Here is a 72,089-nt window from a genome sequence, read left to right on the forward strand (position 1 = left end):
AGAACTGGAAGGAAACTCTACACTTAAATGTATCAGCAAGACAAATAAAGTATGATTATGGGTGATGTAAAAGAGTGTAAGAGTGGCATTTAGACAGATGTGTGAAGCATAAAGGTAGGAAGACTATATTGATTCTCAACTGGCAATGAATGAATGACACAGTAGAACAAATAATATGGTAATAAAATAAATATCCTGTTCATGGGCGTTCAGATGTACAGCTGAATTATCCCAGCTGTTTGGGATATTATATCTCAGTTGAGCCATGGTAACTGACTATCAACAAAGTTTTCACTTTTGGGAAGCATGAATCAAAATGTGCTGGCTTCAACCTCTGCTAGAGATTTCCGGCAGACTCAGGAGATGCATCTGGTATGGGTATTTGGCGGTGGTTTAAGTCATCAGAACTCAGTTGTTCATCCAAGTTCTTAGGTATGCAGGTATGGGCACACCAAATTTTGCTATTTGCTATCTTCAGAATATGAGAGCTTGCAGATTCATTGCTCTTCTGCATAAATGCTTAAAAAGACACATTTTTGATCAGTGATTTATTAAAAAACATAGTCCAGACATCCCCAGACAAATATGTGGAGCCGAAGCAAATGGAGTGAGTCCTAAACAGAGAGCTCCCTGATGTGTCAGGTCTGTAAGTGCCCTGGAGAGGCAAAAAGCCTCAGAGCTCTTCTGTTCACTTGTCTGGGATGGTTTCACACCATCAAACAAATCCAGGGAGGAGCAAGCCCCAACATTTTCATTGGCACCAGTTCATTCCACATGCTTATTTACTCTGACTGTCATCAAACTAAAGACAAATCCGGCATCAATATTACTTTCTTGAAAGGCCAACCAGACGAGGTAAATTAAATACAAGCTGCAGCATTCTTTTGGAGTTCACATAATGGGGGAATTTCATAAACTGTAACACTGCCTCTCTTACCAAGGATTTGTAACCCATAATTACATTGATACATGTGCCATGTCAGCAATGGCAGTGAAATTCATAGTATTTTTTATGTGAAATGTACTGGTTTATTGCATTAATTCACATTTAATGTGTACACAGTAATAACCATAAAATATGATAACCAAAGTTATGTATTTTCTTCAGAACCTTCATTTAGAGAGCTTTCAAAAGAGTCCAAGGAAATTAAAATATCAGTCAGTTTACCTGCAGGATATAGAGCCAAAGCACCGTGCACTATAATTTCTTTTACAAGCAGCCCCTGCCTCACATGATATCCTACCTCTGATAAAAGACAGTAGTCATAATACTTGTACATATTGTTAAAACTGCTGGGCACAAACCTAAGATTTTAGAACTAGAGGAAACCGCATCACTGGAGACAAACTGTGTCACTCATAGTGGGTCAAGGAAAGGAGGGCTGTAATGAAGGTATGAAATTCAACAGTTTCTTGTCAATAGTACTTATAAAGCAAAAATGTCACTCTTAGTTAGGAAACAGCTCTTCTTGATAAGGAGCATAAACAAATAAATAAGGGCTAAATGGAGCCAAAGTCTTCAACTCCCCTCTCTTGAAAAAAAACAACCAGCAACAATAGGGTCTATGGAAGATTAAAAAGAACCAATATGATATTTTTGTCTTTCTTTTGTCTTATTTTGCTAGGTAAAGGACTAAATTACACAATGTGATGTCATGTGATGATCTAAATTGAACACAATCCCCCTCTTCATTATAAAAATAAGGAAAAAAAGGACACAATACAGTCCAAGAAATACACCCTCATTCAAGAAAGAAGCAAAAATAGTTATAGCTTTTTCTGACATTGGACAAAACTTTTGGTAGAGACAACAAAGTAATTAACTCTTCTTTACAGAAGTGAAAATTAAATTTCAGGAACATTTTTATTTGTTAGTCATTTAAATTGAATTACACATGTGAAAACCAAACAAGCAGTTGAATAGTTAAGTAATAATTGCACATAAGATTTATACTAGGCGTGAGAGCAGGAATCAGAAGTACAGAATAGATATCACTGGAAAGATAAAAGCAACCTCTGATAGATTATGATTCATGAGTTGGATGGATTTACTTGGAATGACAGAAGCACACAACATTCGATGGCAAGAAACAGGCATAATCAGAGCTGGCTTTTATCAGCTTTGGCTTGCCAGAACTTTGTGCCAGTACCTGTCACAGATCAGAAAGAATTTCTCTCTATTGCAACAAAATATTCAGTAAGAAAAGCATCTTCTTGCCTTCCAACTCCTGAACACTTAAGACTGGTGTAAAGAGAGAAGCTGACTTGGCACAGGAACATAGGAGTTGCCTCCGTGACTCTGAACAATATCAATTCTAGCATGGGAAGGCGGTTTCACAGCAACCTCTTCTTAGGTTTTTAGATATCAGCTAACTAGATATTCTTAGCTCTATAAAAAAATCACTTTCACATCACACAAGAAAACTAAATGACAGGAAGAGTACCAGAATTAAACATGCATTTCATTTGGAGAAAAGTTCCATTTGTTACTATCGTTCTCAACTTTTCACTCCACAGAACTTTTAAAATTATTTTTATTATCAGTTATTATTATAACCACTCCTTAAAACGGTTTTATTTTGAATTTTTCTGGTAACTCCACAAGGTTCAAAACTTTTCTTTTTCAAAAATCCATGGTAATGTGATATGGGATTCCTGGTAAAACATGCAGGTGGAGATTCATGTCCACTGGTGCAAAATACCAGAAGAAAGCACTTAGTACAAGACTGCAGGGCAGTGACACAGATAAACTCCAAAGCAGAGCACTGAGATCTCTTCTGCTTCCAGAGAAGACTTCGGATTCTCTTTGGAATTTGCTAGTCACCCTTGTGTTCAGCTGATTAAATTTGCTTGTAGATGTCCTGAAGATTATATTGACAGCTATTCCTGCTTACATCTTAAGTGGCAAGAGGTTGAAGAGTATGAGTTGACATGATATGACAAATGGAAAAACTAAATGCACTGTTGTGTAGCACTTACACTCATCTCCTGATCACCCCGTGGCATTTTGGCTGTGTTGGGACCGGAAGTCAAATGAATGGATGACATTTGGTTTTGCTAAAATAGCTGTGTTACTGCTGATTTATAGCTAAATTCCTTCATAAGTACACAGATTAGCAGGGAAGGTGAAAGTTAGCTAGTCAGAAGATTTGTTGAGTTCTTGAGTCTCACTGGTAATTTTGTTGGAAAATAAATCATGTAAGCCATAAATTTAAAACAATTATGAAGAAAGAAAGCAGATGGAATAAAAGACTGATTGAAAATGACCACACAGTGCACATGTCTGCAACACTTATAGTATCTCTTTTAGGTGTATCTGCAGATTTAAGACCTGATCTTACTTCTACTTCAGTATAAATCAGAAAAGTAGATCCACTGAAATCATCAAAGTTACACTGGGTTAAGGAAAAAATAAAATTTGCAGAGTGAATCAAGCTAAGAATTGAAATGCTGATACTTACATAGCAGATAGTACGACCCACATCATATAAATTACAATTTTAGGTAGAAAAGGTTTAAATCTACGTAGCTTTTTCTCCCAGTAACTGTTTTTCTATTGCAAATGAAAGTAGACTTTCTGAAAATATATTAATTTATCTAAAAAATGTTATTTCTAGGCACATTTGTTTCTGAGAGAACAATTTCAAGTATCAGAGATGACTGGTTTATGGAGCAGCTACCCAGGGAACAGATACCTACTCATACAGAGTCCCCTAAGAGTGACCACATTCATTATCCTCATTATAGGAAGGGGAAAGGTCCCAAATGTGCCACAATACCAAAATCTTTAAAAATAGAAACAATATAAAACCGTGAAATAGCAAAATAAAAATGAAAAGCGGCCATCAGTGGAGTAAAACACTTTCAGGAAGACAATTTAGAGACTTTCTATATTAGAGGTACAGAGAAAGTTTATGCTATCATTAAAAATATAAATAAGAAACAGAAAATCACCTGGCCTATGTTAAATACTAAAGCAGAGAAAGCTATCAGAAGTGAAGATTGGGAGCTGCATCCCAGCAAACAGAACAGAATGGGGTATAGATGGCAGAAAGCTGAATACGGAGATGCCATATGACAGGCCAGAAGGGATTTGAAAGAGTAACAGTAAGGACAGGTAACATATTAATAAAACTTTCTTCAAACATACCATTACCAGAAAGCCTGACAGAGAGTCAGATGGGACCAATAGGCAATCAAGGTATGAAAGGAACGTTGAAGGAAGATGAGGCTATTGCTGGAAAGCTATATTAATTTATTGCATCAGTGTTCATTACAGAAGAGAATGAGGTCCTGATATCAGTCATTCCTTATGGGAGATAAGGCTGAGGAACTGGCTCAAATTCAAGTGTCAATAGAAAAGGCTTTAGAGTAAATTGACACACAGAGCAGTAAGAAATCTCCAGGAACAGATGGTATTCACTGAAGATTTATAACAGAGCCCAAATATAAAATTGCTAAACTACTAACAGTGGTGTCTAACCTATTGCCAGAGGAACAGAAGGTGGGGAATGTGACACCAATCTTTATGAAGGACTCCAGAGAGATCTTGGATCTATAGACTGCTTTCTGTACAGGCAAAATGGTAAAACTGCAATATAGGATGAGATTAATAGACATCTGGACAAACACAGTATACTGCATAATACACAATTCTATTGAGGGCAGATGCTTCTTACAAATGTTTTCGAAGTTTTTAAAACTCTCAACAAGCATGTGGATTACAGTGATCCTAATGCTAAGGAGTACTTGGATTTTTAAAAGGCTTTTGATATATTCCCTCATTAAAGGCTTCTACAAAATAAATTACCATGGGACTAATGGGAAGCTGTTGCCATGGATTAGTATGACTTAAAGGCAGATAACAAAGAATAGCTGTAAGTGGTCAACTTTCTCAACCAACAAGTTCCCTAAATACCCATAGCTGGATCTGTCTGGTTCATCATTCTCCTGTGCTACCTGGCAGAGAGACCTTCTGAGATGTAAAACAGCAGGGACTTCCAGAGCTCACTGGAAAGGACAGTGAAATAAAATGGCAAATAAAGTTCATTATCAGTAAGTGCAGGGTAATGCATTCGGAGTAAATCAGTCCCGATCACTAAAAGAATGGGCTCTGAATGAACTATTTCTATCCTGGACAGAGAACCCAGGGTTACTGGGGTTCATTCTATAAGATAATCTGCAAGTTGATGGCATAATTTGTGTCAACTACAGTGTTAGGTTTTCTTAGGAAAGGAACTCAGAGCAAAACAGAAAACAACAAAACTCACGTGTGTAACACATTTAATGCTGCATACAATTCAAAAATGTTTCAGTAGAACTAAAGAGAGGTAAAGATCGCAATAATCTTGGCAAAAAAACTACAGCACATCTTAGGTTAAAAACATGACAGAGATTTATAAAGCAAAAAATTATTTCAGGAGTGTGGGTAGTGAATTGTTATTCACTGTTTTCCACCATGTTAAGAAACGGAGCACATTCAGATTGCAGCAGCTTTAAAGCAAACAAAAGAAAAAGCTTTTATACATCATGTAATTGTAGAACTCGTTGCTTCAGGGTGGAGGCCAAAATTAAAATGAATTAAGAAAAGGATTAGATGAGTCCCTGGGGAAGAGGTTCATTAATGAGTTTAAACACAATTCTACAGATGTTGCCTCTGTTTCAGGAAATCCAAACAACGAACAAAAGCTGGAATGGAATACAAGGGAAAAAGATGCCTCTACATGCTTTGTTTCTTAAGTACCTGTTGTTGCCTTCTTTTGGAAATCTTCATGTCACCAGGAAGGCAAGGTCTTCTATAGTTAAGAATTAATCAGTAGTAGTATACACTGTAAAACTTTTTTATCCTATGTTGTTAGCAGGTCTGACATTAATAGTGAGCTGAATTACAACTTTAAGTCATGAGTACTTGCTCTGCTGCTTTCAAAATGTAAATTTAGCCTGTGCCTAACTGAAGAAACTTTTAAATTTTTTTACTTTTACTACTTGCTCTCATTTATGCAAAAGTGTGGACCAGCAAGATCTCATCTGCTCTTGGATTTGGTTTAGTAGATCTGGCCTCTGTTTCTACAGAAGTGTTTAAAAGAAAAGAAACTATTGATGAGCACATTGTTTAAAAAGGCTTAAAAAGGCCTGAAACAGGTTGTAGGGGTAAATACATGGCAGGACCTGTATCTGTTCACAAACAGACATAGACAAAATGTACAGATAAAACCAGAGATGCTAACACAACAGATGAGAGTGCCAATTAATTTATTGGAATTACTCAAGTCTGAAAAAAAGGGCACAGAAAATGTACCTTCTACACTTCCGAATAAGAACTTCTAATCAGCAAAAAATGAAGCTGACAAATTTGTTGTCTTATGTGAGTCATGTTTCAAAATTCAGACTTGAAAAATGGGAAAAACTCCTTAGTTTTCCACCATTTGTCTCAGAAGTATGCAATTTCCACCTCAGCCCAAAGCTCATCTTTTAATTAGATTGCCAGGAGACTTCCTCTGCAGCACCTCCTTTCTTGAGAGCTCCTGCCTATGTTCTGCCTCTATAAGAGAATAAAAGATACGCTCCAGCTTTTCCTCAGTCCATCGTGGAGATAAGAGGATATAAAGAGAATCCATTAACTTCTGTCAAAAACCTGAGATGTTTTGGCATAACACAGACACAAATGCAGAACTGCAGAGATAGCAAATTCCTCTAAGTGTGTATCATGGATACAAACAACTAGTAGAAAGCTTGTTTAAGCAACATCTTCCTCAAACAGCTCCAGATCCTGTAGGGTTATGCTGGAAAGAAAGGTTTTCTACTGCTTCATGTAACTCATATGAAAGCTATTTACCCACTCATGGATGAAGTTCTTAATTTTAGGCAGACACAGCAGACCAGGTAAACTGAGCTCCTTCCCTGAATGAAATCTGACTTGCACAGCTGGGGTAAATTGTGCCACATGTGTACAACCCCCATGTGCTCTGTAGTTAAGGGCAGCTGTGCTGGGGGAATGGCTGCTGCACAGGGACTAAAAGGGGCACAGCTGGCTGCACTCATCTCACTTCACACTACCCTATAAAAAAAAAGGTATTTCTACTCTAAAGAAGCCTTTTAGGCTGCCTCTAGAGTCTGTACACTCTCCATAGGGAGGTTCATTCTCTTTTCTCAGGTAGTATTTAGGATGGGATTAATTGGTCTGGTTTTCTCCGTTGGGTATTGGAGGAAGTCTAGCTGAGGGATTTACATCGGGTATGCTTTGCTTGATTAGGTGAGGAGAATCCTATCCACGATTTTTTAAAAACAAATGTAACTTGTGTCATGGAAATTGCTGTGTGCGTGCAGTAGATACAGTTTGAACCTCAGACTCTGACTTCCTCAGAAGATACTAAATAAAAGATAAATGGTGCTTCTTGAACAATACTTGTAACCTTATAGGGTAAATGTTAAATATAAACTGCACATCCTCAATAAAGCCAGAGGTGAGGCTGCTATAACGAGCAATTCAATTCAGCACAGAGCCCAAAGGTAGCAATCACAGTGCACTTCAATTCTTTAGTCTCACTGCTATGTAACAGCATCAGTACTGAGTTGCCATCAGCATGTGAATGATGTTCTTCTCTCCTTATCTCTTCCTCCCCAAAACTCACTGTGACATATGAACTGTGGTATCTGGCCCTGCAGAAGTCACAGAGAAGCATCTGAAAGAATACCTGAACTCTTCTATTTTATATTCTGCATCACAAGGACTTTTCTGAAAGCTGAAATGTGTATAACAGATAGGAAATAAACTATGACATAATCTAGGGAATTAGTAGAACTCTTAACAGCTGAGATTAATACAGGAGCTGTAGCTTGGTTTAATTTATGGGAGACCAAAGCCAGTGCCTGATACCACATCTTCCCTTAGCTTCGGTTTTCAGTGCCAATAAACTGTGAAAATTAGTGCAATGAAGTCCAATTTAAAAATAAACATTATTTTGCATTATTATGCAAAATATCCATAGTGGTGTTGCATAAATATAGCATCTACTATGAGATTTACACTTTGGAATTGTGCACTTAACAAATGTTTCTCATTCTTGCTTGCAACTGATACCCAAGTATGTTTTCTGAATGTATTTTTGTCTCACAGAAGCATAGTGCCATGTCCTATTATGTTCCACATGCAAGCAGTTAGGAGAATATATGCCAGCCATCAGAATTGTACAAGTCAAAAGTGATTTACCATGGATATATGTGCCTCTTGATGAATATTTCTAAGATTATACAGCTGTTGTTTATCAAGTATCATTTATAAAGCACTACATGACAGTAGGCTGTAAAGAATGCATGTGCAAGCTTGTAAAATGAAACATAATGCTTGGCAATTTAAAAAATACATTCATTGTAGATTTAATTGTTGAATAGTTACGTTGATTTATACCACACAAATGGGGACTTTATGATTCACAATGACTTAGCAGACAATGAACTTCATTGCACCACTAAAGCTGGTTTATGGGATTTAGTTGCAAAAAAGGTTAAGTGTGTTGGTAGGGATCAGTACTGCATTCTCTGCACTGTTGAAATGCTGCATCATTCTTGATTCCACTTGTTTAAACAGAAGCACCACTGCAATCAGTCCACTGGCCTGAGTCTGAAAGTGTATGAGACAACTACTTACAGACTCAGATTAATTTGGGTAGTAACACCAGTCCTTTGCCTAATAGGTCATTAATGAAACTTTCTTCAGAAAATTATTTGGTAGTTAAAAGTAAAATGGATTGATAACTAAACCTTCTTCAGAAACTTATATTTTTAGTTAAAAAAGAAATCATTCATCAGCAAAAAGTTCAATAGTTTGAGGGGATTAATGAAATAAAAGATTGAATTTGTAATTTGGTAATTGTGATATATTTGTGCCTTGACTCTATTTTGCACTATAGCTGGACTCCCCAGAGAGACAGTAACTCCCATAACTCCCATGCTACGTCAAAGCGAGACACCGTTAATATCAAACCTGTGTACCATGAGAGAAGTGCTCCAGTGAGCTGACAGATCAGGGTCATTCAAGCTTAATGTTCATAAAGCCCTTGAGACAATATGGCAGTATTTCCAATTTTTAAAAAAATTGTTTTCAGATGGAATATTTTTAATTGTTATTATTTTTCATAAGCTGTCTAAATTTCTGAGGTAGTTCTGGTGAAATTGCACTCCTTGACCATCTCTGACACCTCTGTGGACAGTCCTCTGTGAGAAGCTGATAATTATATGGGTATGGAGAGTGCCTTTCCTTCCTGTTCTGTGAAAGAAAACTTATTCAGTACCTTGCCTATTTGAAAGGACAGAGAACTTCAAGCTGCCTTCTTCATAAATGCTACAGACAGTAAATGAAAAAAAAAAAGTTTCCTTAAAAAATTAAAGAGTAGGTCTGACAAGTGTAGTGAGCCAAAAATAATCCAATAATGTTGGATCCCAGGTGAATGTATAATTGGATGCAGTTCATCACAGTGCCTATTTTTTTTCTCATAAGAAAGTGGTAAAAGAAAACCCTGTTAGTTTTCTGAATGAGTGAACAGTAGCCTTGTAAAATGTGTGTAACTGCTTGCATACACAGAAAAGTAAATACACACAGCATTCATGCATATGCTTTTGTCATGTGTTTGCACACCTGTGACTGTAGGAAGAAAATAAAGCTGTATTATTTCAGGCTCAATATTAATGCACAGTGTTTACTTACTCAATATGTGTAATACAAACTGAATCTAAAATACCACCACAAGAAGAGTGATATTTTTGCAAAATACATGAGTAGGATTACTAGCTCTTTCCAGCTTTTTCAGATGGTAACCTACCTGCTTTTGACTGTTTCTCTAAGTTATGAGGAATTTTCAGTATAGAAACAATGTATGTGTAGCATGTATTTTGTTCTTTCTTTTGCTTGCTTATTTTGGAAGCTTGAATCTGTACTTGTGCTTAGACATTTGAAAAATGCCAGTGCTCTGCATTAACCCACAAACCAAATACAGAATGCAACAGGAATTTCCTACAAATGTATTGGATGATGAATACTTGGCTTTGATCTCACAGGAACACTTGGAATAGAAAAAATCAGAAGTACTGGAATTCAATTATTATGATAGTTCAATTAACCTCTATTGAACAGAGGTAAAAATTATACCTAATTATACACATAGCTGACTTCAGACATGGACCTCTGCCCAATGAGGACTAATCAAAGATCACCAAATTCATTTCACTTCAGACCTTTGCTCTCAGAAATGAGTACTACAGTAAGTGATTTCGCCATTAAATATCCCTCTAGCACCATAATCTTTCTAAAAGTCTGTTCAGTGCTCAATTTTATACTAAGAAACTTAATGTGATATCCCCAAGTGTTATCACAGAAATTCTAAAGGAATGGTCACTGATAAAAATGGGCATTTAAAGTGAGCTATGCTGAATATAGCTGTAAGCCTACATCACTTTGGCTCCACAGACATACATCAAAATGCACGAATGTGTACCTATACTTTAAATACATCCTTATTGTGGTGACTAGAAAATGTTCTGAATGTATTCTTTTGCATGAAGTCCAGTGGAAGACTTTATTATGAGAACCAAAATGGTATATGTACTGTAAGATGCCCCTGTACAAAATGATATTTTCTGTCTTACAATAAAGTAAATTTCTTTATTATACAGCAAGTTCCTTAACTTAAAACAGCTTTTTTTTTAAGACAGAGGAAAGAAAGGTTTGTAATCAGTTATACAGATATGAACACAAATTCTATACTACAGTATTCTAGGAAAATGTTACTTGAATTGTCTGGGCAATGTAATTTTTATTGTTCTCATATTAAAAACACATAAGAAAAAATGAGCACAAGGTTTAAAGGAAGTGTTTCATTCTCCCAAATAACTTTGGTTTTACTGCTATCTTATATATATTATTTGTGCGCATAACTTTTCTCTTGCTAGCACCACTGTTCAGGGAGCAAAAGCATTTTCCATTCCTCCATGACATTTATTTCTGTTTTTTCTGTTGTTGAGATTGACTGCCCATGTCTTCCTGTTCTCTCCTTAGCTATTTTTATGAATACCTTTATTTTCTTACAGCTGCTGGTTTCTAGAGGGAGTCTGTGGACTGGCATTCAGCAAGAATATCCCTGAATATTCACCACTGTCTTCTGAATAAGAAAAAAATTAACTGCTTTGTTGTAACTTCTTGGATCACTCTTGATGGGGAAAACTGTCATATATCTAGACTCCTTATCAGGTGCTCACCCACTCATTTAACTTTTCTTCATAGCATTCTGGTAAACGACCAGCATTGGCTGGACCATATTTCCTTGGCACTTACGTTGGAGTGGAAGTTCTTCATTTTATTCTGGACCTGTGCATCTTGGATTTCCAGTGGTTGTAAAATTTAGTTACTGTTGACCATAGCTCTCCGACATTTAACGATACTTTCATCTTCTGGGTTCCTTAAGCAAATACCACAGAATCACAGAATATCCCAAGTTAGAAGGGACCCACAAAGATCAACAAAGTCCAGCTCCTGGCCCTAAACAGGACAGCCCCAAGAGTCACCCCATGTGCCCAAGAGTGTTGTCCAAACATTTCTTGAATCCTGTCAGGTTTGCTACTGAGACCCCTTCCCTGGGGAGCCTGTTCCACTGCCTGATCACTCTCTAGATCAAGAACCTTTTTCTAATATCTAACCTAAATATGATGTTGCTGAGAGAAGAAACCAACAAGCAAGATGGGATGGAGGGAATTGAGAATCAGATATTCTTCTATAGCAACACTGTATATATACAGGATCCCTTAGGTCTGAATATAGTGCATTACTCCTTAGAGCTTCCAGCACGTTACTGGTAAAGGGATCTAGTCCCACCGGCAAAATTAGTTTTGAGAAGACAAAGCATTTATCTTGAGCTAGAGAAAGGAAAATCTAGGTACTCTTAACTAAATTTATACCATTGGTGTAGAGCTAAGGGTAAATGAATATTCTGCAACAGTTTATATAAAAGAGAACTATCTTTCAGTGTTTTGTGCTGTGCAGTCATCATTTTAATGAGATAGTGTTGACTAGACTGTATTCTTTTTTAATTGTGTTTACACTGAACACCTCACCCATGTTTACTGCAGGTTAATAATCTTGTGGAAAGCCAAGCAATTTCAGTTTTTGAACACAGGGAAGTATTTAATGTAATTATAGTTCCTTTTAAAACAACTAACAGCTTGGAAACATGGGAAGACTGCAGAGTGGGTAAGTACTTGAATACTGCTGCTATGATTGTTTTTCCCATAATGTATCTCTTTTAAATAATGAAACTTCGTTATTGGCATGATAATCTAGTAAGACATTAAACTTCAAGCCTGTTAACAGGGAGGATATTGTCTCATATTATATATAAATTACAGTTTATGTACTACATTTTGTAATTTACAATTATTGTCTTTTATTGTCTACAAGCAATTACATTTACAATAAGCAGGTTGTAACAACAGTACTAAGACAGCCTTGCTTCCTATAAACTAGTGTCCTACATCTTCTCCAAAATCACCTCTGCTAGCTGGCTTTCCTCATTTATAAATCCCTCTGCTGTTGTACCCGCAGTTGCCTCTCCCTTATCTTACTGCCTTCCACCATAACATCCCCTTATTCTTTTCAGATCATTAACTCACCTCCTGCAAAACCTCCCTGATGTATCCACCAGACCATCAGCTCCCTCCTGTGTCCCCCTTCCATACTTTATTTTTGCTTCCAGGTGAAGAAAAGTCTGCAAGGACTGGCTGGCAGTTGCTAAGTGGTTAGTCAGGTTTTGGGCCCGTGTGCTACCAAATACCAAATCCCACATGAACAGACTTTCCTTCTCTCAGCATCAGCAATAACAATGTCTCTGTCCTCCACCTAGTCATGAAATTCACCAAACTTGTAACAACTTACATCTATGAGACTTTTGACAAACTTAATTGAAGATAGCCACTGCATTAAAATGTTAATGTGGCAGGAGAACTGGCAAAAAGGATAGTGCAGCCGTGCCAACTTTATAAGTGGAGAAAACTGAATTGAATTTGACTTCCATAGATGTAAATTGAAACGTGAAACTTGAAAAGGAGAAGAAGTTCTTTTTAGTTCTTCAGTTTTTTAGATGCAATGAAATCTTAAATATCCAGTGTGGTCAAAAACTATTACCCGAAAGACTCATGACTATTTATTGCCTGCCTGCCTCCCTGCCTGGAAATTTAGGATATAAACTTCTGAAATCTTACAATTGTTTTTTCAGCACATCATTTGTAAGAAATTCCAAAGACATTTTCACTGGTGTAGAATAAAATCAAATGGAGAAGGCAACACTATTAAATGAAAAATGCAGCATTTTTCCTTAATTTGTGGATGTAGAAATACAAGACAGCGGAGTTGACTTGAACTCCTACACTGTCTGAGTGGTCAGAGAATTTTGTAGCTGCTTAGACTTAAAACACACTGTGGCAAGGCAGAGAAATTGCTGGTTGCACAGTCCAGAATTGCCAAATATAAAAGGATAAATATTCAAATAATGTTCTGTCTCCATTATTTCGTTTGAATCTTCCTAAAAATACATACACTCTCTCACTCTCACACACAAATATGCTCTATCATCAGACACCAGCCGGACTTTTTGAGGACAAACATGTATCATAAAACCATTCTTATATGTGGCACTTTTACTAGCATAGTCTCAGCAGAGGGCCAGGATTGAATAAGCATGAAAATTGAAGTGCCTTTGTATTCAAAATGGTGCTCACTCATCCTTGGTCAGAGTTGAAGGAAAGCAAACACACAGGAGCACGCACTGAAGGCAGTACTGGAACTGCCTACAGAAAAACACAGGCTTTTTGTTTCAGACATTTGCTATCCAGCAGAGTCCAAACAAAAGCAAAATGTCATCATGGTGTGTCATTTGTGCTGTCACTGTAAGACTTCAAAGTGTTGCACTATTTCCTCATGTCTTACTGTAACACAACCATCATATGTATAATCTGTGTCACAATTGTATTGCAGAATGTGACGTATCATAAACCTGACACTCCAGGAGCAACCAAGACATATTTAACTGGAATAAAAAATAACCTTCAGTACAACATGAGAACAATGGAAATCTTCCATGATATATTATAAACAAGAATAATAAGTAACAAATTCCTGTAAAATATTCTAAAGACAAAGACCAGTCAGGTCAGGACCCTTCTGTGCTATGTAGGCTGTGGAAGCATTTAGTGAATAACTCTTCTTTCCCTAAAGACTTAAGTTGATGAACCAGTCAGATGGGGGAAAAGGAGAAGGACATAACGTCACAGAAGGAAGCAGGTTAATGGGAGATAGTAACACAATGTCCAACATATATAGTTCTTAATGAATTTTTTTTTTTGCATTTGAAAGCCAAGTGTTAAAAATTCATTCTTGTCCTTGGACCTTGTCAGATAGACAAGTTTCACACTCATCCTGTAAGCATATTGAGATGAAAGAAGTAAATAAATTCCTTAACTAAAAAACGATCTCGTGTATTATTAATTATTCCAAGAAGTATATTCCATGTTTACAAAAACTGCTGACATTTTAAACTAACATTCACCGAAATCATAAATGCCAAAGATGCCTTCTTACATAGAGAAGGCTGGTCTGAGTATTTTGTACATTCCTGTTTTGTTTTGCTTTTTTACTTAAATTAAAATTGTGCTGTGATTATTGTATTATTGCACTCAGTTTATTCAGATTTTTTTCTGTAAGAGATATTGATTTTTGTGTTAGTCAATGGAAAGCCCAAGAAATGCCACAGAGAAGAACAATAACAAGCAGTAAAAGAACAGAACACAATAATGTTCATGTAAAATGAAAATGTAAGTTAAGTAGGGAAATGACAAAATCTAGCAGGTAATCAGACATTGGGGTTAAAATGACAGCACGCCTGATGATGAAAGTTATCTGCAACGGAAGAGGGAGCTCTCACTGCACTGGCCCTGCCAGCCAGCAGAGGTGGGGTGCCTCTTCCCGCTGAGCCTGTGGAGCTGGTGGTGCCCATTCCTTCCCCCTTTATTTTCATTTCTGAATATGATTCAATGCAATTTTCATATTAGTCCTTATATAAAGCTATAGCAGAACGCTCCACAGCAAATTACAGTCAGATATGAGCAATGGATGAAACTCAGTCATGCTCACCAAGCCTAGTGGTCAGAGGGATATTTTCCTGAGTTAGGAAGGCACATATTATCCCCATAGCAATAAGTCTGTTTCTTCCTGTATATGCACAAAACCCAAACATGCCGGGAAAAGAACTACAGCATAAATAATAACAAATATCAACTGTGTTTATGACAACTGAGAATGCAGACTGAAAGCTGATCTCACTGAATTTAATTAGAAGGCTCTGACCTCATTGGGCTGAAGGAAACAGTGAGAACATGAATTTGCAAACCTCCTCAGAGTAGCTGTTACCTCTATACATCACCCTTTCTTGTTTAATAAGCTGTTCCACGTGACTAAGAAAGTAGTCAAAGGTTAACATAGATAAATAGCTGTGTTTTATCCTCTACAGATAAACAATTATGCCTAAGGTCTCAATTACAAACACACTAGTGATATTCTTGTTTGTTTGCTAACTTGTTCGTATTGTTTTGGAGATAATTATTTCCAGATAAGCAGGAAAAAATGAAATACTTAAGATTCAATATGAACCTCTGAAAAAAAAGGCCAGAATGCATCTAGCTATTTTGTATAAAAATTGACTCCAAGTTAGAGACTCTAAAGTCTTGCCGTTATGTAGGTGTTGAGTGACAATATGAGATGCCCTAGGGTATCTTTCCTAATCCTCAGATACCTCTCCAGAAGGAAACCAGAATCCTGCGTTTCGGTCCATGAATTGTGCCCCATGGCTCAGCAGTGTCCGCAGGACTGCTTACAAACCTGGAGCAGATCCTGTGATGAACCAACAACTTATAGCAGCAATGGACCTGCAGTATCTTTATCAGTCAAGTACATGTTAATCTTTCCTTCAGCCATGCTACCCACTTGCAACATGTCCAAGATAACATTGGAGAACCATAGAATGTGGGTTCAATTGCCACTCTTGATTCCCTATTACACGAAATATTTGCTGCTGATGTAAGGTCCTGGGGGAGGTAGGTGTAATATATACATCCATGCAGCAATCCATAATAAAGCAACTTAAGAAGCAACTGTTAAAATAAATCACCTAAAATACCTTGCCATACTGTATTCCACACTATTTACTTAGGAGTTAGACTATAGGAAAGTCATTTTTGAAGTAATTGTAGGATTGAACATCTGCCCTAGAGGCTGAATTCAGAAAGTAGAGCCAGGGAGAAGTATGTTAAGACACTGCAAACAAGAACTTCTACATGTGCTGGTAGAAACTAATATTATTTTTATAACTTATATGTATATATATATACATACACTTAAAAATTACATATATCCCTGTGACTGCTTGCAGTGATTATTGCAGCTTTTTATCTCTTGCACTTCACAAGAATTCTAACCAGCAACACAAATTTAAATATTGTAAAAATTCCTAGGAAACTAGGAAACCCACCATCTACCAAGATTATGAATATGGTAGTTATTTTCAGTGTAGATGCACTACACTTATAGAGCAATAGAGAGTACGTAACTTATAGGCCAGGCTCTGCAGTTGGGCATGTGCTATGCTGAAGACTTTAATTTTTTAAGTGCTCCTCTAGATTCAGTCTTCCACTATTTGGTGGCAGCATTGTAACTGTTATTATTGTCCTTCCTTTTTTTTTTTTTTTTTTAATTTTAATCCTGTGTTTGGCTTGCATTTGACTCGTATATTAGTCTGTTTTTTGAAATATTACCCCAGGTCCCTGACATAAAAGTCTTTTGCATCTGTGCAGGTGCAGAAGTCTTTGCCAGTTTTTGAAAAATAGGAAAGTATCTCAGGAAACATGAATCCAAAAATAATTTTATCAGAACAGTATTGGATTGTTGAGGGCTGAGTGGTATTACTTAAAAAGATGACACAGGGACCTTTGTAACACAGATTTGTTGTTCTCTGATCAGAACTCTAAGCTTGGATCACTGATGTGATTTACAGAGTACATCCCTTCCATTACTTGCAGGACAGACACTAGCTCATACTTGTCTGAAGATGTCTAAAGCTTTGACTTATAGCAGCCATTCGGATTCCTCTGCCAGAACACACAGCCTGCAGGACCAAACTGTGATGTGATCTTACACCAGCATACGTGCAACTGTCCCCGCTCTTTCATCCCTTGGTGGCTGGCTTCCAAATTCTCTCATGAAGCTCACTTTGCTGTTACATACTATCAGCAAAACTCATTTCTACTCATTATTTCTGGTAACATCTTTCTGGTGGCGCTTTGTAAAGTAGCAGGCAGAGTAATCCATGTGCTCTGTGAATTCCATACAGACCGTGATGAGCCTTAAGGACCTTTGCAAGACTGTAGTACTTCACTTCTACAGTCAAGTATTTGGGTTCACTGTTAATGTCAGACCCTCAAATAACACCGATCTGCTACTAGATGCATAATTTCCCTCAAGAGAAGATCTATCAGAAATCTTGGAGGGATTACACATTATCATAAGTGTATGGGACAAATCCAGAAATACAAACACAGCCTGATTTAGACCTCTGTCTTTCCACAACTTACATTTTTGTTCTTTCTCTTTGTTGAGTTTCTCCTTATTAGCTAAGTCCACTAAGTATTTTAGCCAGATCTCTTTATTTACTTCTGTATTTGTAGCAATTTTTCTGCCCTATACTTTCTCCCTATAATCTGAGTTCCAGCTCATTGTCACTGATTATATGCCATGACACGATTTCTTACAAATTGACATTGCTTTCTGCAATTTTACATCCTAACTCCTTAGAGACCTTTACAACCTTTTTTACTCCCACCAAATGCTCCTCCGATGTTCTTCATTTTGTCTTATCAGTACACTTGCAACCTGATACTCCCTGCCAATCCATCCCAACGACAACCTCGAGGAGCTGTTCTTTAAACACAATGCACCAAATTATCTCTCCCAATCTTCTCATTACCATTGAAGAGAACTCTCAGGTAACAAATGGGTTAGCTGTTCTAACGCCTTTCCTCTTTGTCTTTTATGCATGCCCTTGTTAAGTCATTACCGAGCTCAGTAAAGGAGGTTTCACAGTATCAGTTTATACTGGTTGGATTTTTCATTAGCTTTATTTTTTACTTCCTTTATTAAGTGCTCAGAAATCACGGCACCCACGTGTTGCTTAGTTCAATTCCCAAGGAGATAACAGAAGGCCAGATGATACACAGAAGCCCACAGGAGTCCTAGCCGAGTATTTGTAGCTGCAGATGCTCCTATAATCTCAGCTGCCACCATCAGTTATTATTGCATGATGGTCTGAGTGCACCATAGCTTTATTTTTCATCTCTAAAGGTAAAATATCATCTCTGTTACCTAGTAAGCATGGCAGACACAAAATTAATGCTCTAAATTCTGTGCACAGACTCCATGTTCCTTCTTACCAGTATCTTGCAGAAAAAAAAAAAAAACAACCCAACCAATAACCTATGAGTATTGCTAAGGACTGAGTTGTTATTGTTATTATTACTAACACCTTGGGATTTTTATCATGTCCTTAGGTAAGTGCTGGCTGTTGCAAGAAATGTTCATGTAAGCGTGCCCTTAGCTTAGTGGGATTCTGGATTTCTTGTCTGCTGGCTGATGCTTCAAATCCTGCAGGGTATTTTTTCTTCCTTTCAGTAAACGAAGCTTTTCATTAAGGAAAACAATTTTACATTCTGAGTCTCAAGTATTTTGCAGTTTTGTATGAGCTGATGTCTCCAGACTATATGAAAACAGATATCTAGGAGGCTCTTTATGCCATCTTGTTTTAATAGCTGCTGCTGCTGACCCTAGTGGATCAGCACATCCTTATGTATATGCAATTCTGTTTCAGATAGACATCAATGCCTTCATATAGCCAAAAAATATTATCCAGCTTGGGCTCCACCTGGGAATCAGAGTCTCTCACCAAACCTCTTAAGGCCATGGCAAGTAACTCAGAGCTGAAACTCCTCTAGTTTTTCACTCAGTTAATTAACAGACTCTCCAAGCATGTGTCTATATGTGAGGCTGGCAATTAACAGCTGCTACTTTTAATAAGACCCTAATTTCTGCTTTCACATTTGTAAATATACAAATACATCTGCTGTAGTCTTATCCATCATGCAATTGACCTTCTCCAACAGATTGTGAAATTCTCTGTGTTAAACTGTTCTTTGACCTTCTTTTCATGACTGATTTGCTAATTTTTTGCAGTTTCCTCTTTACTTCTGAATTCACACTTGGTACAGAAGTTGTCAAGGGATCTCCCAAGCAAAAAGTAGGGAAATTGATGATAGACTCCTTAGTGTGCACAAGTATAAATTTTCCCTCTTATAGTATTCTACTTCCTACAGAAGTTTTCAAAGCTGCATCTGGTCACAGCATAGTCTTTGCTGTCTTGGAAATACTACTTTGGTCCAGAGCATTTTGAAACGTTTTCTTTTGAGGATTTGTTTCGTTGTTTTTGGTTTTTTTTTTTAATCCCAGGTGGCTTTTCTAAAAATAATTCTGAGCCATAGGCCTGGGAATTGGCAAATAGTAGAAAACATGTTAAATAGAATTTGACCAGAAAATCCATTTTGAACACTCTCCCCTCTCTCTATTTTCTTTCTTCTTTACAGTCTAAAGGAAGTGTCTGACTGATCTGTCATGAACTGTAGAGAAAACAGGAGAATCTTGAATAGAATTTATATAAAGTATTCAATTCCATCCCATGACTTGAGGCATAGTCATTTCACTGGAAGATGGGAGACAGGTATGAAAGGATTATCCAGAGTTCTTTCAATGATTTAAGAAAGGCTGGCCTACTTAACAGGATAGTTAGCTTTTCTGCTGCTTGAACTGGGGGATACAAAAGAAAAAGTACCTGAGGAAGCCTTAGGAAGCAAGGAATTATGAGGAGTTCCAGTGGAGAGTAGCTAAGAAATCAATAAAATATTCCAGAAGTTCCTCCAAGTTATGAGAAGAAGGAAACTTCGGAGGAAGAAAACCAAGGATCTAATGTTAAATATCTGACAGAAGCCCAAAAGGCAGCAACATTGACTTCAGACTCTTCTGATCTCTCTACCTGACTTCTTGATGGAAGGGAGAAAATCAGGAGTGCTTTCTCTGGGGCCACTGGGGAAGGAGTTATCCTTGGAGGTACTGAATTAGGCACTGCTGCCATACTTGCCCAACTAGTACTTACCAGCAGAGTTGCTACAACTCCTATCAGTTGGATATCTGCATGGGGCAGACCAAATCACTGTACAGTGCATGGGCAATGGTGGTCACCCCACAGCACTTCTGATACCATCACACTGTGGTTTGGGCTTGCAGGATCTCTGCCTCCAGATCTTGATTTCCTTCCTTAGCTCCAGGTGACCACCAGGAAAAAGGTCTCCGAGGGTTCCCTAGGACTAGTTTTCAGGGTGAGCGCTGAATCCCAAGCTGCTGTGTGATTAATGGAAGGGCTGACCTCCTGACCTGCAGAAAGGCTTTTAGGAGAGGGTGACCCACAGAAGGCAGTGTAGATGGCCCAGCTTTGTCAAAGGCTCTGTACCCCAGCACTCAAATAAGCAATGTGGGAAAGGTGGCTTTAGGCATTTTAAATAAGGGAAGGGAACAGTACTGGAGCTTTGAAAACTGATTAAGCAAGTAGAACGCAGAGCTGAGTCACTCTGTATTTGTCTCTCTGTGTGCATGTGTACATATATAGATACATATTTTTGTAAGCGTGTGCGTGTGTTTGAGTGAGGATATGAAAAAAAGAGGCATTCAGTTCCAAAAGCCACTGCGATAATGAATCGCGAGCTGAAGCTGTCACATCATATGAAACAGATCCAGAGAACACGTGAAGACACAGTCTCAGATATTTTAAAACTTCTCTTCAGTGTTTTGCTCACATTTGGTAACATTTAAATCTGATACCCTTTACAGCTTTTTTTTTTTCTTCCTGAAACCAACATTACACTTTTGAAGCAATGTTTGATGAAAATGCAAAAATTCTTGGCTAGCAAAAGATTTTTTTTTATCTCCTGAAGTCATATCATGCAGATTCATGCAGTGAAAAAAACCCGCTGATGTTCTTATGAATAAAAGAAGGATTAGGAAGATTAAAACGCACACCACCCGACTCGTTGAAAAAAGGCTCAAGTATATGATATAGCCTTCTGCACAGCTTTGCCTTGAGGATCAGAGCTGGAACTGTTCTTGTCTTTGCTTTCGGGTAGTTCAGAGAGATGTTGGGTCCGGATCCCCCATATTGAGCTTTTCATAAAAGTTGCTGTAAAAAGGACATTGCAAAGAGAATGCTGCTGAGTGAATGATCAAATTTTATTTTATTTATTTATTTTTGTTATTACAGCCAGATGTTGCCTCAGGAAGTTGAAACAAGGAGTCAGGAACTGACAGTTTAATAATTAAATTGGGAAAGTTGGCAGGCCTCCTGCTACTTCCTCTAATACATAGCATCTTTGAATGAAAGTGTGCAGTATCCCAGTGGCACTCCTTCCGAACTGGCTCATCCATTACTGGGTAATGATTTTCCGTCGAGGCAACAGCAATGCACAGGGCCTATTACACCAGCTACATAAAGTTAAAAAGACATTATGAATAAAGCTTTCGCCGTGGCTTTTACCAACATTTCTACACAAGAGTGCCTAACGCTGACATGTGTTTATTAACACTTAATAATGTTTACATAATTCTTCCTTGTGCTCATTACAGCTGTCAAAAATCTGAATAGAGGGTGTTTTTGCCTGTTTTAGCTCTTGAAGACTTTGCAGTCTCTAAGATGAGATTAACAGCAGCTGAGAGAATGCTGAATGCCCAGTCAGTTCCTGTACGGCTGGGATGGAAGGCTTGGAGCCCGTTGTCCACCTTTTCTCCTTCTTTCGGGATTTCTTCCCTAGCAGGAATTCTTAACATTTCCCACTGCATGCTCCGCTGCCCCTCGGGCCCGCACACCTGGAGAAGGCATGGAGAGTCCGCAGCCGTCAAGGCAAGAGGAAGCACATCGGCACTGAAGGTGTGACAAGAGGGGGCCGGGCTGAGAGTCTGATGGAAGAAAAAACTTTATCCAGAGGCTGCGGGCAGAGCAGTCAAACCGCAGGGCGCTCGTGAGGTGAGGGGTCGGCGGGAGGGGGTAAGCCTGTCCGGTGTCCCGGCCCCTCGCGCCGGGCGAAAAGAGGGACAGGCGTACGACTGCTCTGACCGGGCGGGACCGCGCTCCGTCTGGGAAGCTCCTGACAGCGTCCGGGACGAGCCCAGGGAGGCCTGCGTGCCCTGTCCCGCCCCGCACCTGCCCCCCCATCGCAGAGCCCCTGCGGAGCTCCCGAGCGAGGAGGGTGCCTGAAGGATCTCCGCTCCCGCCTGAGGGATCTCCGCTCCCGCCTCCCGGCCCGCGCGGGCGGGAAGCGCCCCACGGCCCCCTGGCCCCGCGCGCGGCAAGGGGGCGCGCGAGCCCTCGCGGCCCCGCCAGGGGGCGGGGCGGGGCGGGGCGGGGGGTCCGGGGCTGCCGCCGCCGCTGTCGGCGGCACTGGCGGGGCGGCGGCGGGAGCGGGAGGCTGCCGAGGTAAAGCGGGGCCGTCGGCTGCTGGGGGAGGGGGGGGGTCGGTTTCTCACCTGCCGCGCCGCGTCCGGCTTGGGGAGAGACGGGGAGGGGAGCGGGGCGCGCTGCCCGCTGTGCCCTCGCGGTCCCGGCTGGCGCGGCGCTCCCCCCGCGGCGCTTTCCGCGCGTGTCCGTGCCCCCCGCGCGGGGCCGCGCTGCCCCCGCACCAACTCGGAGCGGGTCAGCGCGGGGCACCGGGCGCGTCCTCCCGCGGCTCGGCGGGACGCGGGGCGAGCGGCGCGGGCGCTATTTTGGGCTGCAGCCCATGAGCGCGGTGATGTGGCGGCAGCGCCCGGGCGCTCCGTGCCTTCTCCTCCGCAGACAAAAGCGCGCCCGAGGCGCGCCGGGGGCTGGTTTGGAAACATGGAGCGCCAGGCTGTGCTCGGGACCCTGTCAGCTCGGCACCCCCTCGGCACCGCTGCGGCTGCTCTCCTGCTGGGCGGTGTTGGCCTGAATGAGCAGCTGTTTTGGCGGAAAATTAAAACCAAACCAAACGCCCAAAAACTTGATGTTTACAGATGTGGTTAAAACAAGGCGATGGGTCTCGGCAGCGCTTGCTGTGCAGAGTGGCTCGGTGCGTGAGAGCAAAGCCCCAGCGATGTACGCCTTGTGAGTGAGATTCCTGCGCAGGGAGAGCCGCGGTGCCCGTCCTTCAGCCGGCTGCGCGCTTCACCTCCCGCTAGTTCTGTGCCCCAGTAACTCGGGCAGCGGCCGGGCAGGCGTGCAGGGCGGCTCTCCTGCGCCTTTTGGGAGTGAAAGTTCAGGTTTGCGGCTCCTCTCCTCGCCGGAGGATATTGTTGGGACGCGGTGGCAGTGAGCTGTGCGGCTGGAGCAGGAATTACTTCTGGGTGAGTGACGCTGGCGGTGTGCGGGTCTGCGGGATCCCTTCTGCTGCCTGCCAGGGAGTGATCCATGGTTAGCAAATACAGAAGACTCGGCAGTATGTGTGCGTGTCGCAGGCGTTGATGCAAGAAGGTAACAGGGATGCTCTTTATGAATTTTTGGTGTTTTCTAGTGGCACATTGTTGTTTGTATGTAGAGTGACAGTTTGGTCGTTTGCATCTGTGGCAGAATTTTACTGCTTTGGATGGTGTTGATATTTTGCCTTTGGCTGAGACGTGCTTTTAATAGCATTTAAGCAAGCTATGTGTAACAAAATATGAAGGGCTAAATTACTGGCAATAAACGCGGTCTAACTTTATGCTTTGAAGAGAGAGGGGAACCATAGTATGGATTCTGAAAACAAAGTAGTTAATGGAGCAACACAAAATATTATTGTCCAAGGACTGTGCTGGGTCCAAAATATGCCCACCAGGACCATACAGCAACAGTCCAAAGAAAGGAAATTCATTGAGACTGCTCTTCATCTCCTTCTCTTGGAAGAGTTCTCGTGAGGAAGTTTAGCAAGCATAGGTAAATTATATAGGATGCTATGGCTGACTGAAGGAGTTGGATACCTAGTGCAAAAGCCTGTGCATGTGGGAGAAGCTGATTTAAGGTAAAGTGGTGTCAATGTAAATTTAGATCAGTTGTGTCATTGTGGTAGAAGTTGCTATGTGGACATCACTTGTTTGAAGTTCTGGTTATGTCATTTGGGAAGAACTGGAAGCAAAACTGAATACAAAAATATTGCTCTTAAAATAAGAGCATCAGGAGTTAGTGTGTGCTTTGTTTTTTAACCAAGAAAGTTGTTTTTGATTTAAAATATTAATTAAATCATTCCTTTATGAACCAAGCTCTGGGTAAGAGCTTGATGTGTCAGCATCTGTCTGTGCCTGTTTTAATGATCAGAGAAGGTTGATCCTCAGCTTTTTATGTGGGTCAGCTTCCAGCAAAATATGCTTTGCTAGATGAAGGGTTGCAGGATTTGTCCTTGTATAGTAGTGTCACAGTGTTAGTAAATGAGAGTGCCTCAACCTGGGTTGCCGTTATGTGTGACTAAGTGTGCTTGTGAAGAATGCAAAGTGACTCCACCGCAGATGGTTGCACTTTGGGGTACTTTGCATCTCTTTTTGCACCTTCTTGCACAGGTCTTGCAGTCCTCTTGCTTTTTACGGCTAATTCTCCCTAATAGCAATATGGTAAAGTGTCTCTGTTACACAGGAAAATTTGGTTCTCTCCAGGTAGAAAGAGCGGCACCACCAAGGACTGCTTTTTCATTTTCTACTGAGGTAATTTTGTCTGTGTCAGTAGTAAAAGGAATTTATTGATAGAGCTTGTTTTGGGGGTAGTGGGTCTCTATGGTGGGCGAGGTGTAGAAGGCTCAATGTTCTCACATATCCGCATTTCTGTAGAAATAAACGAATTATTGCAGCAAATTCCTAACTGTGAGTGTCTGTAGGTGTGTACAGTAGGAGTTTGAGCCAGGTGTGCCTGAAAGGGATCATCCATTTTCACACTTCTGTCGTTATGGATATGGTGGGTAGGTAGCATAAACTAAGTTCTTGTTGATTTCTGTGGATTTACACGTGTAAAATCAGAGTTGCAAGCAGGTTCTACCAGATCTGTGGTAATACTGGTGTTTCACACAAGAAATACAGGTATTTTCAAGACAAAGATTAGTTTTCATTACTTTGCACCCCAGGGTGGGGTTCTCCTAGTAGGTGATACAAACAATGATTTAAAAATCTGCCACTCCTCAGTGAGATACAATACAAAGTCCAGCCATTGTCATCCAGCTGTTATGAGCAGTTACAGAGTGCTTTTTGTAGTGGTGGAAGTTTTTCTAACCCTTCTCAGCTAGGAGTTACTTCATGCATGAGGCTTTGATATCTTGCCTGATTTAATAACCTGTTGTTTCAGTAATATTTTGTAGTATTGAACTCTGTAAATTATCTGCTGTTAGATCTGTTATCTTTCAATATCATTGACTCTCTCTTTTTTATCTATTAGTGGGAGACAGTAGCTATTGAAATTCCCTAAAACAGCTTAGCTGATCTTACTTATAATAATGGAGTCTACTGCAATGAATATTGCAAGTGCAAACTGTTGTTAAAGCTTAGGCAAGATACTGGGGAAAATTATGTCCAATATTTTCTTATTTGTAGGTTGTGTTCTAATTAAATATTCAATATTATAGGAGACGATCTTTGACTCCCAAGACACTGATGAAATGTCAGTTAAATCATATTTCCCTCCCTCAAGCCAACATGCAGTATTGTGTTTGCTACAGTACTGGGAAATCTTTAAGACTGGAGGAGTCATTGAACTTCTCATTTTCTGTAATCTGTAGTTTAGTTTGTATTCAAGGTAGATGGATTGGTAAATGCTGAACATATAGGAAGTACAGACATAAGAAAACAGAATCAGACCCATTGTGGAAAAAGCCAAATGAAATACAGGAAAATATAGAAAATTTATAGAATAGACATTTACCTATAAGGAATGTGTTTTTTCTTAGTTTTAGGACCTCCTCATGTTAGTGAAAGTGAAAAGAACTTCATTTATTAAATATTTATTTAGTTCGTTGAAGTAATACTTTGTAGGTTTTGGATTTATTTGCTATACCAGCCGAACATTTCTCTACTGTTCACCTCTTTGTTTTATCCTCACACAGTGAGCTTATTATTGTTAGTTTTGGTTACAGCCATATGTATTTTTGTAGCACTTTATAGCAAGTCTGTAGGGCAACAGACTCTACCATATCTCACATCTAATTTATAACTTTATTTTTCAGCAATTATAGCTAGTCTGCTGCTCAGATCAGAATTAAAATTATTTAAGTATAATTAAAATACACCAATATTACTGAAATGATGAAATGCATATGAGCTCATTCAGTTTTTCTTTTCACTAGATTTTTTTGGGGTTATTTTTAGTTTTAATACAGAGTGCAAGCTGTTGCTAATTAGCATGGCACTCTGGAGGTGGTCTCTATGTAAGCTAAATGGAGAGGATAGGATGAAGGGGGGAAAGAAATGCAACCTGGAGACGGAAAAGTGCCAGTCTTGGAGGCATTAAAAAGCTTTGCACATAGAGTGGGTTTTGTTCCTTTTGTTAGACAAGTGATGGCAAAACCTTTCCAGGTCATGTGTAAAACTTCAGACGCGGGCTGAGTCCTGTGCCGATGTGTGTGTTCGTGCTGGGTGCAAGAGAGGGGCCTCTCTCTGGAGGGGCACTAGTTTCTCTTTTACTTCTTATGTAGGGCTACAGCTTGTCCCCTGTGTGGCAGGCTGATGTGGGGAGTTGGAGGGCACTGTGGGGCTGGGTGCTCATGCTGTTCCAGAGTTGCAGCAGGCTCACTGAAGAGATGCCATCACCATGTGGCAGCTCTGGCTTGTTTGCCGTGGCTTTTCTCTCATGAAAGCAGAGTATTGCAGACACTGGTGTTTGCTGCTGTTCTTAAATTGCTGAAGGTTATGTGTGTAGTATGGGGTATGTGTGTAACATGCACAGTTCTGCTAACAGCATGCACAAATGAATATACAGGTGTGATTATGTGTATAAGTAGTTTCATGTCTATTTTTCAATGTTAATACATGTTGTGTTCTTGAGTGGAACTGCTGTATCTGCTAAGGGGACAGGTTTTGAACTTGCACAGCTTAATCTTAAGGTCTGGGGCTGCTGATTGTTGGAGCATTTGGCAGTTGTGATTCCAGAAGTTTTAGGTCTTATCTAGGCAGATATGAAAAGCTTCTGCCTGTGGCAGCAATATGTAGCAAAGTAATAGAAGACAAGCTTTAAATAAATAATAAATAAAATCTTTATTAAACCCATTCTTGCATATGGGGAACATCCTATGAAGTTGTATAGAAGGCTGACTTCCTTGGGTCTCTGAATGAAACCTGATTCACCCCCTGTGAGGGCATACTTTGTGCTGCCATGCAGGGAAGTGTGCTCTCAGTAGCTCAGCGAGGGTAACAGATTTTTTTTTCATACATATCCTTCTTCTTGTATCTGTTTTGACCTATGTCTAGATTCTTTGCAAATACTTTGGAATTAACACTGTCTAGTGAGTGGCAGGTACTGTTCATTTCATCAAACCAATGCAGCGCACCCTATCTCGAAATAATGATTAGAAAGTGTTTTTCTTTAAGAGAGAGTGTTCTAACTCATGCAATTGGTACATACAAATATTTTAGCATTAGGTACCATTTGGAAATTTTAACAAAAATTGTAAATGTAATTAATAAAAAAAAATTCTGCTCTTTAAAGCTTTCTATCTAGAGTTCAAAGAAAAGTCAAAGGAAGTTACACATCACATGTCTTTTATTTTTCTGGGGTCAGCTGCAGGAAGCTGTATAGCTACATTCTAAACCACATTAAACTTTCTTCAAATGTTGATACTTTTTTGTTTTTAGTTTGAAAAAAGTGCTGTTCCAGAGTGTTTAGGTGATCTGAGATGCCACTCAGAGCATTATGTTGTCAAATCCTTTATGCTGCTCCTCTGAGGTTGTCCTCAGAACTTTTTTTGGGATCAGAAAATGAGGTACCTGTCTGTGTCAGGGGACCTGTAAAGCAATGCTGTATGATCAAGGTGAAGTATGTAAAAGGCTTTTTTACATTTTTGTAAATCATTTAAAGAGTTTTAACTTGGAGCAGCCCCCTTGTTTCAGTTGGTGTCTGGAGTACATGGCATACAGGGAGATAGTGAGGGATCTGGGTTTGCCCGGCCTGGAGATTAGAAGATGAAGGTGAATTGTTGCCATTTCCTAATAGGCTGTTTTGTAACAGAGAGCAGTGCGCTTCTCTGAGGTGTACAGAGGAAGGATGAGGTGCAGTTGTCACATATAGAAATGAAGAAATTCTGACTGGGCATAAGGGAAAAAAAATTAACAATCAGAATGGTTAAACTCTGACCTGAGGTCTGTGGAGGTTGCAAGATTTGACCTTGGAGATTTAGAAACTTGACCAGACAAGACTCTGAACAACTTGTTCTCTAACTTTGAAATCAGCACTGCTTTGACTGGGAATTGGAGGACGTGGCCTCTAGAGGTCCTTTTCAGCCTAAATTATTCTGATTCTGTAAGATTTCCCACAGAGAAAATAAGTATTGTAAGAGTTATGCTAAATAGCTTTTAAATTACATTCTTAGGAGGAAAGAGCTGTTTGTTTGTGGGATCAGAGTCTTTTATGTAGTACTCATGGCCAAAATTATTTAGAATAAAAATGGATAAAGAGCACGTGCAAAGGAACAAGTTTAACTGTTGGGCAAAATGCTTCAGCACTGTGCTGCTGCCTTGACTAGTCACAGTCTTGCTGCTGTGTGTTGAGAGTAGCTCTGAGAAATAAATGTGATATGTGTCAAGTGGTAGTCTTTGCTGGATTTGCTGTGGGTACTGTTGGTGAGTTCTTGACAAGTCTGGGAAGGTATATAACATACTAAATTTGAAATTATTCTCATACTTTGATAAAAAATAAGTTTGATTGGGTTTTTTTTATTGGTGTTTAGTTGTTTTGGTTTTTTTTCTGACAGAGTGGCTACTGAAGCTCTCTAAGATTGACTGTTGACATGTCCTTTGTTCCTGATGTGATGAGAGTACTCTCCGTAGATGGAGTTGCTCACTGTTGTTGGGGTATCATGTTTGACCATTTGTTTTTTGAGTCATTTCTCAGAACTCGCTTGATGCAAAACACCAGCACTACTTGTCTCAGGCATCTGTGTGAGGTCTTAGTGATGTCACCAGAAACCCCCATGGATTTGGCCTTCAGACTTCAATTTGTCCTTGAGTTAGTGATGACCAAATAATCTGTGTTACATGAGTTGTAATCCTGCCAGTATTATTAATTCCAAAGGTATCTCACTGAAATAACATGAACTTTATATACTGGTGGCTGTATGTGCAAAGTGGAAAATTCTGTAGTGGAGAACAAGTTGTATTTGTTATCCTGTACCCATGTGTGAGACACACATCTGTCTGTGTATGTGTGCAGACATGATACATTCCTCCCTTCTTCTCCACAAATAAGCAACAGTAACTCCCCTGCTCTTCCCTCAAACAGATATGATTGGGTTTTTTTCTCAATTGACATTAAATGTGTTTTACCAGTACTTGAGTTAGATATGCTAACAGTGGTTCAGGCTTAAAAGTTAAGACTCTCTCGTTTTCAGAAAGACTGTTGGAGACAGTGTATGTCTAATCAGCAGCAGTGTAAGTAGGTGTTATCAATCTAGGCTGCTGTATTTTCTCTGGGGGTCAGATTGAGTGTGGCCTTTCTGCAGAGGTACAAGGGGCTTGTATAAAGCTTGAATGATTGCAGTCAGTGCTCTCTGTAGGATGCACAGACTTCAGTGCCTTTCCTCTCCAGGGGCTGCCTACCTGTGCAGGCCGCAGGATGGCAATTGAGGAGGCATGTTAAGGAAAGCAAGCTGTTGCTCAATGGAGTATAAGTCAGGAGAGAAGCTGTCTTGTGCTATCTTGTACTCCCTACAAGGAAGGGAAACTGCAGCTCTTTGCTCTGTCCTTTACCTTCCTTGAGTCCTGCTTTTGTCTTTAATATTCTTAACTGTATGTTTATTATTATTTTTTTACCATTGACTGTCAAGCTTTTCAGCTCTAAGACAGGCTTCCAAAAGGACCTGAGAATGACTTAGGAGATACTAGCACGTTTGAATCCCTTTTACGATCTCTGTGTATTTAAATCATACTCAGAATATGTTTTCCTGCATTGTACACAGATTAAAGGAAAATATGATTTCTTTAATTTTCAAATGAAAGGTCAAATGCATGCCTTGTTGAGTAAGCATAAGAAAAAGGCCAAATATCACTAGATTCAGATGAGAAATCTGGTAGCAGCTTTGTTGATTCTAACAAGGTTGTGATATGAAAACAAAATATATACAAATCAGGCTGGGGTTTTTTTGGTTGGGTTTTACGGTTAATTTTAACAATATTGTGTATCTTTGATTTAGAGAATTTCCTTATTTGGGAAGCCAGTAGAGGAATGTTTTCAGAATAATATTATGAGTACCAAGGCCTAGACAGGCAGAGCACTTTTTTAGTTCAACACTCGTCGTTTTGTAGTGCTGCTGATACAGAGAGAAAAAATTGTCTTTTGCGGCTGCAGTTTCTTCACTCTGGTAGTGTTTGAGACCAGGAAATTCTCTGCTGAAGATGAAGAAGGACAATATGGAGCAATTCCTTTTTTATTTTTCTTCCTTTTCTCCTCTTGGCTACTGTCTTGTCCTGCTTTTCTTGTTGGGCAGGAATGGTGTGATGGAAACAGTGGCGAGTTGGTTCAAAAGGATCGGTAGAGGTCATGTACTGAAATCACATTTCCTTTTTTTAAAAAGAGCGTAGAATTTTCTTGTGTTGATAGTTCAGCTGCAAAGGTTTTCCAGCTTTTTCCAAAGTTAAGCTGAATAAACTGGGGGAAGTTAATTAAATATGCTTGGTGTTAATGTAAACATGGTTGGCTGGCCCTGGAATTCACTTGGGTGCTCACAGGCAGTTTTGGCAGGGACAACTATTTCTTCCTTGAGATGGAATTGAGGTCAGTGTTGCCAGTGATAGGGGTGGGAAAAGGAAGAAAGGAAGCATGTAATGAACCTGAGACACCACATTCAGAGACTTTAGTGAAGCAACACTCTGGTTTTGATTTCTCATTTGTGGATATTGGGGATACTGTTAAGATCTTCTCTGATTTTGCCCTGAGTATCATTGTTCTGGTGATGACTGTTTGCCTCATTCCTTCAGAACTTAATTTTGTAATTGCTCTTTCCTTGTGTTCTTCCAGGATATCAAACTGACTTAGGTCCATGAAGACTATGCTGGTGTCAAGCTCCCTCTGACTTGCCTCCAGCTCCTCCTCAGGAGCAAAGGTACAGTTAATAGGGGTAAGTTAAAATCCACTCACAGAACCCCCTGAAGGAAATGAAGACTTTAATTAGTGACCTTTTCTTTGCGTGGCACTCTCCAGTACATTTCTTCCTTCCAAGCTGCTTGGTCCATGACAGCAGGCTATCAGTGACAGAGAAAGGGAAATCCAAAAAGTGGAGCCACTTTGAAACTGTAGTGAAAAGTTAATGAATAGAGCACTTACAGGGCAAATACCAATGCAGGCTGTGTGTGTCAGGAAAGCACTTTGAAAATGAAAAGTGCCCCCCAGTTGGTTTGTTCTCCTTTTAACTGATCTCTTTGAAAATCTACTTGGAATCACAGTTAAACTACTGTGATAAAATATGTTTTTGGTAGATAAAGTTGAAATAATACACATCTAGCAATTGGTAGTGTTGCTGGAAATAGTAAGCACATGTAGTAACAAACACAAATTCCCATTTCTTGTTTCATCCTAAGGGCAAAGTACCCTTGGTGCAAAGCCCAGGGGACCTATATAGTCATTAACAGATGGAGGGGGACATTAATCTTCTACCCACAAATCTGCCCCAGCACATAAAGCAGGGAGCGTCTGTTGTGAGGAGTGCTAGAGGTTGTACTGAACATGATAGTATAGTTTATAATCACAGTGCCAGCCACTCTTTCTATACATTGCTATGTTTTCTTGGTACTCTGTGTCTCTGGATTTCACTTTTTCTATCTATGCACAAGAGAGTGGCAGTGTTTCTGCTTTTTGAGGTGCTGGCAGAATTTTCTTCCAACACTCTTAAAATCTCTCTTTTGCTGTAAGCACTAGAGTATGTTAGGATATACTTCAAGTACGTTTCTGTGCGTAGGGAGAAATGTATCCTTTTTCTGTGTCATTCAGTCTTTCTCGTTTGGCAGTCAGCTAGGAGACAGGCATGGTTAATGAGGTATCTCAGCATCGTGTTTTTATGGGAGCACAGTTAAGGTTAGGAGTATGTCCAGTCTCCAACCTGCCTAGTGAGCATTCTGTATTTGGAAACAAATGCCAGCTGGCAGTGGTTAAGGAGTGCATGCTTATTCTGCTCATGATAGCCAAAACATGCTCCCTGCTGTGTGCTTTTGGCAGCTTTGCACTGGCAATATGTCTCAAATGCCAGTTGCATGTCCTCCTTTCCTCCTCCTAAGTGTGTCCCATAAGGCATGATTTAGCCTAAATAAAAATGTGCCTCTGTTAGACGTGGTAACGTATGGAAAGAAAGAGACCACTTATTTTTGAAAATCGAAGTCTTTCTGAAACACCTGTAGTACATTATTTCTACAGTGGAAATAAAAAGATGATTAATGTGTTCTCCTATACTTGGTGGCAAATTGGCCTTAAATTTCTGAAGATCTGATGATTTTTGTGCCACCAGTTCTTAGGCACACTACGCTGAAATTTTGTGTAATTTATTCGCAATGAGAGTGCTGGTTGGAATTTCACACCTAAAGTGACTGCATATTAAGTTTATTTGGAGTTCTAACTCTACTTATCTGGTCATTGTATTAATTATATTGGTGGTCAAATTAACTGCATTAATTTGTGGTCTGAACATAAGCATCTCCTCTTTGTTTTTATTTGTTGAATTGTTTTAAGTCAATGGACATCTAAAGTGGTATATTTTATTGAAAAGATACCTTACATGTAGGCAGAGTCACTTTCACGATCAAGTGTTGCAAATCATAGAATAGTTTGGGTTGGAAGGGACCTTTAAAAGTCCTCTACTAAAGCTTATTTGAATTATTTGAAGCAGTTCTTGAATTGTGGTACATTGAATACAAATTCTTAAGAGTCTGAAGGTAAATAAATTCAGTCTACATTTCTTTGTCATTTTTTCTTCAGTCACAGTATAACAAAATGTAAAAAAAACCCAGTTTTACAAAAAGAGGCAAAACACTGAAGATTTTCAATGCAATACTCAACCAACTGTATTTAGAGTTCAGTCAGCTGTGTTTAGGGTAGGGTAAGCAAGCTGTGCTTAGAACTTGGCTTTAGAAATACCTATGTATTTAAGCTTTGTACTGCTTTTTTTTCAAGGGGATCTCTCACCTTCTTTGTAGCAGATCTCAGTATTTGGGAAGATGATAATTCTTGAACAATGAAATTCTAAATCAATGAAATTGTGTTGAAATCTCTTAAGATATGGGAATTTAAAAGTCAGATGATATTTTCCAACCTGTGTCCCTTAGGAAAAAGGGGTCACCTTGACAAAATTGTGAGCTTTGCAAAGCTAGGATCACACAACCACTGAAGAGGGAAGGAACAGTAGCCTTTGCAAAGTGCTAGGTTTTAGTTACCATGCTTCCACTTATCTGTTGAAGTCTGATTTAATGCTCCTGTTGCCCACTCTATGGTCACAGCTAGAACAATCTGCATCTCCCAGGCAGGAGGTAAAAAAAGAGGGCCTTACTGTGACCCTTTCCTCAAACCCATAGTTTACCTCAGCAGCCTGATACCGCTGTAATGTAACTTTCTCCCTCTCTTTGGCAAGAACTCAATTCAGTTTTTTCAACAGCTGATCTAAAATAGTGCACTTTCCTTGTAAGTACTTGGTTCCATCCATCATCCAGCTATATCTTGGATGTCCAAGGGCATGGGCATCTTTGTCTAGGTATTTGAATGCTTTCATTGTTGTCTGTGCTATAGTGGAGTTGAGAGTCAAATCTTGCTGTGATATGTGTTGATGAAGCACCACTGCACATTGGTTAACTGTATTCATGCTCTAAAAAAACCCTTGGGTATGACGTGCAAAAAAGGTATTTTAGAAAGTAGGTTGCAAAATCAAACCCTCAGAAGTTGTGAAATGTCAGATTGATGGTATTTCCTTCTGTGCCTGTAATTGATGCAGGAATATAGATCTTGCAGCTTTAATTTCACCACATCCTAATTGGATAACTCTTATGTTAAAAAAATGTGTGGCATGGTTGTGGTACTTTGTAAATAGCACAGTACCATTTATGTAGGAGGAAAAACAGTATTCACAGAAGAATGATTATAGAATTTGGTGCTAAGTTATTATGTACATGTAGAAGATAAACAGAATTGGTTCAACAGAATTTAAATTTCATGTCAGCTAAATATATTTGCATTATATAAACTTAATGTGTAACATAACTGTTTTCACTGAAGTTTCTCCATTTATGCTGGTGTTGAATTCTGCCTCTAGTCAAAAGGAACTTTTAGAAAAAGTTCTGCCAACACAGTTTTTTGTCTTGGAACAGCTTTGAGGCTTACCAGCAGTGTTATTTCTTTTGAGTTGCAGGAGCAGCTCTAGTTACATGCCAAAATATGGTCTTATTTTTAAACTGAAAAATAAATGAAACCTATGTAGAAATGGAAACTTTGTTGAATGCCAAATTCTGACCATGCTACTCCCATTGGAACCACTAGGACCAATTTTTGCAGTCTGCACTGTCGTTATAGCATTAAAAGTTATTTCACAATGTGGGAAGTACTGGAAGAAATGAGTGTAAGAAAAGCAGGAAATCTGCCAAGGTCCATGTCTTTTTCTAAAAAGTTGTTATAACCTACTTGCTGAGATATGTTTTATGTTGATATCAAATTTAACCAGCTTTCAGTTATGGCCAGCCAGCCTCCATTTCAATAGTGTTATTCTGTAGAGAAGAGGCAGATCAAAAATTTTCGATACCAAAATATTTTAAAAATAATCATAATTTCATGATTTTGGCCTGTTTTCCTAATATAGTTAGACTTAAGAGCTTGGAGGCTCTATCGTCAGGCTTCTTTCCATCCCATTTTTCTTAATTTTTAATGTGTTTGTCCAATGTCCAAAGCAGATTTTTAAGGTTAGTTCCAGTAAGACAGGGGTTAAAACAGATGGAGGGGGTTGGGAAGGGGAAATACAGTGTTCAAGAAGTGATTGGTTTGCTCCAAGACTATCTTCCTCAGATACTAACCCTGGTAAAAAAGGCCCAGGTGTTTTGCCTCCAGCAGTGTGAAAGCACTCAAATCCATTGAGGGCTTTGAGAAGAGGCTCTAGTGATTTTGGACAGTTGCTGACTTTCAGCTTGTGTGAAAAGGATAGAACGGGTCTGTTATCTCACCATTCCACAATAAAAGGGAAGCAAAAAATTGTGTTATTAATCCAGATGATTTCCTGAATGTGTTGCATCTGGAATCTGAACTTGGTCTTGTGCTGAAGTCTTCAGAGCAGTTGCAGAGGTAGGTATAATCAAGCTGACCTCTGCAAGTATGACGAATGCTAAAGGAGAAAGCAGTTGCCATTCTGGCATTTTGAGGGCATATTCAGCCAGGTAGTACAGATTAGCAAAAAGTCTACTGAGACCTGAAATGTTCACTGGTTTTGACAGCTGAGCAGTTGTTCTGGCTGTGTCACTGGGCAGCTGTGGGCCTACTGTCCGTGGCTGAAAGATAGCATATTGCCTAGCACAGCTCTGTGCTCTTGACAGTAATGTGTTTGTAGATCAGTGCAGCTGGGCAGTGTACTGGCACTCAGGGTTGTTACTGCCACTTCTCAAGGATGACTTGTGAAGAGCCTTATTAGCAGTGTACCTGCTTGGGAATTGCATACTCTTTCGGGGTGAAGTTAGTCATTCATAGGATTACAATAGAGGCTGGTGTGATCATCTGCCCTTCCAAACCTGCTCTATTTTGGTACTGAACTTTTGATCCTGCAGAGCAAAAGCTCGTATTTGAGGCACTGAATTCACCTTGGGTGATGCATAGTCCTTGCTTAGACTGGAAAACAATGAATTTATGTTCTGAGCAGATATAGCCCCTTTACTCAGATGGCAAGTTTTAAACATAGCCTTTCTGCTTTGTACATTTACACTGCTTTTGTGATGGACTTGTAGTACTGCTTCTACTTGCAGTAGCGTAATATGTTACTTTTATCTCAATTCATAAGGTGGATCTTCATTTTGTACCTAAAGGGAATTAAATAATAGTCTTCTGTAGGCTTTCTGGCAGGGCATGGTCAGCCCTAGGGATCTTTGACTGTAGTAATCTCATTGACAGAAGATGTAACTTGCCATAAATTGGATTTCCTCTTTCTGAACCTTGAAATGACCTATGAGCTTTAGAAATAAATGAAGATTCAGGGTGTCAAAAGGCAGTTAGAGACTAAGCTCCAACTGACTGAATTTGGTGCATAACTCATATTTTTATCTTCAGAAAGCTTAATTTTTACTTGGTGTATATGGTGTTGGAGGAGGCAGCAAAGGAGCTACTTTCTACTACTTGGTTCTGTAATTATAAATACAGTGACTTTGGTATGAGAAACATCAGACAATAAGTCTTGGTGATGGTTAAGTTAATTCACTTTCAGAAGTTCAATAATTCATCTAAGAAGTGTCAGCAGCTGGGTCTTGTTAATGGTAAGCCTTTCATTTCTTTTAAATCAATTGTGAATAATAGGATCCTTCAGAGAAAAATGATGAAGTAAGCATTGATTTCCAAATTGGGTGTCTGATATTGGAGCATTAATAAAATCTAGAGCAAGCAGGCAACTAGGACTTCATACACTCTGATCACCTAAGCAGTAATCAGAGAAAATCAATATTTTTTTTGTATGGTGCTAGATCTGTTAACATTTCATTTGTCATCATTCATCATTGTGTCTATAATTTCATTTTTATAATTGCTTGAATTTTGAGGGGCTTAATAGTATGCTTTGAATCAAGCATTTACTGTCAAGCTATTGTGAAACAGATGTGGCATTGCCATGTTGCCTATTCTTTGCTGTCTGTCTGTCTTACTATTTCTGGACTTTTAATAGCAATGGTCAAAGTAAACTCTTAGATACTTCAAATGAAGTTAAATTTTCTTAGAGGAGTTCCATGTAGACTTCCTGGAGTCCTCTGTTATTCTCTCTCTCCAAGCTTTGAGGAGCTGTGTTGCTTCTCTATAGTCACGTTCAATCTCACAGAGGTATTAGGGACATCTCCAGTAAGATGGTAAAACTCTGTCAAAGAAGAATGGTTGTAGACAACATCTTCAGAACAGTGAGACTCCTGGCATGGTTTCCTCTGCAACATCTTCCTTGGGCTGTTGTTCATCAGCTACAGCTTCTGGCTCTGCGTGGTTTGTTCCAGCCTATCTTGTGTTGTTGAAGAGGCCTGTGACCGTCTGGATGTGTCAGAGGAGGAGACCAATGCTGACGTGGCTGGATTCTGGCCTTTGATGGCTTTAATACAGAGAACTACATTTTGGTGACAGGAGCATCAGTGAGTGATCTGAGAGGGAGTAGCTGGTGGTAGTACACCCCACCAAGCCACCTGTCGATGGGATACCTGCATACCTTGTATTTCTAGCCTCAGAGTCAGTCGGGTTTTGTAATGCAGTGTGGAGGTTACAGACTTGTGAGTGTGGGGTTTATTTATTGGTTTTAATTGCATTTGGAGGCTGGGTTCAGTGGATGTTTAGAGCAGCCAAGTGCTGGCTTTTTCTATCCATATTGTGCTTACCAGCGATCCCATTTTCTTTAAAGCTGTATTGAGTTGGTATGGAAACCCACATACAGGCAAATCTCCTTGCTGTTGAAGTCAATGGGAGTTGAGGCTAAAACTGGACCAGGATTTGGCCCATAAAGCATAGCAAGAAAATTTAACACTTATAATAAAACTCTTAAGGCAAATAAAATGTTCTAGCAGGTGTTCATAAATGTGCTTTATGCTCACAGACTCTGTTAAATGTTAATACTAAGGTCCTGCAGAAGCTGCGCATAAGGACTGAGTGAAGGAAGCAAATGTCTGTTAAATGTGCTGTGCAATATTGTAGCAAAGGTGGGTGGCAGTGCAATGCCATGCTACCTATTAGACTGAAATATGAAAGCTATTAGAGTTTCTGCTGAATTTTCATTTTGTGAGGGAGTAGTTTTCGAGAGAGAACATACCGTATAAAAAAAGCCATGTGTTGTGCAAAACTAGAAGTATCTTTGTCAGTGTATGCAGTTTTCTTGGATGCATGCAGAGCTTATTAAGGACAACTGCTAACATACTGTATTAGCAATAAATTTAAAATAAGACAATACTTGTGAGAAAAATAATGGCTGAGAAGCAGTTTTATTTTTTATTTGATATTTCATTTTCATTGAATTATAATTTTTTCATGCCTTAGATGAACCCACAGGCAGAAGTCCTAACATGACCTAAAACATGTTTTGAGAATTATGGGTCTTGACAGGATTTTATATTTAGATCTCTGTCTTAGGTTAACTCTTAATATTTTTTTTTATTTATTCCATCACTTCACCATCAAAGCACAATGAGGTCCATTTTAGATTTCCAGGAGCTTTCTGGCCTTCCTCCTTTATGGCTTGTAAGAGAAGCATCTGTTGACTTTTTCAGCAGATTTTGCATCATGCCTTCAAAGCTGGTAGCTTGTACTGGCTTGGTTTCTTCTAGCAGTGAATTTCATTAGGATTCAGGTCAAACCCACAGGACACACAAAAAAATCTGAGTGTACTGGAGTCAGTTTCTAAAATGACACCATGAATGCGGCAGTCATTGTTAGAATGTGTTTTGTTGGTGTTTGAGTAATTGACTTAGTTATCATCTCATCAATGCTCAGTCATTGTGTTGCAGGATAAAAGCAACCACATATTACAAAGATACTCTCTTTCACCATTAACAGCAAGATGGCTGAGTGAGGGGAGGTCTTTCACACGACATTTAGATATACCGAGTAGCAGGCGTGTCCACGGTAATGTCAGGCTCTTCCAGTGTTGCCTTGGTCCTGTCCTCATGTTTGTTCCTGGCAGTGGCAGTGCTAACGGTTTTTTGGTGTCTTTTTGTTTGTTTTTTTTTTTTTTTTTCCCTGATGTCAGCCAGGTTATTTTGACACTGATCTCTTCTCTGTGGTGACCAGTGACCGGACCTGTGGGAATGTCCTGAGGTTGTGTCAGGGGAGGTTTATGTTGGATATTAGAAAAAGGTTTTTCACCCAGAGGGTGGTTGGACACTGGAACAGCTCCCCAGGTCACAGCACCAGCCTGACAGAGTTCAAGAAGGGTTTGGACAGTACTCTCGGGCACATGGTGTGATTTTTGGGGTGTCTTGTGCTGGGCTGGGAGTTGGACACGATGATCCTTGTGGGTCCTTTCCAGCTCAAAATATTCTGTAATGTTGTGAAAAACTTGCTTTGTTCTACCTTGTTGTGAAAAGGAGTGAAGCATGCACTTAGATGAGGGAATTCTCATCACTTGCTTTTGTAACAAAATCACAGGGACCACTTAGTTTTCTCCTCTGTAATAATGCTGCACTAGTGTGCTTATGGATTTTAAAAGCAAGGCTGATGATCATCATCAGCCAGCAGATTGGGAGCTCCTACATATACTAGAGTATCTTTTCTTTTGATCCTTCTAGGGCAAGGAGACCTAGTAGAGAAACAGGGTGAGGAAAGACTAGAAACTGTTTTTAATCAAGTGGAAAATATGTCAGTACTTCTCTTGTAAGTAGTGGCACTTCTAGAATAGTGATATTCATGCAGAACTTTTAATCCCTGCAGTACATTGCAAATGCATTGTCTGAGAATTAAATGTTAATTGAGGCCATTATTTGATGAGTGGACTATTTATATAGTAAAGTTATTTGAAGTAATGGGCCATGAATGCATTTTGTTTATTAACTTTCCCAGTGCTCGTTCTTCAATATCTTATCACAGAGCAGGCATTTTAAAATGGAAGGCTCTCCAATGACAAAGATCTGCAGCACAAAAAGTGTGTTACTTATAAATAGTGTGTTTTGTTGATTTCAAGAACAAAACAGCATATGGTTGAAGCCTTTGGAAGATTGAGATTTCAGGTAAATTTCTAACCATGGAAAAAAGAAAAATGGAGAAGAAAAAGGTATTTTTTTTTTGTCTTTGAAGACTTACATGATTCAAGTACTTTAATGGTCTTCTCCATTTTGAAAATGAGAAACTAGGGAAAGGAAAATTATTTACTTTGTCTGGGATTATGAAGGAAGTCTGGCAGACAAGGAAATTAAATTGAGATCCCCTAAATGTCAGGCCAGCTCCATAAATGCTAAAATATCCTTCCTTTCTTGTCTAAAATGTCTGTCAGAAATGTACAGTAAAGTTTAGGTTTTGTAGGATTTCCATAGGACAACTGCTTTGAGGCCTCCAGGGTGTGAATATCCACCAAAAAAAAAAAAAAAAAAAAAAAAAAAATCACTCTTTGAAGCTGAGAGTATTTTATCTATTATTAAATCTGAAAAAAAGATAGTACAAAACCAACATACTTTTAATAATATTTTGGGTTTCCTTCTGTAATTGTTTAATGGAATTAATATGAATATTTTAGCTGTAAAGTTGGACAGCTGCAGCAGGATGTGATTTAACCGGGACACTGACTCCTGATTCTGGCAAACTTTGCAATATGCAATGTTATAAAAGTCCACTTATCTATCCTGTAGCTTTCATACACTTCCTTAATTTACAGATCTTTTTTTTTTTTTTTTTCTTTGAAGGCCAAGTTGAAATTGCTCCTCAGTTCTTGGCTATGATAAAATTCAGTGCAAGGCAAAAACCTTCAAGAAGTTTCCCTCTCATGAAAGATGCTGGGACTTGTGCATGAGCAGTGTGTAGCTGTACTACCCATTTGTTCATCACATCTTGTCATGGTTTCCAGTATGTGCTAAACCACCGCTTTTGCAGCTCGGTCTTTTGCTCGTTGGATCCAAACTCTGGTTTAGATACTTTTTGTCCAAGTAAGGAAAACATGGAATCATAGAATGGTTTGGATTAGAAGGGACCTGAAAGATCATTTGGTCCCAACTCCCCTGCCATGGGCAGGGATGCCTTCCACTAGATCATGCTGCTCAAAGCCCCATCCAACCTGGTCTTGAACAATGCCAAGGATGGGGCATTCACAGCATCTCTGGGCAACCTGTTCCAGTGCCTCACCACCCTCACAGTAAAGAATTTCTTCCTCTAATCCAAATCTGCTTTCTTTAAAGTCATCACCCTTTGTCCTGTCACCACATGTTTCTGTAAAAAGTCCCTCTCCATCTCTCTTGTAGGCCACCTTTATGTACTGGAAGGTGCTCTAAGGTCTCTGTGGAGCCTCGTCTTCTCCAGGCTGAAGAACCTCACCGGTCTCAGCCTGTCATTACAGGAGAGGTGCTCCAGCCCTCTTATCCTCCTCCTCCTGTTGGGGGCCCTGGAGCTGCCCACAGTACTCCAGGTGGGGTCAGAGTAGAAGGGGAGAATCAGTTGCCCGCCAATCTGTGCTAACTCTCATTTTCTAGTAGAAACTGTTTCGATTTTGTTTCTGGTCTGCTATGTGCTTGTGAACTTCTGTAACCATTTAGCATCTTTTGATGCATTGCAGTACATTTAGGCTCTGAACTTTTGAGTATTGTCAAATAAATACAGCAGAAAGCTGGCTGTTCATAAGTGGGGAAGTATTGTATTTATATAATAACTGTATGCTAATAATAGAGAGAGAATGACAGTTTAATGAGTTTTCAATGCCATTGGGTTGACCTGATGATCTGCAGTGCTCTCAGCAGCAGAGACATGATGTTGGGTGTGTTGCTTTGTGCCATGCTGGAGGCAGCAGCTGGGAGAGCCAGCATCCCAGCCAGCTCCTGGGGACGTTGGATGCGGCATGTGCCACTGGGACTCTGCCAAGTCTTAAATTCTGTCTCAATAGCTGTGATGGGTTTGTGAATTCCAATCAATGACAAAATTGAGTACTGTCTCTCTTCTTATATGGTGCTGCTTTCTGCCCCATGGTGATCATGTGGTGTCCAGAGTTGTGTATCTGGGAAGGCTTGAAGGGCTTTTGCAGGCCACCAGGTTCAGTTTGGAGACAGCTGGCTATAGCAAGCAAAGAACTGTGATAAATGATAACTTGAGTAAACCACATATGTGAGGTCTTGAATGAAGTCAATATTGAAGTAATTTATTCTTGATGATTTGAACAAAAAGGCAGCTCTTACCATTTTAAAAGAATACCTTATAAACTCATCTTCTAAAGATAAAAGCTATCAAGCAGAAAACCATGATGTTACGCCAGATACCAATTACTGTGGTTTCTTAATGTGCTTGTGTTTTTTTTTTGTTTATTTATTAAATATTTAGAAGTTCAACTGTAGATATTTTTAATCAAAATCAGAATTTTCTCACAAAATGGGTGATTACATCATTTGCACATTTATATTGTGAGACGTTTTAACGATATAAGCATTTTTTCATTTAGACAGCGACCATAATAAATTGAAATAAAATTCAGCTTTGATTGATGTTCTATGTGTCATGTACAGGGCAAGTCCCATCTATAAAATGTGGTTTGCCAAGGCAGCAATATTAGTAGCATTTGAATGTTTTTCTTATTAAGGAGAAAAATGGTCAGCAACATCAATACCGTCTGCTCCAAAGACCATGGTAAATGGAAACTGCCTGCAGCACATTTGAATTCCTCACTGTATTTGGGATGAAGGTACGATGCAGGCAGTGAGAATTTTTTTTTTTCCTTGAAAATTAGGATAGACTATTACAGTTCGTACGATGAAAGAGAGAGGCTGATTACAACATAATGGAGTGTACCATATTCATCTCTTTGAAATATGACCTCACTCGGCCTTTTCCATTTTACAATCGATTCTCTCATTCCCTTAATGAACCTGTGCGTTCATGAGTCTTCCTTGGAAGTATGCACATGAAGTATTACAGTAGCAGAGAGTAATTGTCTGACAAGCAACTGCAAGTAAAGTGTCTCTCTTGTAGTCTTGTTCAATAACATTATGGACCGTTAATGCATCGGATCAGGTTCCATATTATTTGGTTAAAAATTATGCAGCCATATTTTTCTTAGTTGTTCATAGTGTTTCTAAAATGGTAGCTTCAGAAAACTGGTTCAGCATCATCTGGCTCTGTTTCCTTGCAGAACAGTACATATGTGTAAGAGATGAGCTATCAGTAAGGTACTTCTGCGAAGTCAGCTCGCTGGTACCAGGTACTGAAATTGGGTGAACTATAATAGTGTTAAAGGAAGAGAGGAAGGGCTTTTTGAGAAGAAAAATGGGTAAAGTTATGTAGAGAATTACTGGAGGCACCATCAAGATGTAATTTTTACAGGATTAAACACCTAGTATATGACTTTTCTATTTGGTGGCTTCTTTTGACTGTCAATGTGATTACATATAGTAAGAAAATACTGTTAATTATATGTTTTGTTTGTGTGTCTTTCCATGTATTTTTGGATGTACTTTTAGTATAAACATAGATTATTTATATAACTAATAATGTATATAACCATGACTGACATGGAAACACTTTATAGATGGTTGAAGCATGTATGTGTGTATGTGTAGTTTTATTATCAACTCATAGCTGCTAACTGGCTGTCGACAGTTCCAAGTTGCTACAAAATATGAAGCCACCCACTGGGTGACTCTCACAAATGCCAAATACACTAGGTGGTACCCAGGATGAGATGGCAAGCATAGAGCCTGCTGTGATCACCACTGGGAAATCAGGAGAGCAGGGATTGTGGGACAGACTCCTGCATACCCCAGTCTCACTCTGTACCCAGAGAAAATTTGCAGACCCCTGAAAGCCTTTGTAATGACAATTTCATTGAAATTCTAAGCATTTGATGTATCGCCACCAGCACTGATCTGGTAAAAGCGATGATGAAATAAAGATTGAGCTCAGAGAAAAGCAACAGTCCTGTCTGTTATGTCAAAAAAGATAATTCATCATGTCAGAAAGTACCATTTCCTTTTGATTAGACCGAAGTCATTGTCCTAAGGTGTGAAAATTGCCTTGACCAACAGACCTGTTCTGGTTGTGAACTGTTGCTCTGGACCAGAGATAAGAAATAAGTAAAACTAACCTTAATTTTATAAAACATAAGATATAGGAAACCCTTAGGTTTTGGATCACACTAGGCTTGTTAAAAATTTGTGTATTACATATGCAAAAGTGTTTTTTCCTTCCAAAGTAACAAAACCTCTCCTTTTCATATCATCTTTCGCTTTTGGTGAAACTGATGTTCCTGAGCTGTATGATCCAAATTTTTTTGCAAACACTTCAGTGGTTGCTTTTTCACTTGTCTATTTTCCTTAAAGCTGATATATAGGACTATGGACCTAGTTAGTTTTTAGATACTTTGAATTAGTGTAGCTGACTCCCTGCAGGTAAAATCGGCTTTTTCCTTTTTTTATTGGAAAACTTGGAACACTATATCCTTTTGTTGTTGTTTGTTTCATTAAACGAGCCTGCAGTTAGGTGTCAGGATGTTTCATTGTGATAGGAAGTTCATCTGTAATATTAGGCTTTTGCTGAAAATTGGAGGTGGTGGGAGTGTTTTGTTTTATAAGTGTAAGAAAGAAAACCTATACTAACAAGTTGCCATTTTTGTTATCTGGGAAATGGTTGAAAATTTGATCAATATAATTAATCCAATTTATTGCCAATTCTTTATTCTGTAGTTGGTATTGCTTGCACAGGAACGAGACTTCCACCAAGCCAAGAGCTTGGTCTTACAGGACGTGGTTTTATCTGGCGGAGTCCCAAGAAGTGTGCAGCAGAACCTGTGCAGGGACATTGACCATCGCCTGCTTCAGGACATAAACTCTGCTTATGGTATTTTTGTAATGTTTCAGCATCTTCATTATCTCATCATTCATGTAGCAAACGTGCCCTTCTGTTTCCAGCATCTCGATGTATGAATTGACTGAAGCCCCATTCAGAAAGCATATGTTCAGTGGGGGAACTTAATGTGTGTGGCTGGTAATGAGATCCAAGCCTCAGCTCATGTCCGTGGGACTGAATGTATTTAGTTGAGGCTTTCCATGAGTAGGAATGGGTTCATGCTGAAATGCCTTTGAGTGATAAAGAATGAAATGATCTGTTCAATACCACATTGTACACTCTTCAGAGAACTTGGGCATGAGTTTTTAACCTCTGTTACTGCTGAAGGAAAGGGAACTCTTTGCTTGTCTCCATCTCATCAGAACCATGTTACAGTAGGTCCTCAGAAAACAGACTGTAAAGAATCAGTATCTCTGTCCTGAACAATTTCAATCCCGTGATACAACAGCTTCCTGGGAGGGCAGCTGTGTGAGTGATTTGTTATTTAGTGTTATTAAGAAGGCTTAGGGAGACTTTCAGTTAAGGTCCATCTTTCAGAAGATTCACGTGTGCTTAGATAATTCACATTTTGTATTTAGCAGCTAGCAGGAAAAAGGAACCATTATTTTTCTGCAGAAATTCTAATAACGATGTTCAAGAATCAAATGCACAAAGACTTCCTTATTCTCTCCAGACAATTAAAAATACAGTTCTTTTGGTCTCTGTATACTTTTAAGTTGAGATTAAATTAAAAGGCTGTATTTCTTCTGTTATTTGTTTTCTGATTTTTATTAGTTTGTAAGGGTCATGCATCTTAAGATTTTTACTTTGCAGTCACAGGGCTGAGAAACTTAATATTTAAGGATGTGAGTGTTAAGTTGGAGCAGTACAATAGAAAGTGTAGACTGAAATTGGCAGAGAGTTGGCATTTCACCAAATGAAGTCTGAAGGACCAATCTATTGTTGCAAAGTGACAGTTCAAAGAAGAAAGGAAGCCACATGTTTGCAGCCAATCTGACTTTTACATCCAGTTTTTACTATATTGATCCACTCTAGAAATGAAATAATGTACCATTCTTTTTCTAAAATATTCAATTCAGAATTGCTTCTCTTAAGCATTTTATGATTGCACAGTCTGCATTTTAAGTTACTGGATGGCTTTGCTTCCCGGTTTCAGTAATGTTTGTGGCTTGTTACTTACACTTGTGATGCTTTAAAGCTTTTGCTGATAATAAGTACTAGAAAGGTGAACTGTATTGCCTCCTTGGATGTATTTAGATGCTGGGCTTATAGCTGTACTTACAGCTTAAAGCTACTTTTGATTCAGAAGGCTGTAAGATAGAAATGAACGTCTGATACTGTGCTTTTAGAAGGAAAAGAATCCTATAGGAGTATTTCTGAATCATTGATTCTGGTGATTTTAGATGGAACACAGTATCTAAAATAACCAAGGACAAACGGTGAAAACATGGAAGAAATTCCCTTCTCAAAAAGAGACAAAGAAAAGCCGTGAGAGTGGAGTTTAAATGTAGCACTTGCTGCTGTAAAATTGTGTCTGACCCAATGGAGCGATATCTGACTGTAGGCTGACTACAGCTTAGCATACCAGAGAACCTGCTGAAATCCTGGAAGTGCTTTCTTTATACATCTTAGGTGCATTTGTGAGCTGACATTTAAATGGATATGGGTTTGTGTGGGATGCATGAGCTCTCAGAAGCATTGCTGTTTGCAGGCTTTTGAGGTTAGAAGAGTGCCTCTTGGGACAAATGGCTTTTCAACAAAAGGAGTGAACTTCATTTTTATGTAGTATTTCAAGCTATCTTGTTGCCCCGCTTTTGGATTGCCCAAATAAAGACTGAGAAGAAAGAAAATATATCAGTTGGTGGTGGAAGCGGCATCCAAGCTGAGTGAAATATTGCAAGAATTTGATGTTTCATATCAAAGCATAACCTCTCCTTTCCTTGGTTGTGTTGCTGCCTATTGAAAGGGTTTGTTGGATCACAGGATATCTGTGGCCCTTTTCTCAGTTCAGAGCAGGATTCTCCTGAGAAGAATGGCAAAGAAAGGTACATAACATGAAAGACTATAATAGATTGTTATGAGCATTTCTACAACTAGGTCTAATGCAGTAGGTACAGGCACAGCTAAAGCTAACCCAGACTATTTTGTGTTAGAAGACACTAAAGGATATAATTTTTTTCTTCCCTCTAGACTTTGAAAAAGTTCTTACCCAAAATTGCTCTCCTGTAAGAAACATTTCAGAATATGGAGTAGAGAAGCATGAGACAGACTTACTGGAACTGTTCCTTCTGCAGGAGTTGTGGCACAGTGCAGCTCAGAAGTTTTATCTAGGGTGTGTGCCGTGCTCACAGCCACATGGACATTTAGAACTTGGACATCATAGAAGGCTAATGGGAAGATGTAGGAGTATGGGTAGTAGGGTACTAATGCTACTTTTGTGTAGCAATTCAAAAGATGAATAAAGGGATGGTATAATTTGAGGGTGATAGAAAATGAGTTGGAGAAAGGTTGAGGAACACTAAGGGGTATCTAGCCAATCTTAGGGAACAGTCACTGTGGTGGCAGATGAAATTTTACAGCTAACAAATGCCAGTAAAATCTTCTGAATACATAATTTGACCTAATTGCATGTTACTGAATACTAAATTAACTACATTTACTGCAATCGAAAAGCTGGCAAGTTAGGCTTTTGTCTGTCTCTAGAAAAAAAAACAAAAAGGAGGTGAAATTAACAAAAACTTTATAAAACAATGGCAGTATTTCCTAGGTAGTAGCTACTGCTTGTTTATATCATCTTACTTTTTAACAGGAATTATTTATTTTGTTCTGCATCACTCTTAAGAAAATACAATAAAAATAGAGAAGGATTGCAGGATGGGCGGAAGTGCTTTGTGGCATTGGAAGGAATTCCTTGTGTCAAGTTACTGAAAGAAATAAAACCAGCATAGTTAAGTTAGAGGATGAGCAGTCAGTGGGGGGGGGGGGGGGGGGGACGACAGGTGTATAAATAAATCATGCACTTTAACTTACAGCAAGAACAAAGAACTACATTGAAAGGCAGTAAATGGAGAAAACTGATTTAAACAGGGTGGGCGTTTTTTTATACAATGCATAATTAACTTTGGAAACTTGTGGCAAGCTAGATATGTTGGTCTAAATGCATAAATTCAAAAAGAAAAACTAACATTTACATGGCTAATTAGAATAGATAGAGTAACAGAAGTTAGGGTGAATATCCCACGGCAGTGTTTTAAGGCATAGTTATATGGGAAAAAAAGCTCAAATGTACTATGGGCAAGTTATTCTGTACTTGTGCCTTCTAGTATACCCTTTTCTGTGGTACTGCAGGAACTGCTAGGGCCAAAGGTTATATTAGGTAGACCACAGCTCTCCTGAGCATGACTTTCCATTTTGATTGTTTCTGGTTGTTTTTTCTTTTTTTCTTTTTTTCTTTTTTTCTTTTTCTTTTTTTCTTTTTTTCTTTTTTTCTTTTTCTTTTTTTCTTTTTCTTTTTCTCTTTTTCTCTTTTTCTCTTTTTCTCTTTTTCTCTCTTTCTCTTTCTCTTTCTCTTTCTCTTTCTCTTTCTCTTTCTTTTTCTTTTTCTTTTTCTTTTTCTTTTTCTTTTTCTTTTTCTTTTTCTTTTTCTTTTTCTTTTTCTTTTTCTTTTTCTTTTTCTTTTTCTTTTTCTTTTTCTTTTTCTTTTTCTTTTTCTTTTTCTTTTTCTTTTTCTTTTTCTTTCTCTCAGTTTTTATGCAACTGCAGTGCAGAGAAAGTATGTAACTTTTCTGTGAATACTGGAGTCTCAAGCTTCTAGTAATTCAAAAGGGAAGAAATGGCAAAAAAAGAAGAAGGATTATTTTTTTGAAGTGCTTATTCACAGAAGAAGACTTATTTCTGAATAATGAAAGTCTCTCAAATATCTAGTGATACATTATTTATGTAATTGAGAGTGTATTCATGGAAGTGCCCTCAAGAAAAACAGATTTTGAGTCATACCAAATACTGTGTTCAATTGAGGATTCACTACACAGTTTTCAAAAGTGTGTTCCAGGATGGAGTGTGTACTTTTATGTATTAACTGACTGTGGATTATTTTTTTCCTTCACATCAAAACTGACAGTGATTTAAATGAGCCTTAAATCCTGGATTGTGGTGTATCTTATGTATGCTTCTGAAACAAAGTAAATACGTGGAACGTATTCAAGTCCACTAGCTGTTATGAATATATATGCTTCTCCCAGGACAATGGGCACAAGCAGCTACTGCCCCTTCATAAATATCTTATTCTTCCTATATGTAATGGGACTCCAAAGACATTCCTGTTCTCGTGGCCAGGGCTGCATTTGCAGAGAAACTGCACATATTGTGTAGTGTATAGTTATAGTTTATGACATTTGCTTTTGTTAGGATTTCTTCTGGGTAATCAGCATTTCAGCCACAACTCACTTTGTTTGGAAAATGCAATTCTAGTGCAGAAGCATGTGATTTTTTTTTTTTCTTTTTTTCATGAGGGAAAAGCACTGGAGTCACAAACACATGATTATACTAAAACTGGTTTAGAAATCTGTGCAGGATGGAAGTGGAGGTGTATGGCCTCCCTGAGCATAATGTTCCCCATAATTCCTTCACAGATTTTTATCACTGTAGCATGATTGTAGCTTTTTTAGTGTTGGAGGATCTCACATTTATACAAGGTGAAACTATTGCTGCACAGCCAGCCCTACTTAAACACATCTACCATTTTCATCTTGAAAATCAGTACAAATTAGCTGATACTGAATTCCTCTGCTTATTCAGTGCAAGGACTGGGTTTTCAGCTCATGTATGAAATCAGTCTGACTCCAGTTGCAAACTTCTGTTTCCTTTGCATGTGTTCATGAATAAATAGAGAATGTGCCTTAGGTTTGGCTGGACCCAGACCCTGGGGCTGATCATCTCTAGCAGCTTCAGGATTTTCCGTCCTTCAGATACGATGTCTGCCTTTGACTTCAAACATACCAGGTGTTTTTCCTTTCAGAATGTGGCCATAGGTGGAGTGCTGTGAAAACTGAAGGATGCTATTGCAAGAGGTGATGCTGTAAATTCTCCTGTGTGCATGTGTAACTTCTTTTAGCTTAAAGGGAAGCTATGTGCTCACAATGAGGATGAAATAGAGTCCTTTGTTAATATCAAAGAGCCAATCAAGAAAGATTTTTTTTTTTTTTTTATATAGAAAGCCTCCTGCTGCTTCCCGAAAAACTTCCTTTTGTAAAGCACAATGATAAATAATGTTACTTCTTCGGTCATTGTATTTCCAGGGGATACTGTTTTGTACCGCTGCATTCAGTGAGACCCGTGAAAGCCAGCTGTGTTTGATTAGATGGGCCAGTAACTCTGGGAAAGATGATGTGCCAGGCTGGTTCTTTACAGGCTCAAGCGTTGGATGCTTTAGCTGGCTAGTTCTCCAGTGTATGTTACTCTGACCTGCCCCGCCAGCTGCCAGACTGGAAGAGTAGTGAGGGTTGGGCTTGTGGGCTTCAGAAGGATTGCAAATATAGCAGGGCATGAAGGGGTACTTGACACATCTTCCTGATAAGTGCTGTATATTCTTATCTCATCTTCAGACTGTGTGTAAGGATCATAATTACTTTTGATTACTCTGTGTTTATGGAAAGTGCTGTGGCAGATCTGTAAGATTCTGTTTTGTCTCTGAATTGCAATGGGATTTTATTTTTCTTCTACAAAACTGTTAAAAAAATCTCCAGGTATTTAATACTCTTTGAAAATACTTATTTTTCTGAACAGACAGAAATTAATTTTAATTAACTGGTTTTTATTTGCATAGAGTTTTTTAAAGAAAGTCAAATTGCTGAGAATTTCCCCTTTGACAAATTAAATTCTTCTCAAAGATAAAATTACCGAGGGGATGGGGGAAAGCACTTTTCCCCTCTTTTTTGAGGAAATTATATTAAGAGATGCAACTACTTACACGCCATTACTTACTTGTTTGGTGAAGGAATTGGGTATCTTATGCCAGAAGCAGGAATTGCCTGATAAACTGGACAGAAATGAAACTGCAACCCTGTTCCAGAGCATTTACACAGGAAACTAATTTTAAGCTCATGCACTCCTCATTGGTTTTAACAGAACTAATCAAGGGCTTAGCTAAGACTGTTTAAGTGCTCTACTGGTTCTGGCCATATTAAAGTGTTTTTTTATGATAGAGTACTCCAATATTAAAAAGTCAGCCTCCTTAATGCAACTTCTCTGAATAGAGCACAATGGAAGCATGAAGAAGGGGAGGAAAGTGCCCACCTGAACACAAAGTGATAGTTGTGTGAGTTTTTTTTTTGGGGGGGGGGGAGCCCATGAGTATTTTTGTTGCATATTATTTTACTGACATTATGTTTGGAGATGTGCTTCCACTCATTGGAAACTTCGTGATGCATAAAATGTACATAAAATTTTCTTTCTTTCTCATTATTAATAACTTACTGCACTGAAAATGGAAGACCTTACAAAAAGTAATTTGATTTTGGCCACAAAACCATTTGGTTATTTTCAGGCACATTTTCAATTTGCTTTAGTTTGTCATCCAGATACCTGAAGTTATCAAGGTAAGTTCTGTAGGCCTTTGTAATGCTGTAGGAGTAAGGTACATGTCTGGAAATGAGAGCCCAAAATTATTATCAGTTACAAAGAATGCCCCAAATTTCCTGACAATGTAAACATTAATGTTTGTCATTGAAAAATGTTTTTTGTTTTTTTTTTCTTTTGTTGCTGTTGCTAATATTAAAACTGCACTTCTATTACACTGACTGGTAGTTTTGAATTATCCCACTACAGTTACCTGTAGTATTCCTTTGTAACTATTGATGGAAACTTATTTTTGTGATATTTAGTGAGGGTTTTTTAAGTAAAATTTTAGGATTTCTTTGGGGTGGTTTGTGCTTCTCTAAATGGAAAGAACTTGTGTAACAATTTATGTGATGGGAGGAGTTACCTTGTGCATTTTGAAATAAGTAGTAACACAACTGATTAAATATTAGTCATGCTGGCTGGGCCATGCCAAAATGACTTGGAAGTTGCATGTCGAATATATGAATGCTCTTTAACTGGAAAGTAATGATCAATACAAGGAATTAAAAGGATGCTAAGATGGGAAGGAGGAAGCAAACTCAACTGAACAAGCTCCTTTAGCTTTTAGTGCTATATTTGAAGGCACAGGAACTTAATTTTATGTGTTTCTCTTAAATTGCTTAAGGCATCAGATTCCCTGGCTACTTGTAATTCTGGCCTTCAGATTTTAAAGAAATCTGAAAAAATTGTTTCCCCTTCATGTGTTAGGGAAGGAACCAAGAGAGTAATTGCTTGCATGCCCTACTTCTAAATAAAATATCTGTAACATGTTGTATAATATAATAATACATAATATAATATTATGTAAACAATGTATGTTATTTCCCCTAGATTTGAATCTTGCTAGGTCTGATTATCTCATTTATGTTAAAGGTATTTTTTCTACACTTGATGCCTTGACAGTGTAAAGGTGTTAAGGATCCCTTTCTTTTACTGCAGTGGTGTAAAGCAGCCTTATTAATAAAAGTAAAGATTTGGCTTAAGGTTTTAGGTTGTAATCTCCTTTTTGTTTAAAAGTATTTGCATCCTTTTTCATGCTTTGTCTCTATTAAAGAACAGTTTAACAGTGGGAAGGATGCACATCATTCGTTTGCTCTGAGGTTAATATTGCTGTTTCCCTGCAAAAATGTCATTTGTGTCACTGCATATTGTGCTCTTAAATAATATTTAATTCCGTGACCTCAGTTCACCATGCCTTCCTGATTGTCCATTAACTCTCATCTTCAGGCAGAGGCAATCTTTGCTGCACGGATACTAGGGAAAATGCTTGTTAGAACTGAAATAGGTATCAAAAATATGATACCTTGTATGTTCATTCTTCATGTACTCTTAATAATGCTGATTAATGCCAAGCAACCTAAGATGTAAAAGTCAAGAACGGAAACTGGGACTGAGGAGGGAAGAAAAACAAGCCTTGCTGACAGGCACACACCAGGAAAATGCAAGGCTGAAAGTACTGTCAGGTTATGTCACCTGACCATGCAGTTACTCTCATTCACGAATTGAGTGCAAATATGAACACTTCGGGTCTGTTTCATTTCCTGTCACAGCAAACCAGCTCCCATCTTTGGTTGTTGTTTAACACTTAGATAACTAACAGTGGTAGTAGTTTTAAAAAACTTGAGTTACCTGAACAAGGCATCAGCTTAGTACATTTCTCTTTCCACCTTTGAAAATTGTGAGAAATGGTTCAGACAGCATTTTCAACGAGTGGCAAGGAAAATCTAAACAAACACAGTAACCTGAATATAACTAAAATAATAAAGAAGGCCCCATATACTTTCTTGCTGTAAGGAGGATAACTCATTGCATTGCATGTTTTTTTTTTTTTTTTTTTCCTCATCTCTAGATGGCTTATTTCTGTTTGTTGGGATTGGTTTTTTTTTCCCCAGACAGTGGAAATGTCTGCTATGAAACTCACTAATGATGGCTTTACAAACTTGTCTCCAGTCCAAGTGGTTCCTCACTCAGTGATCTCCCTTCTCACAGGCTTTTTTTTGGCATTACATGGAGTGCAATGGTTAAGTTTTTTCTTCTGTACCTGTTAACACTTCTAATTCACAATTCTGATTCAGTTCCTTTTCACAACTGCCAGTTTTCCAGCTTTGTGAAGCTCTTACTGTAGGCAAATGTGGCACATTTGGGGCTCACTGTAAGATTTAAAACAAATTTTATGTCAACATACTGCTGTTCACACATTTGGAGCATGTTTTAGGCTACAGTGTTGTTAGGGATGAATCCACCTAACAACAAAAGGTGCAGAACGTTTGGAGGGACAGGTTTAGGGCTGAACTGAGCAGTGTCATTCACTGAAAATGATATTAGCTGTTTATCTCAAGCCAGCATTTGGTCCGTACTACCAGATTTCTGCATGTCTTTATACCTTTTACAGCACACTAATAGTTGCTTTCTAACTGAGATCATTAGTGACTTGTCACAGCTCACTCTTAAGAGACATGTCAAATGCCAGCTCTGCTTGTTTAGTGTATTTGGCTTGCTTGGCAGGTTCTTCACCACAGGGTGCAGGATTTTATTCAGACAAACTACTGAGCTTTTACATTGCTGAAGTTGCCTTTAGGAAAGGGTTTTAGTGGAGAGATTTGACTTTCCTAACAACTGTTTTGAGAAATGTATAGCTGGCTCCATATTAGAGTGCTTATTCTGAAAGTGAATGATGATGAAATTATTTTGGAGCATGTTATTTCTTTATTGTGAGATCATTGATGCTTTCGGATTTTCCTTTTTCCATCCCAAATAATGCTGTACCAAAGAGCAAAGTTATTAGCTGCACATATAGGCTGTCTCTTTTTGCTGCTACCCACATGCCTGTTTATTCCGCTTCCTTTGATTTGTGGGAAAGCCAGTTAAACTTTCCAGGGAAGTTGGATGCTGTGGAAACTCTCCTGGTGCTCTGTTGTTGACACTGGGAGCTCCTCTGTGCATTTCCAATAGTGTTTCACCTAGATCTGTACAACTGATTAATTAACAATTCATTAATAAGTAACAGGTGCAACTGTTGATCCTGAAGGGATCTCAGGGAGATGAGATAACCTATTGCCAGGTTCTCTCAGAGCTGGTCATTCCCAGTAGTGGGAGGGGGATGCCTACTGCCACTGCTCACAGTGGTGCCACATTTGAAACTGATGCAGCTTTCCTAGTCGGAAACAAGTGGAGGAGAATTAAATCATAGTCCAGAGGTTTTTAGGGTTGTTAGGCTTTTGTCGCTGAAGAGAGAATTGAGTTTGCATGACAGTGGTCCTGCTAGCACATGGTGTGTTACTTGCTACAGATGTACAGAGTTGTCCCTGTCCAGGGGATGGCTGAAGTTCTGAAAAGGATATGGATTAATACAATCTGCCATGAATCTGTATTCAGCCCAGTGTGTTAGTTATAGCTGGCATTTTCACAGTGGGTTTTGGTTTTATCTACTGTATGGTTTCCCACAGCGCTGCTAAAATCCTGGTGGCTGCAGAGCTTTTCTGCATGTCACTGTATATTCTGATTTGAACTGGCACTGACAGGTACAGAGCATAATAACCTGTGTTTGATGCAATGAGCCAGCATGCCTTTTGGGCTAGATTTCTATTTCCTCCCTATCCCTATTGTAAGCAGAATTTGCATATTTAATTCTTTTCACTTAGTGAAAAATATATCCCTTTAGGTTTGACAGCTTCCCAAAGAATATTTTAGATTTCCCACACTGATTGTGGGCCATATGTTAGAACTAATTATATAAATGAGACATCATAGAATTGTGACATGCTTAAATGTTCAGTGCTTTAAAGACTTATGCAAGTGCATGCTAGCTTGGGTAAGTGCTGGAAGAAGAAAAGAGAAGCTGCAGGTTTTGAGCAGATGTTAGCAGCTTGGTAGGGCTATCCATTGTCTTTATCTCTCTATAAGAGGTTGCTGACACTTGGAAGGGTTTGGCAGACTATTCTGAGCTGCCATAGTGCAGGAAAGAAAGAATTTCCTTTTTGTACCTATGGACGTGCCAGAGATTCATTATATATTAAGTCATATGAAATGTGGGATGCAGATAGCCTCATTCTGCTGTTGGAAGTAAGCATTAAATGTGTGGCTGTAGCTGAGTGTTTCTGCCCCCCCTTTTTTTTTGGTGTACTTTGGATGTTGCTCTGAGGCAGAATGGCTCACAGGCCTGCCTTTTATTCTGAATTCGTGTTATTATGAATTATATTATTGGGAATTAATTGGGAAAGAAAAAAAGGTAAGGGAAAAAAAGAAAGAATTGGAAGCTCAGACCTGTACACTGGCGGCTGAAGCATCAGTGAAGGAATGTTATGAGATACTTGTCATTAACGTTAATTGGACAGGAATGATCTCTAAAGTCAACTATACCTTGAACAAGTTTATAGGAAAAAAAAAAAAAGTCTAGTTTCTACTAATGCTGTCATATTATTTTTTATTGCTCCAAATCTCAGTGATGCATAGAATGGTAGTGTCACAGAAAGTATATTGTACAAAAGTTTTGTCTTCATAGTTAAAAATGAAATATGTATGCAGGTTATGCATGCCGAGCTGGTAAGCCAGAATTATGTCTGTAAGCTATTTCTGTATATTTAGCTTTAATGCTGATGCATATTTAATTGCTTGGCCTGTTTTCCCCACAGCGAGATGTGGCTGTCTTCCACTGAAGTCAGTGCCTGAAGTCTGCAGCAGCCCAGTTTGATGTTTGTACTTTTGCCTGTGAGGTGCAGCATCCACATCTGCGAGTAGCAGGTTGATGTAGTCTGGGGGAAAACCAAAAAATCTGCTCTGCTTTTAGAGGGGTGTTTCTGTCAAGGGCTTCCCTGTGGGACTGTAAATGGAGAAATTGACAATTTTAATGGCTGTGTCTGTAATCTATGCTGGAAACAGATATACTCTATTTTCCTCTTGTATGCAGAGATATTCTTCAGCACGAACTAAATTGTTTTATGTTGCTTGTCTACTTAAGCACAGAAAGGTTTTTCTCACTTAATGTATTGAACTGTTTTTTAAATTATATTACAACTTTTGGCTTTCACTTTTAAGACCTCACCTATGCTACTTTCTGTATTTCTTGTCAGAACATGTTTGGAAAATGGAATCACAAGAAGCAATTAGCAATAATTGTGTTGAAAGATTACTCTGCATAGTTAAATCTCAGATGCTTTGTCTGTGAAAGATGAGTATCGCTTAACTTCACGTGGAAAAGCACCCGTGGTTTGTAAGTGAAGTTTGAGTAGCTGTTTCATATGAAATCTTTTTTTGGTTTTACATTAAGTCAGTGTAACAGCTCAGATGGTTAGTACAAGTAAGACAGGAGGGAGCAATAGGAAAAAAGCTTTGGATTCTCATATCAGCAGAAAAGTATGTGTGAGTAGAGGAGAAATCTTCATGATCCCAGATGTTTATTAGCTTGTATTCTCTAGTCAACTAAAGGAACTTTTTAATGCTGGAGATACTGAGTAACTTTTTTTAAACTTCTTTTTCTGTTGGACTTGTGTCCTATTCTGCTGTTTATTGTAATTTGTGTAATACTGGAAGTTCTTACTGTTTTATCAAAGGATAGCAGATTGTTTTATTTTAAATGAAGAAATCCCTTCAGATTATACATTTTCTGCTCAGCTGCAGATTAGCAGTTTTATCCAGTCACGATTGTAGGGTATATTGCCAGAAGATAATTTGTTCCCTCTGTCTCAGTCATGCTTATTACCTTCATTTTATTATATAGTGTAAGCCTGTGAAATGATTTCTTAACTGCACTTAAAGATAGTTTGTGTAGACAGCAAAATTACTGCTCCCGCCCTCAGGATCAATTTGTAACGTGCTTTTATATAAATATTATGTGCTACACTTCAATATTGTTCATAGTCCAGAAGATAATTGCCGTGATGAGTCTTACTTAAGCATGGTAAAAGCAGAGTCCATATGGAATTTGAAGGAAAAGGTACTTAATTAGCTGTGCTGTAATACTGCTGTCCTGTCTCCAGCAGGACTGCTGGTGCCCTCAAAACTGTTTCTTGCATGAAGGAAATATTTGGTTTAGTACAGCAACTTATTGAACATATTCTGGTGGGGTTTTTTGGGGCGGTGGAGAGAGCAACCATGAAATGAAGATCTAATTTTTAAAAGAAAAATACAAAAAAACCCCACTGACTTAGAAAATTCACAAAGGGAGGGAATAGGAGAGAAACCTAAGTGGAGAAGTAAAAGAGGTATTGATGGATATGCAGGCAAACAAATTGAGGAAGTAGGGGGAGAAAATGAATTAATGTGGTCTTAAAGAAGATGGAAGGAAGCAAAGAAAGAAAGAAGGGGGAATTATCAGAATGCAGAACAAAATGAGTCGTGAACTCATTCACAACTCATCAGGCACTTAAACATATTGCTCTCTTAAGAAGGCCTGGTTGTCTTCACTTTTTCTCTTCTCCTTTCACCTGCACTGAAAAAATAGTTTGCTAGAGTGAGACCACAACAGGACTGAGTGGTGCAGCTCAGAGGTGTCTTAGCATCTTCCAGTTGACTCACTCACATACATTTACTTAAGTTACTAAGGAGGCGTGCTCACATAGATTTAATTATTTCATTACTATCTTTCAATTTTATGCTAAGTTAAAGCATCGCTGGGGCGTCAACAGAGCACTCCTCCTTTTTTTACCTGCGTCAAATATCTGTGTGTGAAAATAGAGAAACCTGATGCATGATAGGCCCGTAATTGGGTTGCCACACACAATTTGCACTTCATCTTTTTTTTAAACCTTTTCACCATTCCTGTGGAATCAATGTCAGGCTTTGAAATATTGTCACAAGCAAGTATCGACCTTTGCCACCTGAGCTAAACTGAAATTTGTAGGAACAGACTCCAGAGGGATAAATACAGTGCAGCATATTGCTAAGTTGCAGCTCAGAAAAAGATATGATACAATATTAGCAGTGTTCATGTGTTTGTTTATCATTAGTTTGGCTACAAATAAAAACACAATTTCCCAGTGCTGCATTGGAGATAGGAGGAGATATGAGGTATCGCCACGGTATCATTTGTTAATTTTAGCATTGCAGTTAGTTTCTCTTTTTTTTAATCCACGTGGCTTGCCCTCCAGTTACTCTGGATGCAGTAGTGTCAATTTCAAGGTACTCTCAGACTGTATAATGCTGTCTCAGATATAAGAGAGCCCTAAAGTGATCAGAAATTCTCCTTACATAATGACTTTGGTGGAACGATAGGAATCCTGTGTTGCTCTGGCTCTGTTAAGTCCTGCTAGCCTCATTAATAGTTATGAGTTTTATTCCTATTTAACTTGAAGACTCTCTATACCTTTTGGTAGCGTGAATGAACTAGGAGCAGTAGTAACCTGAACCCAAGGTCCATCTTTGAGAGGTGCCCACGTGGGTGGCATCGGTGCCAGTGTGCAGGACAAGGCTTGGCGGTTTTGGCACAGCTGAGGCACCTTGCCTGACCTGTGCCACAGGTGCTGGGGTGTACCTAGGCTCCCTGAATTATAACTGATTTAAGTACTGCAATTAGATATACTGTCTTATGCTGTCGATTGCCCTGATTTGTGATGCTTTTCGTGATTTTCTTTTTGACTGAACTTCCCTTTTTGTTAACAGGTATTTCTATTTTGTTTTATTCAGGTGGCGCATGTTTTACATTATGGAGAATAATGTTCAGTTTGATTGATTTGTTTCAGAATGGATCTATACATATTTCCTCCTTCTCTCTTTAGTCTGTTCAGTGTGAGTCACTCCACTGAGTGAGAGCCTTTATTTCCTCCTGTGTCTGTGCATGTCTGTGTTGGCTTTCCCCAGCCTTACCCTCTGTGCCTGTTGTGAAGCTCACTGAGGTTGATCCTGGTCCCTGCGGTCTAGTGCTCTCAGTGCAGCTCTACAGGGTCACCACAAATCATGCCTTTCTCCAGGTTACCCAGTGCTGATGCATTCTCTTTGACATCTACTGCTTAAACATAGTTAAATGTCAATACCATAACAATTAAATACTGTTAATACATTACACATCCTTTAACACCGTGGGGCTTTGGGTTGGCACTTTGCAGGGACAGACTGTGCCACCTGTACTGACTTGGAAGGACATCTCACTCCTTTAAAAGTCATCTTGAAGTTGATGCAAGTCCATGAGGAGCAAGTTGGGCTGAAGAACCTGTCCTACGGTTGGTTGGCTTAATGCTATAGGTTTGGCATGCTGCTCTCAGCTTTCATCGTTGAAGCAGACTTGCTTCGATGAAATATGGGTTAAACTCTGTACACTTGCTTCATGATACATTATGAAGGCTTACAACAATCTATTTTTAATAACTTCCACCCTTTGTAACTGTCCTGCCAAGAGCTTGGCTTACTGATGTCCAGTCTTCTCCAGGCTTTAACATCCAAATTTTTGTTCCAGTAATAGTGATTTTAATATAAGTGGAAACATCAGTCTTGTCTTAAATCTTCAAAATTAAGTATAAATGTTATCTGTTGGTTTTCATAAACTTGAATCTTTGAGATGGTGCTTGGCTTTTTGTAAGCCAGCACAAGATGTTTGTAATTCATCCAGGAAGTACTTTGTCAGAAATATCAAATGATGAGCTATGTTATAAGAGTTTTAACATGCTGTTCTAATTGCAGTTGCAGTTTTAAACTTCTTTGTTAGCTGTGTAGAGTATTCTTGAGAGAATATGATGTGGTACAAGTTACTTTCCACAGGATGTGATTTGTCCTATGATTATCTTTTCTTCCCTTCAAAAATGGTGTTTTAAAATTATGTCCTTTTACAGACTGGCTGAGAATGCCCTTTTCTGTAAAACCACACCCTGTGTGGGTGTGGTGCCTTTTATTTAACACGCCTTTTATGCCCATTTCCTTCTCTGGAACATGGAGGACAGTAACACCCAGGGGCGTTGGGGGAAAGGAAGCTTAGACTGAATAGGCAGAAAGAGTTTGTGTCTACTGGAGCAAATTCCTGCCTGGATCTTAGGCTGGCACCCGTAACTTCTGTTCCTGTCTGTCCTGCAAGGAGACAAAGCAGTTTCTTCAACCTCTGGTTGGGGTCTGGAGGGCAGCAGCGTGGTGGTTGCTCCCTGTGATCACCACCTAGAAAGCTGGGTGTTGAGCCTGAAGAATCAGTCCTCCTGTTGCCCTGAGTAGTTGTCAGTGTAATATAATTTAGTAGAAATTCTCTCTACCATTGAAAAAAATTCTAGAAAATCACTCAGCAAACACATAGGGGAGAGCAGTGTTGCCTGGGGTTATAGAGTTAGATGCTAAGAAATAAGAAAATAAGAGATTTAAGGTATCAGCAACTTGAATTCCGTGCACGCGAGTGAGGCTATTGGCTGCAACTGTAATAATTTGTTAACAAGAGTGATGAACTGGGAGTTTTATTGTAGGTCATTCAGATCTTGAGGGCAGACTACTGCATCTCCTGTAGGAGAACCCCGTTGTGTTTTCATTCACATATTTCTTCTGTGGAAAAGGATTCAGCTGCTAGCTAAACTTGGATACATGGGCAAATTTTGGTACCCGTGGGCCAGAATTTTTGAGCTTGTTGGATAAACATTCCATTTTGCTGACTCGTAGTAGATAAATGTAGTTTTCTGACTGACACACAAAATACACATTGGCAGCCAAGCAATGACTTGTCTGGTATCGACCAGCTGATCAGGGTCACACAGGTGCAGAAGTGGTGTGCTCTGCCATGCTGGTCACTGCCTTTTTTTGACAGAAGGATTCTTCTGTCATTAATTTATAATGAGGTTAGCTTAGTTTTTAAGAATCCTGCTGTACTGGATTTTAAAATAATGTTTAGGGATATCTTAGTAGCAGGGGTCGCTTTTGTAGATGGGCTGTATTGCTTTGATTTACTGTTTGGTTGTTGGTATAGATTTAGAAACATACTGCTTCCACCATATAACAAAATGTGCATCTGTAGGACTGATTTATTTTATGTATGTATTTTCCTTGATTTCTTTATTCTGGATAGACTTAAAGATGTTAAGCATAAATGCAAAATTGTGGACTAAGAGCTTTGGAATAATGAGTGTGAAGATGATGATGAATTTTTTTGTTTGTTTTTGGTTTTTTTTTTGGTTTTTTTTAGATTTTTTTAGAGTTTTTCTCCTAGATGCTGAACAACTCCATGGAAATGATACAGATTCAGAATCAACCTTTACTCTTGGTGCATGAGTAAAGCAGTAGACTGTAAAGTCTGATTCTTGACTGAATCAGTAATAACAATAAATAAATAATAAGAGCTGTAGGATGGTGTTGAAACAAGGAATCCTCTGTGTGTTTGTATATTTGTTTGCATGATAAAGTCTGTGTATTCGAAGATTGGCTTGTCTAGAGAGGCTCTTTTTTTGTCTGGAACAAGCCTTTGATATTTTGAAGAAATCAAGAATTAATTCTTTCTGTTGAACTTTGGGGGATGCATCTAATAACACTGCTTACCTATCCCTCACAGGAAAATAATTCCATTTATGAACAGGTACCAAAAATACAATTAACCGATTTCAGTACTACAGCTAGGAGGCCTGCTCACAGTCAAAACCAAAACTAGATCTGATTTGCTTTAAGGACCAATGTTGTTATCATGGGAAGGTGAGGTAATGCCTTTTTTAATGCTTATACGTAATTTTGGAAACCTAAAATACAGTTTAGATGTGTAATAGCAATATTAAATATTTAAAATTTTGAAAAATTTAATGCAGTTAAATATTAAATACATGTGCTGGAGAACAAATTGCAGGGTTGAGTACTTATGTCAGTAACATGTTTTATTTGAATAGTTCTTGTCATTTTTGTGTGAACAGTGAAAGAGGTATTGAGTGTATATGTGATGTCAACACTTTAAGTCATGAAGACTTTTCAAAAGTTATTACATATTTAACTATGGAGTGGACAGCATTTTTTGAAATAACAGAAGTTACCCAGTTAATAAGAATAAAAAAGATTTGATTGCTGTACTCTGGTTAGTCGATTTTTCCTCAAAAGGAAAGTGAAATCTGTTCTTGTGTTTCTCATGCATGGCTCTACTTTTGTAGGAAAACCAGGGACAAATTAAAACCTGCGTGTGTTTAGCTGCTGTAAATCATCTTACAAAAAGCGTTGACCAGCAGAGGGCTTCTGTCCCTGGGAAATAATCCCTCACACCGTTTTTGCCAGAGAAGAGGAGCTTTGTGCACACACCTTTCCACAGTGGTTTTCCTTCTCTCATGGTCCTGTGGACCAGCCAGCTCTGGAGAGCTGTGCAGGATCCTGTAGTCTCCGTTGCTTCCCTTCAGGTTGTACATGATGCAGTCTCATCTCCATAGGGCAGGGGAAAATTCAGTCCCTCTGCAGTGACCTCATTTTAATTATGTTAAATGTTTTTGTCGTCGAGATGCAAGTATGAGGACAGGGAGGGATGCTATGAATATTTTTGGAGGTCAGACTGTGGGATAAATAGCCTGCTGGTTGTCAATTTATAGAAGAGTCTATCACATCTTAAACCAGAGCAAAGCTTTATTCTTTTCATCCTGTTGCAGCACAGAATGGTGCCTCTGCGTTCCCTTGGAGTGGATCCCACTCAGCCCGGTCAGCTCCGGACACAGTCGGCTGCGGGGGCCAGGCCCCGGACTCTGGGAGACCAGAGGTCTGGCTCGTGGGTCCTTCCACAGGAGTGCCGGGATGGAGGCAAGCAGTGGAGGGAGGAGGCAGACTCAGAACTGGGCTAAATCTGGGAAGTTTATTGAGCCTCGGAGGCGAGGTCCCACCTCCCAGCAATGCCCAGTTCGGAGCGAGCTCCAGAGGCACCTGCGGGAGGTGTTATGGGTGGGTGGTAACACGGGAGGGATTACAGTGATGACCAATCGAAGGAGGGAAGGGTATGGTGACCAGAATGAAGGATGTTTCAAGGAACCAACCATGGGAAAGAAAGGGAGGGATCTTTTTCCCCAAGCCAACCACACGACACCCCTGCCAGAACTTTCTAGAAGCCTGGGAGGGGTGCCAGCACGATTGGCAAGGGCCAGGGAGGAGACAAAGGTGGGAAATGGGGTAATTGGCAGCAAACTGGGGGGATACAAACTGGGTAAATTACAAAGGTACGAAACTCGAGGGGAGACCCAGACTGAACCAAAGCAAAACACACTCCCTCATCTCCCCCTTTTTTGTTTTTTATGATGACTCAAATTCAGGTTGGGGACAATATTCAGAGTCTGGATATAAGTCCCCAAACCACTGCGACTCTGGGGCCTTGGGCTCGTGCTCTGATTCCGGGAGAGCTTCGGCCTGGCCAATGTCCACGGGGCAGGGGGAGTTCACAATCAGTTTAAACAGCAGTCTTCTGAGAAGTCCGAACATAATCAGGGTAACCAAAAGGATGAAATATAAAAGCAGTCCGGTCCAGAGAATAGACACTGCCCATCCTGATAGTCCCCATCCGTTGAGGATGCTGCCGAGCCAATCACCCGTCAGCTGCAGGCTTCTGGTGATGGCTCGGGCGGATGGTGCAGGATCCATCTCCGGTGTCTCCAGCTAAAACAAACTCGAAGAGAACAATATTAAAACAAGGACCTAACTGGGGTAAAGTTGGGGTCCAGAGGGCATGGGGTCAGCCTATCCCGGTCTTAGGGGTTGCTTGACTTCCTTTTCCGGTGGGACGGGAGACACACGGTTTCACCCATCTCGATGGGATCCACCTAGGGCCCTCAGGGGTGGATACGCAAGCATATCCCTTCCCCCACGTGATTAACTCATGGGGGCCCTGTATCTCCCGAGTCTCCGGGTCTTTAATCCACACCAGAGGCTTTTCTTTCATTTGCAGCTGCTGAGACCCTCCAGTGTGCCGCACAATCGGTGGGTTCAGGTTCTCAAAGGCACAGTTAAGGAAATTCAACGTGAACAGTGCCCTTGAGAGCCTGACAACTGGGTAGTCTAGTCTTTCTGGGGACCTTTGACACTGTAACATCCTTTTGATGTTTTGATGAGCCCTTTCCACAATGGCTTGGCCTGTTGGGGAATAGGGGATGCCCGTTTTGTGTTCTATTCCCCATTGCTGCAGGAAGCCCCTGAACTCCTTAAAAGAATACGCAGGGCCATTGTCCGTTTTTATGACCTTGGGGATGCCCAGGGTAGCAAATGCCTGCACTAAGTGCCTTCTGACATTGCTAACCTTTTCCCCTGCGTGGGCAGAAGCAAAGACTGCTCCGGAGAAGGTGTCCACTGACACTTGTACATACTTCATCCTACCGAATGAAGCGACATGTGTCACGTCCATCTGCCACACCTCGCAACTGTTGAGTCCACGGGGATTAACGCCAGTGCCAATGGCGGGAAGAGCTAACTGATGACATTCTGGACACGCGGCCACAATCGCCCTGACCATGCTTCAGGTTGAACTGCCTGACCAGGGCAGGGGTGTTTTGATGAAACTGCCGATGGCTGATTTTGGCCTGCTCAAATATATCTGGGAGTGGGGCCATCACGGCTGGCGCAGCGAGGGCATCTGCCCTCCTGTTGCCCTCCACGATGAACCCGGGCAGGTCCGTGTGTGACCTGACATGCATCACGTAATAGGGTTGCTCTCGGTGGGAGACTAGATTGACCAATTTTGAGAGCAACTCATATAAAGCTGTGTTGGAGACCTCTTGCAAGATGGCATACTCGGCTCTGGAGACAACTCCTGCAACATATGCGGAGTCGGTTACTGAATTTAGGGGTTCAGGAAACCTTTCAAAAGCCCTGACGACTGCGTCTAACTCAGCGACTTGAGGTGATCCTTCCACCTCTTTAATATCCGCCTCCCACCGCTGAGTTTGGGGGTTTTTCCAAGTCATGACAGACTTGTGAGAAGCCCCAGACACGTCAGTGAAAACGGTCAAGGCCTTTAAAGGTTCCTTACTCCGAACACTCTTTGTACTCAACTCAAATTGAATTTCTGAATTAAAAATTTTGTGGGCCGGCCTATGTAAAGAAATTTGGCCTGTGTAACCCTCCAGAGCAAATTGCAAGGCTTCACAATCCTGAAGCAGGCTCTCCAACATTGCTTTAGTAATTTGGCCCGTCCGCATCCTGATTGGTACGTGGATGCAGCCAAAGTCACGTCCCGGTAACTCTCTGATCTGGACTCTAGCTTTCCGGATCAGTTCAGCCATCAGCTCTTGTGGCCGTGTCATCCTCTTGGACCTGTTGTGACTGAGGAAAACCCACTCAATTATCAAGAGAGGATCCCTTCGGTCCTGGTCCTTCTTGCTCTTCCTATTGTCTTCCCATTGGAAGACAACCCCGTGTAGGTGCGGCAGATTGCCCAGGATGATGAATCTAAACAGCAAGTCAGGCCTATACCTGCTTGCCTGCCTGGTGGACATCAGGTGTTGCACCTTCTCCAAGGCTGTCTGTGCCTCTGGGGTAAGCGTCCGGGGAGAACTAAGCTCCTCTCCCCCTTTCAACAAATCGAAAAGGGGGGCTAGGTCTTCATTAGACAGACCCAGCCACGGCCTTACCCAGTTTAAAGATCCACACAGTTTGTGGACATCCGCCAATGTCTTTGTATTTGTTTGGATTGCCAATTTTTGCGGCACAATGATCCGCTTGGTGATTTCAAGGCCCAGGTATTTCCAAGGTGGCATCCTTTGAATTTTATCTTGCTGGAGCTCGAACCCTGCAGCAACCAATGCTCCGATTGTCAGGTCAAGCACATTCGCCAGCATGTCATCATTGGGGGCACACACGAGGACATCATCCATGTAATGAAGGATGATGGCCTCCCTTTGCGGCTGCGCGTACTGGGGCAAGCAAGGAAGAGACATACCATTGGCAGATGGTCGGGCTGTTCTTCATGCCCTGTGGCAGCACCTTCCAATGGTATCTCTTTCTTGGGGCTCCTCGGTTGATGACCGGAACTGAGAAGGCAAAACGTGGGGCATCATCAGGGTGTAGAGAAATTTGGAAGAAACAATCCTTAATATCAATTATGGCCAAATTCCAATTTTGGGGAAGCATCGTCAGGGACAGCATCCCTGGTTGGGGAGAGCCTATGTCCTCAATCTCATTATTAATTTGGCGAAGGTCCTGGAGGAGCCGCCATTTGTCTTTGTTAGGTTTTTTAATTACAAAGACAGGGGAATTCCAAGGGCTGTTGGTCTCCACTATATTCCCCTTCTTAAGCTGCTCCTCCACGAGCTTCTCGAGCGCCTCCAATTTCTCACCGTAGAGCAGCCACTGTTCTACCCAAACTGGACAGTCCGTTTTCCAAATCAATTTCTGGGTAGGGCGCTCCTCAGTGACCGCTGCGCAAAAATTCTGTGGGGGGTCAGGAATGTCAATAGTGACTCCCCACTGCTGCATGAGATCTCTCCCCAAGAGGGGTTCCTTGTAATCAAGTACGAACGGACGTATATTGGCCAATTGTGCGCTCGGCCCCTTAATTTGTATGATGCTTCTAGATTGTTTTGCCAATTGGATCCCCCCAACACCTTGTATGTGCCCTGCCACATTCTGCAGTTCCCAATGTGCCGGCCATTCCCATGTGGGAATGATCGTCACATCCGCCCCTGTGTCCAGAAGCCCCTTCAGGTGAAGGACTTCTTCCCCTCTGCTGATTTTGCAGTCTACCCTCGGCTTCCCTGTTCCTATTACATGGGTGGCACACACTATTGGGTGTGGCCCTCCTGCAGGGATAGCCTGGGCGACCATCTGCCCTCTGGGCAGAAACAGAGGTGGGTGGACACAGCGCAGCCAGAGAACGGGTCCTTCGGGACTAGATGTCATTAGCCCCGGAGTGACTTCGATCTCTGGTGGTGTGCAGTTAGCATCTCTGATGATGACGTACCTGTCTGGGCTCTGGTCTCTCGCCCCCAGCTCACCACCGGTGCTCACCGGTGCGGCGTGCCACCCGCTGTCCTTCAGGAGGAGCAGTGTCAACAGCCACAACCTGAAAAAGTTGTCGGAGAAAGAAGTCAAGTCAGGCTGAATTGTCACATCCAGTAGATTTGTTTTATCACACCCTGCCCTCCCCAGCCCCTCCTCCCCCTTGCGTCCCGTCCCTTTTTTATCTTCACACAGGGCGGGCGCGCGCTCCCCACTCAGTTTTTTGAGACTCATTTACGAGTCCCCCCAACCCCTGCTCCTTCTTAAACTGATGGAATTCCCGCTTGAGCGGGCAGTTTTTGGTCCAGTGTCCAGGCTGGTTGCAGAGGAAGCAGGTGTTCCGGGTCTGCTGTTGTGGCTGCCTCCAGGCGTTCTTCGATGGAGGTCGGATGCCTTGGCCTGTGGTTCTTCTCTGGTCCGCAGCAGGGCGTGGTGTAGCTGCTCCCACAGAAGCCATTCCTCGGGGTCTTTGCTTGTCCGAGCCGGTAGATTGCAGGTGCGGCACTTTCGCAGCGCAGACTTCCAGCATGGCTTGTATTGTTGGCGGAGGGTCCAGAGGGAGGCTCAGGATGGCTGCTTTACATTGGGGGTTCGCGTTGGCCATTGCCATCTCCACGATGACCTCCTCTCTGGCCGCCGGCTGCCTGACCTGCAACTCTACGGCTCGGGTTAGTCTCTCTACAAATCTGAGGAATGATTCTGTGGGCTGCTGTCGGACCCACGAGTAGCTTTCCACAGGCGCGTCCGGCCTCAGGTCAAGGAATGCCTTACCAGCTAGTTCCTTGACCCGCTGCAGCACCTCTAAAGGCAAACCCTGGGCCTGCTTCGGCGCCAAAGCCCATTCCCCCTCGCCGCTCAGATGGTCCATTGTCAATGCCTGATTATCGGCATCAACGGCCGTATCGGATCCCTGCAATAGCACTGGAAGGAGTCAGCAGAGCTCCCTTTCCCATGCTGATTTCCAGAGCAGAAACTCTGCCGAGGAAAGCAAGCATGACAAAAGTTGACGCAGATCAAAAGGCGTCATTACCACTCCGGAGAGATTTGCCTGTAAAAGGCCGCGAAAATATTCGCTCTCCCTCCCAAACTCCTTCTGCGCTTTGCAGAGCTCCTTAATTGTTTGATGGGAGAGGGGTTCCCAACTGGCATGGGTCATTCCCCCTCTCCGGGACCTCTGATAAATAACCGGAGCGACTGAAGGGATGGGGTCCAGTTCCAGGTTCCGGTCCTCAGGCCCCCCCCCCCTTCCAGCCACTCACCGTGGGAACCGGAAGGCCAACCATGGGAACCAGAGGCAGGGGCGTGGGAACCGGAAGCGGGAAGTGGGTGGCGACCGGACATGAACCTACGACAACCCCCCGGGGCGGAGCAAGGCGGCATACACCGAAGTGGGGTGGGAGGAGTAGCAAGGGCGGACCCAACTTGGGAGTAGGAGGGGTCAGGGTACGGGGAGGCGTTGGGATGGGAGGGGTTAGAAAGTGGGAGGAAAGGGTTTCGGGATGGGGAAGGAGAGGGAGGGCAAGAGGGGGTCTCTGCCATGCGGCGCCCGCCATCTTGTCCTCCTTGGGTAGGGAAGCCATTTTCTGAACCTTCCGAGGAGCTAAAACGAACTCGGGGTCTTACAGCTGGGGAAGTCGGGGAACGGGGTGAGCCCCGGGCAGTCTGGCCAGGACTGTCCGGACAGGGGGACCGGGAATCCCGAGGAGAGCCAGGGAGTCGATAGCAACCCTGCACAGCATCGCGCTTTGCTCTCTTCAGGATGCCTGGTTTAGGGGACACGGGCTTAGGAGAAGACTTAGGGGTAGCAACTGGGGAACCCGGGGTTGGCTGTCCTTCCCTCTCCCTTTTTTTGTTTAAAGCCGACCGAATTTATAAGTATAATAAAGAAAACTTATCTAAATCCTTCTCTTTCGCCAATTGTGATTCTCCCAATTTTGCTCCCACGGCGTTCCAAAAGGGAACGCTTAAAACCGAATTTTGGGAGCAGTGAGGGAAGTGCAAGAACAGCCAATGAACAAACCTTTTTAAACACCCCTTAGAAAAACGTTTCCCCCCACCCTCTAGGAGTCCCACAACTTGGATATATACCCCCTTCTGTGCTGTGGACAGTTTAGCGCCCATATCCACAGCACAACGTCTGAAACCGAGGAAAAAAGAAAAAAAAAAAACCCTGGACACTAAATCCCGACCAGAGGCAAGTGACACACCCGCCCCGGGGCTGCGCAGCCTAGCACCTCCTCAGGAGCCAGGGACCGTGCAGGTCCCGAAAAGCCTTTACCGGCTTTGAAGTAGATTTCCCCCCCCGGGGAAAATACTTACCCCTTAGTGTCCAGGCGGGCTCCAGACGACCAATCCTCCACCGAGGACGACTCTGCCGGCGCAGGCGGAGCTACCGTCCTCTCCCCCAGGAGCGCAGCTCCCTAAAACGGAGCGGGCTACAACTGGGGTAGCTAGACGTCCCAAGGACAGGCTCGGAGAGCCGATTAGTCCGTTCCGTGGGGTCCGATGGAAGCGGGAGGGCCCCGCGATGGGCGCCAAGCTGCCTCTGCGTCCCCTTGGAGTGGATCCCACTCAGCCCGGTCAGCTCCGGACACAGTCGGCTGCGGGGGCCAGCCCCCGGACTCTGGGAGACCAGAGGTCTGGCTCGTGGGTCCTTCCACAGGAGTGCCGGGATGGAGGCAAGCAGTGGAGGGAGGAGGCAGACTCAGAGCTGGGCTAAATCTGGGAAGTTTATTGAGCCTCGGACGCAAGGCCCCACCTCCCAGCAATGCCCAGTTTGGAGCGAGCTCCAGAGGCACCTGGGGGAGGTGTTATGGGTGGGTGGTAACACGGGAGGGATTACAGTGATGACCAATCGAAGGAGGGAAGGGTATGGTGACCAGAATGAAGGATGTTTCAGGGAACCAACCATGGGAAAGAAAGGGAGGGATCTTTTTCCCCAAGCCAACCACACGACGCCCCTGCCAGAACTTTCTAGAAGCCTGGGAAGGGTGCCAGCACGATTGGCAAGGGCCAGGGAGGAGACAAAGGTGGGAAATGGGGTAATTGGCAGCAAACTGGGGGGATACAAACTGGGTAAATTACAAAGGTACAAAACTCGAGGGGAGACCCGGACTGAACCAAAGCAAAACACACTCCCACAGAATGGCGTCTGATAAATCTCGCTGTATTGTAATTTATGCCTTTAGCAGTGTGAAGGGGGTGCACCGGTGTGGGGGCACTCAAGCGGGTTTCTGTAATGGTAAGAGCACTGATCCTCCACTCTGCTAGAAATATATTTTGAATCCGTCCTGCTGCCTCATTACTGAATATTCTTCTTGACACATAGTTTTGCGTTTTACCTGGCAGGCATTCGTCTTTCTTTTGGCTAGGTTTTGCATTCCTTTTATCTGCTTTATCTAGAATTCATCTCTGTTGCTTACTCTGTAGCCACGGTGTGCTAAAAAGCCTTAAGTCAAATATTGCCACATACACATCTCTTCTTAAAATGCCATTAACTTCGCTTGGTGCTGTGAGCCACCCAGTCAGAACCAAGCTTTTCAGCTGGGTGACTGGCAGCATATGGAGAGACAAACTCTTTTGGACACATTTGGTTAAAAAGATAGTGTTTGTTCTGCTTTTCTGTGTTCAGCAGTGCCTTTTTTTCCTCAGCAGAATTGGAAGATAATAGGATTTTAAAGGGTGAGTAATTGACCGACAACCACTTCCAGCCGTAGCATTTTTCTTCATATTGTGTGGCCTCAGTGCTTAGGTGAGGCGCAGCCTGATTTCTTATTTCCACAGCTCGCTGCACTAAATCCCATGGCAGCTTGGTTGTTCTGCTGGCAGCCCAGGGGAAACAGAAAGATACATAAGTGGCCTGGGTTGGTTTAGTTGGTTGGTTGTTTTTTAAATTTGGGTGTTTGTTTTAATTGCATTGTGTATCTCTAAGAATAGTATGCACTACTCAAATCTTAAAACCAAACCAAATACATGCAAAATGGATTCCCGCTGTTGATGCCAAAATTAAATATTTTCAAAATCCCTTGTATTTTAATATATCCTTTCTTTCCCCCTCATCCAAAAATAAACTAATTTTTTTTTGGGTGTCTTTTTTTTTTTTTTTTTTTTTTTTTTTTGGTGCAAATATTTGTGTTAATTGGTGGTGACTGGGCTGCAGAAGGATGAAGGCTGGAGGTTGTAGATGCTCAAGACCGCAGCTGAGTAAGGGCTTTTGCAGCTGAGAGAGGTTTGGGAACTTGGGAGGAAGATGGCAATAACAGTTTAAAGCTTTGGTTGTCACAGGGGAGGTTTGTGAGAAAAGGAGTCAAATGCTTCAATCAACCAGGAGAGAGTGAATGAATTCTTATCTTTTTTATGAGGATTAATTTTTTATTAGATGGTAGTGGCTGTTTTCATTTGATCTTTTCCCCTTTTTAGCCTTTTTTTCCCAAGCTTCCCTCCCTCTCTACTGCCTCTTTCGTGAGCCTGAATGGCTCTGACACTAAATGACCATTTGATGAGTCTTTCCTCACCATCCCCCCCGTGTCTAATTTACCAGAGAGTGCTCTTGATGTGGGTGGTACCCCTCTCATCTTATCA

Source organism: Coloeus monedula, assembly GCF_965178545.1.
Source record: "Coloeus monedula genome assembly, chromosome: 1".
NCBI classification, from domain to species: Eukaryota; Metazoa; Chordata; class Aves; order Passeriformes; family Corvidae; genus Coloeus; species Coloeus monedula.